Below are 70,390 nucleotides of genomic sequence, written 5' to 3'. Positions count from 1 at the left end.
CCTTCTGTTTTTTTGGCCAAACCTCTCATGGGAGCATTTGCAACCGTTTGGCACCATTTTTGAGTGAATTGCCAAAAGTCAGATTTTTGCTGAAATTGTGACCCCGGGGCTTGGGGATTTTTTCAAAAAATCTTTTTCTGCCGGTTATGTTGTCGAGGCTGATTTCTTTTCCTGTGATTAAAAGCCTTCTGTTTTTTTGGCCAAACCTTTCAGCGGAGCATTTGCAACCGTTTGGCACCATTTTTGACTGAATTGCCAAAAGTCAGATTTTTGCTGAAATTGTGACCCCGGGGCTTAGGGATTTTTTCAAAAAAAATATTTTTCTGCCGGTTAAGTTGTCGAGGGCTGATTTCTTTCCCTGTCATAAAAAGCCTTCTGTTTCGACCGCCAAATCTTTCAGGGGAGCATTTGCAACCGTTTGGCACCATTTTTGAGTGAATTGCCAAAAGTCAGATTTTTGCTGAAATTGTGACCCCGGGGCTTAGGGATTTTTTCAAAAAAAATCTTTTTCTGCCGGTTAAGTTGTCGAGGGCTGATTTCTTTCCCTGTCATAAAAAGCCTTCTGTTTCGACCGCCAAACATTTCAGGGGAGCAATTGCAACCGTTTGGCACCATTTTTGAGTGAATTGCCAAAAGTCAGATTTTTGCTGAAATTGTGACCCCGGGGCTTAGAGATTTTTTTCAAAACATCTTTTTCTGCCGGTTAAGTTGTCAAGGGCTGATTTCTTGTCCTGTGATAAAAAGACATCTGTTTCGACCGCCAAACCTTTCAGGGGAGCAATTGCAACTGTTTGGCACCATTTTTGAGTGAATTGCCAAAAGTCAGATTTTTGCTGAAATTGTGACCCCGGGGCTTAGAGATTTTTTTCAAAACATCTTTTTCTGCCGGTTATGTTGTCGAGGGCTGATTTCTTGTCCTGTGAAAAAAACCATCTGTTTCGACCGCCAAACCTTTCAGGGGAGCATTTGCAACCGTTTGGCACCATTTTTGAGTGAATTGCCAAAAGTCAGATTTTTGCTGAAATTGTGACCCCGGGGCTTAGGGATTTTTTCAAAAAAATCTTTTCCTGCCGGTTAAGTTGTCGAGGGCTGAATTCTTTCCCTGTGATAAAAAGCCTTCTGTTTTTTTGGCCAAACCTCTCAGGGGAGCATTTGCAACCGTTTGGCACCATTTTTGAGTGAATTGCCAAAAGTCAGATTTTTGCTGAAATTGTGACCCCGGGGCTTAGGGATTTTTTCAAAAAAATCTTTTTCTGCCGGTTATGTTGTCGAGGGCTGATTTTTTGTCCTGTGATAAAAAGCCATCTGTTTCGACCGCCAAACCTTTCAGGGGAGCATTTGCAACCGTTTGGCACCATTTTTGAGTGAATTGCCAAAAGTCAGATTTTTGCTGAAATTGTGACCCCGGGGCTTGGGGATTTTTTCAAAAAATCTTTTTCTGCCGGTTATGTTGTCGAGGCTGATTTCTTTTCCTGTGATTAAAAGCCGTCTGTTTTTTTGGCCAAACCTTTCAGCGGAGCATTTGCAACCGTTTGGCACCATTTTTGACTGAATTGCCAAAAGTCAGATTTTTGCTGAAATTGTGACCCCGGGGCTTAGGGATTTTTTCAAAAAAAATCTTTTTCTGCCGGTTAAGTTGTCGAGGGCTGATTTCTTTCCCTGTCATAAAAAGCCTTCTGTTTCGACCGCCAAACATTTCAGGGGAGCAATTGCAACCGTTTGGCACCATTTTTGAGTGAATTGCCAAAAGTCAGATTTTTGCTGAAATTGTGACCCCGGGGCTTAGGGATTTTTTAAAAAAATCTTTTTCTGCCGGTTAAGTTGTCGAGGGCTGATTTCTTTCCCTGTCATAAAAAGCCTTCTGTTTCGACCGCCAAACATTTCAGGGGAGCAATTGCAACCGTTTGGCACCATTTTTGAGTGAATTGCCAAAAGTCAGATTTTTGCTGAAATTGTGACCCCGGGGCTTAGGGATTTTTTCAAAAAAATCTTTTTCTGCCGGTTATGTTGTCGAGGGCTGATTTCTTTTCCTGTGATTAAAAGCCTTCTGTTTTTTTGGCCAAACCTCTCATGGGAGCATTTGCAACCGTTTGGCACCATTTTTGAGTGAATTGCCAAAAGTCAGATTTTTGCTGAAATTGTGACCCCGGGGCTTGGGGATTTTTTCAAAAAATCTTTTTCTGCCGGTTATGTAGTCGAGGCTGATTTCTTTTCCTGTGATTAAAAGCCTTCTGTTTTTTTGGCCAAACCTTTCAGCGGAGCATTTGCAACCGTTTGGCACCATTTTTGACTGAATTGCCAAAAGTCAGATTTTTGCTGAAATTGTGACCCCGGGGCTTAGGGATTTTTTCAAAAAAAATCTTTTTCTGCCGGTTAAGTTGTCGAGGGCTGATTTCTTTCCCTGTCATAAAAAGCCTTCTGTTTCGACCGCCAAATCTTTCAGGGGAGCATTTGCAACCGTTTGGCACCATTTTTGAGTGAATTGCCAAAAGTCAGATTTTTGCTGAAATTGTGACCCCGGGGCTTAGGGATTTTTTCAAAAAAAATCTTTTTCTGCCGGTTAAGTTGTCGAGGGCTGATTTCTTTCCCTGTCATAAAAAGACATCTGTTTCGACCGCCAAACCTTTCAGGGGAGCAATTGCAACCGTTTGGCACCATTTTTGAGTGAATTGCCAAAAGTCAGATTTTTGCTGAAATTGTGACCCCGGGGCTTAGAGATTTTTTTCAAAACATCTTTTTCTGCCGGTTATGTTGTCGAGGGCTGATTTCTTGTCCTGTGAAAAAAACCATCTGTTTCGACCGCCAAACCTTTCAGGGGAGCATTTGCAACCGTTTGGCACCATTTTTGAGTGAATTGCCAAAAGTCAGATTTTTGCTGAAATTGTGACCCCGGGGCTTAGGGATTTTTTCAAAAAAATCTTTTCCTGCCGGTTAAGTTGTCGAGGGCTGAATTCTTTCCCTGTGATAAAAAGCCTTCTGTTTTTTTGGCCAAACCTCTCAGGGGAGCATTTGCAACCGTTTGGCACCATTTTTGAGTGAATTGCCAAAAGTCAGATTTTTGCTGAAATTGTGACCCCGGGGCTTAGGGATTTTTTCAAAAAAATCTTTTTCTGCCGGTTATGTTGTCGAGGGCTGATTTCTTGTCCTGTGATAAAAAGCCATCTGTTTCGACCGCCAAACCTTTCAGGGGAGCATTTGCAACCGTTTGGCACCATTTTTGAGTGAATTGCCAAAAGTCAGATTTTTGCTGAAATTGTGACCCCGGGGCTTGGGGATTTTTTCAAAAAATCTTTTTCTGCCGGTTATGTTGTCGAGGCTGATTTCTTTTCCTGTGATTAAAAGCCGTCTGTTTTTTTGGCCAAACCTTTCAGCGGAGCATTTGCAACCGTTTGGCACCATTTTTGACTGAATTGCCAAAAGTCAGATTTTTGCTGAAATTGTGACCCCGGGGCTTAGGGATTTTTTCAAAAAAAATCTTTTTCTGCCGGTTAAGTTGTCGAGGGCTGATTTCTTTCCCTGTCATAAAAAGCCTTCTGTTTCGACCGCCAAACATTTCAGGGGAGCAATTGCAACCGTTTGGCACCATTTTTGAGTGAATTGCCAAAAGTCAGATTTTTGCTGAAATTGTGACCCCGGGACTTAGGGATTTTTACAAAAAAATCTTTTTCTGCCCGTTATGTTGTCGAAGGCTGATTTCTTTCCCTGTGATTAAAAGCCTTCTGTTTTTTTTGCCAAACATTTCAGGGGAGCAATTGCAACAGTTTGGCATCATTTTTGAGTGAATTGCCAAAAGTCAGATTTTTGCTGAAATTGTGACCCCGGGGCTTAGGGATTTTTTCAAAAAATCTTTTTCTGCCGGTTATGTTGTCGAGGGCTGATTTCTTGTCCTGTGATAAAAAGCCATCTGTTTCGACCGCCAAACCTTTCAGGGGAGCATTTGCAACCGTTTGGCACCATTTTTGAGTGAATTGCCAAAAGTCAGATTTTTGCTGAAATTGTGACCCCGGGGCTTGGGGATTTTTTCAAAAAAAATCTTTTTCTGCCGCTTAAGTTGTCGAGGGCTGATTTCTTTCCCTGTCATAAAAAGCCTTCTGTTTCGACCGCCAAATCTTTCAGGGGAGCATTTGCAACCGTTTGGCACCATTTTTGAGTGAATTGCCAAAAGTCAGATTTTTGCTGAAATTGTGACCCCGGGGCTTAGGGATTTTTTCAAAAAAAATCTTTTTCTGCCGGTTAAGTTGTCGAGGGCTGATTTCTTTCCCTGTCATAAAAAGACATCTGTTTCGACCGCCAAACCTTTCAGGGGAGCAATTGCAACCGTTTGGCACCATTTTTGAGTGAATTGCCAAAAGTCAGATTTTTGCTGAAATTGTGACCCCGGGGCTTAGAGATTTTTTTCAAAACATCTTTTTCTGCCGGTTATGTTGTCGAGGGCTGATTTCTTGTCCTGTGAAAAAAACCATCTGTTTCGACCGCCAAACCTTTCAGGGGAGCATTTGCAACCGTTTGGCACCATTTTTGAGTGAATTGCCAAAAGTCAGATTTTTGCTGAAATTGTGACCCCGGGGCTTAGGGATTTTTTCAAAAAAATCTTTTCCTGCCGGTTAAGTTGTCGAGGGCTGAATTCTTTCCCTGTGATAAAAAGCCTTCTGTTTTTTTGGCCAAACCTCTCAGGGGAGCATTTGCAACCGTTTGGCACCATTTTTGAGTGAATTGCCAAAAGTCAGATTTTTGCTGAAATTGTGACCCCGGGGCTTAGGGATTTTTTCAAAAAAATCTTTTTCTGCCGGTTATGTTGTCGAGGGCTGATTTCTTGTCCTGTGATAAAAAGCCATCTGTTTCGACCGCCAAACCTTTCAGGGGAGCATTTGCAACCGTTTGGCACCATTTTTGAGTGAATTGCCAAAAGTCAGATTTTTGCTGAAATTGTGACCCCGGGGCTTGGGGATTTTTTCAAAAAATCTTTTTCTGCCGGTTATGTTGTCGAGGCTGATTTCTTTTCCTGTGATTAAAAGCCGTCTGTTTTTTTGGCCAAACCTTTCAGCGGAGCATTTGCAACCGTTTGGCACCATTTTTGACTGAATTGCCAAAAGTCAGATTTTTGCTGAAATTGTGACCCCGGGGCTTAGGGATTTTTTCAAAAAAAATCTTTTTCTGCCGGTTAAGTTGTCGAGGGCTGATTTCTTTCCCTGTCATAAAAAGCCTTCTGTTTCGACCGCCAAACATTTCAGGGGAGCAATTGCAACCGTTTGGCACCATTTTTGAGTGAATTGCCAAAAGTCAGATTTTTGCTGAAATTGTGACCCCGGGACTTAGGGATTTTTACAAAAAAATCTTTTTCTGCCCGTTATGTTGTCGAAGGCTGATTTCTTTCCCTGTGATTAAAAGCCTTCTGTTTTTTTTGCCAAACATTTCAGGGGAGCAATTGCAACAGTTTGGCATCATTTTTGAGTGAATTGCCAAAAGTCAGATTTTTGCTGAAATTGTGACCCCGGGGCTTAGGGATTTTTTCAAAAAATCTTTTTCTGCCGGTTATGTTGTCGAGGGCTGATTTCTTGTCCTGTGATAAAAAGCCATCTGTTTCGACCGCCAAACCTTTCAGGGGAGCATTTGCAACCGTTTGGCACCATTTTTGAGTGAATTGCCAAAAGTCAGATTTTTGCTGAAATTGTGACCCCGGGGCTTAGGGATTTTTTCAAAAAAATCTTTTTCTGACGGTTAAGTTGTCGAGGGCTGATTTCTTGTTCTGTGATAAAAAGCCTTCTGTTTTTTTGGCCAAACCTCTGAGGGGAGCATTTGCAACCGTTTGGCACCATTTTTGACTGAATTGCCAAAAGTCAGATTTTTGCTGAAATTGTGACCCCGGGGCTTAGGGATTTTTTCAAAAAAAATCTTTTTCTGCCGGTTAAGTTGTCGAGGGCTGATTTCTTTCCCTGTCATAAAAAGCCTTCTGTTTCGACCGCCAAACATTTCAGGGGAGCAATTGCAACCGTTTGGCACCATTTTTGAGTGAATTGCCAAAAGTCAGATTTTTGCTGAAATTGTGACCCCGGGGCTTAGGGATTTTTTCAAAAAAATCTTTTTCTGCCGGTTATGTTGTCGAGGGCTGATTTCTTTTCCTGTGATTAAAAGCCTTCTGTTTTTTTGGCCAAACCTCTCATGGGAGCATTTGCAACCGTTTGGCACCATTTTTGAGTGAATTGCCAAAAGTCAGATTTTTGCTGAAATTGTGACCCCGGGGCTTGGGGATTTTTTCAAAAAATCTTTTTCTGCCGGTTATGTTGTCGAGGCTGATTTCTTTTCCTGTGATTAAAAGCCTTCTGTTTTTTTGGCCAAACCTTTCAGCGGAGCATTTGCAACCGTTTGGCACCATTTTTGACTGAATTGCCAAAAGTCAGATTTTTGCTGAAATTGTGACCCCGGGGCTTAGGGATTTTTTCAAAAAAAATCTTTTTCTGCCGGTTAAGTTGTCGAGGGCTGATTTCTTTCCCTGTCATAAAAAGCCTTCTGTTTCGACCGCCAAATCTTTCAGGGGAGCATTTGCAACCGTTTGGCACCATTTTTGAGTGAATTGCCAAAAGTCAGATTTTTGCTGAAATTGTGACCCCGGGGCTTAGGGATTTTTTCAAAAAAAATCTTTTTCTGCCGGTTAAGTTGTCGAGGGCTGATTTCTTTCCCTGTCATAAAAAGACATCTGTTTCGACCGCCAAACCTTTCAGGGGAGCAATTGCAACCGTTTGGCACCATTTTTGAGTGAATTGCCAAAAGTCAGATTTTTGCTGAAATTGTGACCCCGGGGCTTAGAGATTTTTTTCAAAACATCTTTTTCTGCCGGTTATGTTGTCGAGGGCTGATTTCTTGTCCTGTGAAAAAAACCATCTGTTTCGACCGCCAAACCTTTCAGGGGAGCATTTGCAACCGTTTGGCACCATTTTTGAGTGAATTGCCAAAAGTCAGATTTTTGCTGAAATTGTGACCCCGGGGCTTAGGGATTTTTTCAAAAAAATCTTTTCCTGCCGGTTAAGTTGTCGAGGGCTGAATTCTTTCCCTGTGATAAAAAGCCTTCTGTTTTTTTGGCCAAACCTCTCAGGGGAGCATTTGCAACCGTTTGGCACCATTTTTGAGTGAATTGCCAAAATTCAGATTTTTGCTGAAATTGTGACCCCGGGGCTTAGGGATTTTTTCAAAAAAATCTTTTTCTGCCGGTTATGTTGTCGAGGGCTGATTTCTTGTCCTGTGATAAAAAGCCATCTGTTTCGACCGCCAAACCTTTCAGGGGAGCATTTGCAACCGTTTGGCACCATTTTTGAGTGAATTGCCAAAAGTCAGATTTTTGCTGAAATTGTGACCCCGGGGCTTGGGGATTTTTTCAAAAAATCTTTTTCTGCCGGTTATGTTGTCGAGGCTGATTTCTTTTCCTGTGATTAAAAGCCGTCTGTTTTTTTGGCCAAACCTTTCAGCGGAGCATTTGCAACCGTTTGGCACCATTTTTGACTGAATTGCCAAAAGTCAGATTTTTGCTGAAATTGTGACCCCGGGGCTTAGGGATTTTTTCAAAAAAAATCTTTTTCTGCCGGTTAAGTTGTCGAGGGCTGATTTCTTTCCCTGTCATAAAAAGCCTTCTGTTTCGACCGCCAAACATTTCAGGGGAGCAATTGCAACCGTTTGGCACCATTTTTGAGTGAATTGCCAAAAGTCAGATTTTTGCTGAAATTGTGACCCCGGGACTTAGGGATTTTTACAAAAAAATCTTTTTCTGCCCGTTATGTTGTCGAAGGCTGATTTCTTTCCCTGTGATTAAAAGCCTTCTGTTTTTTTTGCCAAACATTTCAGGGGAGCAATTGCAACAGTTTGGCATCATTTTTGAGTGAATTGCCAAAAGTCAGATTTTTGCTGAAATTGTGACCCCGGGGCTTAGGGATTTTTTCAAAAAATCTTTTTCTGCCGGTTATGTTGTCGAGGGCTGATTTCTTGTCCTGTGATAAAAAGACATCTGTTTCGACCGCCAAACCTTTCAGGGGAGCATTTGCAACCGTTTGGCACCATTTTTGAGTGAATTGCCAAAAGTCAGATTTTTGCTGAAATTGTGACCCCGGGGCTTAGGGATTTTTTCAAAAAAATCTTTTTCTGCCGGTTATGTTGTCGAGGGCTGATTTCTTTTCCTGTGATTAAAAGCCTTCTGTTTTTTTGGCCAAACCTCTCATGGGAGCATTTGCAACCGTTTGGCACCATTTTTGACTGAATTGCCAAAAGTCAGATTTTTGCTGAAATTGTGACCCTGGGGCTTTGGGATTTTTTCAAAAAAAATCTTTTTCTGCCGGTTAAGTTGTCGAGGGCTGATTTCTTTCCCTGTCATAAAAAGCCTTCTGTTTCGACCGCCAAACATTTCAGGGGAGCAATTGCAACCGTTTGGCACCATTTTTGAGTGAATTGCCAAAAGTCAGATTTTTGCTGAAATTGTGACCCCGGGGCTTAGAGATTTTTTTCAAAACATCTTTTTCTGCCGGTTAAGTTGTCAAGGGCTGATTTCTTGTCCTGTGATAAAAAGACATCTGTTTCGACCGCCAAACCTTTCAGGGGAGCAATTGCAACCGTTTGGCACCATTTTTGAGTGAATTGCCAAAAGTCATATTTTTGCTGAAATTGTGACCCCGGGGCTTAGGGATTTTTTAAAAAAATCTTTTTCTGCCGGTTAAGTTGTCGAGGGCTGATTTCTTGCCCTGTGATTAAAAGCCTTCTGTTTTTTTCGCCAAACCTCTCAGGGGAGCATTTGCAACCGTTTGGCACCATTTTTGAGTGAATTGCCAAAAGTCAGATTTTTGCTGAAATTGTGACCCCGGGGCTTAGGGATTTTTTCAAAAAAATCTTTTTCTGCCGGTTAAGTTGTCGAGGGCTGATTTCTTGTCCTGTGATAAAAAGCATTTTGTTTCGACCGCCAAACATTTCAGGGGAGCAATTGCAACAGTTTGGCATCATTTTTGAGTGAATTGCCAAAAGTCAGATTTTTGCTGAAATTGTGACCCCGGGGCTTAGGGATTTTTTCAAAAAATCTTTTTCTGCCGGTTATGTTGTCGAGGGCTGATTTCTTGTCCTGTGATAAAAAGACATCTGTTTCGACCGCCAAACCTTTCAGGGGAGCATTTGCAACCGTTTGGCACCATTTTTGAGTGAATTGCCAAAAGTCAGATTTTTGCTGAAATTGTGACCCCGGGGCTTAGGGATTTTTTCAAAAAAATCTTTTTCTGACGGTTAAGTTGTCGAGGGCTGATTTCTTGTTCTGTGATAAAAAGCCTTCTGTTTTTTTGGCCAAACCTCTGAGGGGAGCATTTGCAACCGTTTGGCACCATTTTTGAGTGAATTGCCAAAAGTCAGATTTTTGCTGAAATTGTGACCCCGGGGCTTAGGGATTTTTTCAAAAAAATCTTTTTCTGCCGGTTATGTTGTCGAGGGCTGATTTCTTTTCCTGTGATTAAAAGCCTTCTGTTTTTTTGGCCAAACCTCTCATGGGAGCATTTGCAACCGTTTGGCACCATTTTTGAGTGAATTGCCAAAAGTCAGATTTTTGCTGAAATTGTGACCCCGGGGCTTGGGGATTTTTTCAAAAAATCTTTTTCTGCCGGTTATGTTGTCGAGGCTGATTTCTTTTCCTGTGATTAAAAGCCTTCTGTTTTTTTGGCCAAACCTTTCAGCGGAGCATTTGCAACCGTTTGGCACCATTTTTGACTGAATTGCCAAAAGTCAGATTTTTGCTGAAATTGTGACCCTGGGGCTTTGGGATTTTTTCAAAAAAAATCTTTTTCTGCCGGTTAAGTTGTCGAGGGCTGATTTCTTTCCCTGTCATAAAAAGCCTTCTGTTTCGACCGCCAAACATTTCAGGGGAGCAATTGCAACCGTTTGGCACCATTTTTGAGTGAATTGCCAAAAGTCAGATTTTTGCTGAAATTGTGACCCCGGGGCTTAGAGATTTTTTTCAAAACATCTTTTTCTGCCGGTTAAGTTGTCAAGGGCTGATTTCTTGTCCTGTGATAAAAAGACATCTGTTTCGACCGCCAAACCTTTCAGGGGAGCAATTGCAACCGTTTGGCACCATTTTTGAGTGAATTGCCAAAAGTCATATTTTTGCTGAAATTGTGACCCCGGGGCTTAGGGATTTTTTAAAAAAATCTTTTTCTGCCGGTTAAGTTGTCGAGGGCTGATTTCTTGCCCTGTGATTAAAAGCCTTCTGTTTTTTTCGCCAAACCTCTCAGGGGAGCATTTGCAACCGTTTGGCACCATTTTTGAGTGAATTGCCAAAAGTCAGATTTTTGCTGAAATTGTGACCCCGGGGCTTAGGGATTTTTTCAAAAAAATCTTTTTCTGCCGGTTAAGTTGTCGAGGGCTGATTTCTTGTCCTGTGATAAAAAGCATTTTGTTTCGACCGCCAAACCTTTCAGGGGTGCATTTGCAACAGGAGGGCATCATTTTTGAGTGAATTGCCAAAAGTCAGATTTTTGCTGAAATTGCGAACCCGGGGCTTAGGGATTTTTTCAAAAAATCTTTTTCTGCCGGTTATGTTGTCGAGGGCTGATTTCTTTGCCTGTGATTAAAAGCCTTCTGTTTTTTTCGCCAAACCTTTCAGGGGAGCATTTGCAACCGTTTGGCACCATTTTTGAGTGAATTGCCAAAAGTCAGATTTTTGCTGAAATTGTGACCCCGGGGCTTAGGGATTTTTTTTAAAAAAAAAATTTTCTGCCGGTTATGTTGTCGAGGGCTGATTTCTTTCCCTGTGATTAAAAGCCTTCTGTTTTTTTCGCCAAACCTTTCAGGGGAGCATTTGCAACCGTTTGGCATCATTTTTGAGTGAATTGCCAAAAGTCAGATTTTTGCTGAAATTGTGACCCCGGGGCTTAGGGATTTTTTCAAAAAATCTTTTTCTGACGGTTAAGTTGTCGAGGGCTGATTTCTTTACCTGTGATAAAAAGCCTTCTGTTTCGACCGCCAAATCTTTCAGGGGAGCATTTGCAACCGTTTGGCATCATTTTTGAGTCAATTGCCAAAAGTCAGATTTTTGCTGAAATTGCGAACCCGGGGCTTAGGGATTTTTTCAAAAAATCTTTTTCTGCCGGTTATGTTGTCGAGGGCTGATTTCTTTGCCTGTGATTAAAAGCCTTCTGTTTTTTTCGCCAAACCTTTCAGGGGAGCATTTGCAACCGTTTGGCACCATTTTTGAGTGAATTGCCAAAAGTCAGATTTTTGCTGAAATTGTGACCCCGGGGCTTAGGGATTTTTTTTAAAAAAAAAATTTTCTGCCGGTTATGTTGTCGAGGGCTGATTTCTTTCCCTGTGATTAAAAGCCTTCTGTTTTTTTCGCCAAACCTTTCAGGGGAGCATTTGCAACCGTTTGGCATCATTTTTGAGTGAATTGCCAAAAGTCAGATTTTTGCTGAAATTGTGACCCCGGGGCTTAGGGATTTTTTCAAAAAATCTTTTTCTGACGGTTAAGTTGTCGAGGGCTGATTTCTTTACCTGTGATAAAAAGCCTTCTGTTTCGACCGCCAAATCTTTCAGGGGAGCATTTGCAACCGTTTGGCATCATTTTTGAGTCAATTGCCAAAAGTCAGATTTTTGCTGAAATTGTGACCCCGGGGCTTAGGGATTTTTTCAAAAAAATCTTTTTCTGCCGGTTAAGTTTTCGAGGGCTGATTTCTTGTTCTGTGATAAAAAGCCTTCTGTTTTTTTGGCCAAACCTCTGAGGGGAGCATTTGCAACCGTTTGGCACCATTTTTGAGTGAATTGCCAAAAGTCAGATTTTTGCTGAAATTGTGACCCCGGGGCTTAGGGAGTTTTTTAAAAAAATCTTTTTCTGCCAGTTATGTTGTCGAGGGCTGATTTCTTTCCCTGTGATTAAAAGCCTTCTGTTTTTTTCGCCAAACCTCTCAGGGGAGCATTTGCAACCGTTTGGCACCATTTTTGAGTGAATTGCCAAAAGTCAGATTTTTGCTGAAATTGTGACCCCGGGGCTTAGGAATTTTTTCAAAAAAATTTTTTTCTGCCGGTTAAGTTGTCGAGGGCTGATTTCTTGTACTGTGATAAAAAGCCTTCTGTTTCGACCGCCAAACCTTTCAGGGGTGCATTTGCAACAGGAGGGCATCATTTTTGAGTGAATTGCCAAAAGTCAGATTTTTGCTGAAATTGTGACCCCGGGGCTTAGGGATTTTTTCAAAAAAATCTTTTTCTGCCGGTTAAGTTGTCGAGGGCTGATTTATTGTCCTGTGATAAAAAGCATTTTGTTTCGACCGCCAAACCTTTCAGGGGTGCATTTGCAACAGGAGGGCATCATTTTTGAGTGAATTGCCAAAAGTCAGATTTTTGCTGAAATTGTGACCCCGGGGCTTAGGGATTTTTTCAAAAAAATCTTTTTCTGACGGTTAAGTTTTCGAGGGCTGATTTCTTGTTCTGTGATAAAAAGCCTTCTGTTTTTTTGGCCAAACCTCTGAGGGGAGCATTTGCAACCGTTTGGCACCATTTTTGAGTGAATTGCCAAAAGTCAGATTTTTGCTGAAATTGTGACCCTGGGGCTTAGGGATTTTTTAAAAAAAATCTTTTTCTGCCGGTTATGTTGTCGAGGGCTGATTTCTTTCCCTGTGATTAAAAGCCTTCTGTTTTTTTCGCCAAACCTCTCAGGGGATTATTTGCAACAGCTAGGCATCATTTTTGAGTGAATTGCCAAAAGTCAGATTTTTGCTGAAATTGTGACCCCGGGGCTTAGGGATTTTTTCAAAAAAAACTTTTTCTGCCGGTTAAGTTGTCAAGGGCTGATTTCTTGTCCTGTGATAAAAAGCATTCTGTTTTTTTGGCCAAACCTCTGAGGGGAGCATTTGCAACCGTTTGGCACCATTTTTGAGTGAATTGCCAAAAGTCAGATTTTTGCTGAAATTGTGACCCTGGGGCTTAGGGATTTTTTTAAAAAAATCTTTTTCTGCCGGTTATGTTGTCGAGGGCTGATTTCTTTCCCTGTGATTAAAGCCTTCTGTTTTTTTCGCCAAACCTCTCAGGGGATTATTTGCAACAGCTAGGCATCATTTTTGAGTGAATTGCCAAATGTCAGATTTTTGCTGAAATTGTGACCCCGGGGCTTAGGGATTTTTTCAAAAAAAACTTTTTCTGCCGGTTAAGTTGTCGAGGGCTGATTTCTTGTCCTGTGATAAAAAGCCATCTGTTTCGACCGCCAAACATTTCAGGGGAGCATTTGCCACCGTTTGGCACCATTTTTGAGTGAATTGCCAAAAGTCAGATTTTTGCTGAAATTGTGACCCCGGGGCTTAGGGATTTTTTCAAAAAAATCTTTTTCTGCCGGTTATGTTGTCGAGGGCTGATTTCTTGTCCTGTGATAAAAAGCCTTCTATTTTTTTGGCCAAACCTCTCAGGGGAGCATTTGCAACCGTTTGGCAACATTTTTGAGTGAATTGCCAAAAGTCAGATTTTTGCTGAAATTGTGACCCCGGGGCTTAGGGATTTTTTCAAAAAATCTTTTTCTGCCGGTTAAGTTGTCAAGGGCTGATTTCTTGTCCTGTGATAAAAAGCCATCTGTTTCGACCGCCAAACCTTTCAGCGGAGCATTTGCAACCGTTTGGCACCATTTTTGAGTGAATTGCCAAAAGTCAGATTTTTGCAGAAATTCTGACCCTGGGGCTTAGGGATTTTTTCAAAAAATCTTTTTCTGCCGGTTAAGTTGTCAAGGGCTGATTTCTTGTCCTGTCATAAAAAGCCTTCTGTTTCGACCGCCAAATCTTTCAGGGGAGCATTTGCAACCGTTTGGCACCATTTTTGAGTGAATTGCCAAAAGTCAGATTTTTGCTGAAATTGTGTCCCCGGGGCTTAGGGATTTTTTCAAAAAATCTTTTTCCGACGGTTAAGTTGACGAGGGCTGATTTCTTGTTCTGTGATAAAAAGCCTTCTGTTTTTTTCGCCAAACCTTTCAGGGGAGCATTTGCAACCGTTTGGCAACATTTTTGAGTTAATTGCCAAAAGTCAGATTTTTGCTGAAATTGTGACCCCGGGGCTTAGGGATTTTTTCAAAAAATCTTTTTCTGCCGGTTAAATTGTCAAGGGCTGATTTCTTGTCCTGTGATAAAAAAGCCTTCTGTTTCGACCGCCAAATCTTTCAGGGGAGCATTTGCAACCGTTTGGCACAATTTTTGAGTGAATTGCCAAAAGTCAGATTTTTGCTGAAATTGTGACCCTGGGGCTTAGGGATTTTTTCAAAAAAATCTTTTTCTGACGGTTAAGTTGTCGAGGGCTGATTTCTTGTTCTGTGATAAAAAGCCTTCTGTTTTTTTGGCCAAACCTCTCAGGGGAGCATTTGCAACCGTTTGGCACCATTTTTGAGTGAATTGCCAAAAGTCAGATTTTTGCTGAAATTGTGACCCCGGGGCTTAGGGATTTTTTCAAAAAATCTTTTTCTGCCGGTTAAGTTGTCAAGGGCTGATTTCTTGTCCTGTGATAAAAAGCCATCTGTTTCGACCGCCAAACCTTTCAGCGGAGCATTTGCAACCGTTTGGCACCATTTTTGAGTGAATTGCCAAAAGTCAGATTTTTGCAGAAATTCTGACCCTGGGGCTTAGGGATTTTTTCAAAAAATCTTTTTCTGCCGGTTAAGTTGTCAAGGGCTGATTTCTTGTCCTGTCATAAAAAGCCTTCTGTTTCGACCGCCAAATCTTTCAGGGGAGCATTTGCAACCGTTTGGCACCATTTTTGAGTGAATTGCCAAAAGTCAGATTTTTGCTGAAATTGTGTCCCCGGGGCTTAGGGATTTTTTCAAAAAATCTTTTTCTGACGGTTAAGTTGACGAGGGCTGATTTCTTGTTCTGTGATAAAAAGCCTTCTGTTTTTTTCGCCAAACCTTTCAGGGGAGCATTTGCAACCGTTTGGCAACATTTTTGAGTTAATTGCCAAAAGTCAGATTTTTGCTGAAATTGTGACCCCGGGGCTTAGGGATTTTTTCAAAAAATCTTTTTCTGCCGGTTAAGTTGTCAAGGGCTGATTTCTTGTCCTGTGATAAAAAAGCCTTCTGTTTCGACCGCCAAATCTTTCAGGGGAGCATTTGCAACCGTTTGGCACAATTTTTGAGTGAATTGCCAAAAGTCAGATTTTTGCTGAAATTGTGACCCTGGGGCTTAGGGATTTTTTCAAAAAAATCTTTTTCTGACGGTTAAGTTGTCGAGGGCTGATTTCTTGTTCTGTGATAAAAAGCCTTCTGTTTTTTTGGCCAAACCTCTCAGGGGAGCATTTGCAACCGTTTGGCACCATTTTTGAGTGAATTGCCAAAAGTCAGATTTTTGCTGAAATTGTGACCCCGGGGCTTAGGGATTTTTTCAAAAAAATCATTTTCTGACGGTTAAGTTGTCGAGGGCTGATTTCTTGTTCTGTGATAAAAAGCCTTCTGTTTTTTTCGCCAAACCTCTCAGGGGAGCATTTGCAACCCTTTGGCACCATTTTTGAGTGAATTGCCAAAAGTCAGATTTTTGCTGAAATTGTCACCCTGGGGCTTAGGGATTTTTTCAAAAAAATCTTTTTCTGCCGGTTAAGTTGTCGAGGGCTGATTTCTTGTCCTGTGATAAAAAGCCATCTGTTTCGACCGCCAAACCTTTCAGGGGAGCATTTGCATCCATTTGGCACCATTTTTGAGTGAATTGCCAAAAGTCAGATTTTTGCTGAAATTGTGACCCCGGGGCTTAGGGATTTTTTCAAAAAAATCTTTTTCTGCCGGTTAAGTTGTCGAGGGCTGAATTCTTTCCCTGTGATAAAAAACCTTCTGTTTTTTTGGCCAAACCTCTCAGGGGAGCATTTGCAACCGTTTGGCACCATTTTTGAGTGAATTGCCAAAAGTCAGATTTTTGCTGAAATTGTGACCCCGGGGCTTAGGGATTTTTTCAAAAAAATCTTTTTCTGCCGGTTAAGTTGTCAAGGGCTGATTTCTTGTTCTGTGATAAAAAGCCTTCTGTTTCGACCGCCAAACCTTTCAGGGGAGCATTTGCAACCGTTTGGCACCATTTTTAAGTGAATTGCCAAAAGTCAGATTTTTGCTGAAATTGTGACCCCGGGGCTTAGGGATTTTTTCAAAAAATCTTTTTCTGCCGGTTATGTTGTCGAGGGCTGATTTCTTATCCTGTGATAAAAAGCCTTCTGTTTCGACCGCCAAATCTTTCAGGGGAGCATTTGCAACCGTTTGGCACCATTTTTGAGTGAATTGCCAAAAGTCAGATTTTTGCTGAAATTGTGACCCCGGGGCTTAGGGATTTTTACAAAAAAATCTTTTTCTGCCCGTTATGTTGTCGAGGGCTGATTTCTTTCCCTGTGATTAAAAGCCATCTGTTTCGACCGCCAAACATTTCAGGGGAGCAATTGCAACCGTTTGGCACCATTTTTGAGTGAATTGCCAAAAGTCAGATTTTTGCTGAAATTGTGACCCCGGGGCTTAGGGATTTTTTCAAAAAATCTTTTTCAGCCGGTTATGTTGTCAAGGGCTGATTTCTTGTCCTGTGATTAAAAGCCTTCTGTTTTTTCGCCAAACCTAACAGGGGAGCATTTGCAACCGTTTGGCAACATTTTTGAGTGAATTGCCAAAAGTCAGATTTTTGCTGAAATTGTGACCCCGGGGCTTAGAGATTTTTTTCAAAAAATCTTTTTCTGCCGGTTAAGTTGTCAAGGGCTGATTTCTTGTTCTGTGATAAAAAGCCATCTGTTTCGACCGCTAAACATTTCAGGGGAGCAATTGCAACCGTTTGGCACCATTTTTGAGTGAATTGCCAAAAGTCAGATTTTTGCTGAAATTGTGACCCCGGGGCTTGGGGATTTTTTCAAAAAATCTTTTTCTGCCCGTTATGTTGTCGAGGGCTGATTTCTTTCCCTGTGATTAAAAGCCTTCTGTTTTTTTCGCCAAACCTCTCAGAGGAGCATTTGCAACCGTTTGGCACCATTTTTGAGCGAATTGCCAAAAGTCAGATTTTTGCTGAAATTGTGACCCCGGGGCTTAGAGATTTTTTTCAAAAAATCTTTTTCTGCCATTTTAAGTTGTCGAGGGCTGATTTCTTTCCCTGTCATAAAAAGCCTTCTGTTTCGACCGCCAAATCTTTCAGGGGAGCATTTGCAACCGTTTGGCACCAATTTTGAGTGAAGTGCCAAAAGTCAGATTTTTGCTGAAATTGTGACCCCGGGGCTTAGGGATTTTTTCAAAAAAAATCTTTTTCTGCCGGTTAAGTTGTTGAGGGCTGATTTCTTTCCCTGTCATAAAAAGCCTTCTGTTTCGACCACCAAACATTTCAGGGGAGCAATTGCAACCCTTTGGCACCATTTTTGAGTGAATTGCCAAAAGTCAGATTTTTGCTGAAATTGTGACCCCGGGGCTTAGGGATTTTTACAAAAAAATCTTTTTCTGCCCGTTATGTTGTCGAGGGCTGATTTCTTTCCCTGTGATTAAAAGCCTTCTGTTTTTTTCGCCAAACCTCTCAGGGGAGCATTTGCAACCGTTTGGCACCATTTTTGAGCGAATTGCCAAAAGTCAGATTTTTGCTGAAATTGTCACCCCGGGGCTTAGGGATTTTTTCAAAAAATCTTTTTCAGCCGGTTATGTTGTCAAGGGCTGATTTCTTGTCCTGTGATTAAAAGCCTTCTGTTTTTTCGCCAAACCTAACAGGGGAGCATTTGCAACCGTTTGGCAACATTTTTGAGTGAATTGCCAAAAGTCAGATTTTTGCTGAAATTGTGACCCCGGGGCTTAGAGATTTTTTTCAAAAAATCTTTTTCTGCCGGTTAAGTTGTCAAGGGCTGATTTCTTGTTCTGTGATAAAAAGCCATCTGTTTCGACCGCCAAACATTTCAGGGGAGCAATTGCAACCGTTTGGCACCATTTTTGAGTGAATTGCCAAAAGTCAGATTTTTGCTGAAATTGTGACCCCGGGGCTTGGGGATTTTTTCAAAAAATCTTTTTCTGCCGGTTATGTTGTCGAGGCTGATTTCTTTTCCTGTGATTAAAAGCCTTCTGTTTTTTTGGCCAAACCTTTCAGCGGAGCATTTGCAACCGTTTGGCACCATTTTTGACTGAATTGCCAAAAGTCAGATTTTTGCTGAAATTGTGACCCCGGGGCTTAGGGATTTTTTCAAAAAAAATCTTTTTCTGCCGGTTAAGTTGTCGAGGGCTGATTTCTTTCCCTGTCATAAAAAGCCTTCTGTTTCGAAGGCCAAATCTTTCAGGGGAGCATTTGCAACCGTTTGGCACCATTTTTGAGTGAATTGCCAAAAGTCAGATTTTTGCTGAAATTGTGACCCCGGGGCTTAGGGATTTTTTCAAAAAAAATCTTTTTCTGCAGGTTAAGTTGTCGAGGGCTGATTTCTTTCCCTGTCATAAAAAGCCTTCTGTTTCGACCGCCAAACATTTCAGGGGAGCAATTGCAACCGTTTGGCACCATTTTTGAGTGAATTGCCAAAAGTCAGATTTTTGCTGAAATTGTGACCCCGGGGCTTAGGGATTTTTACAAAAAAATCTTTTTCTGCCCGTTATGTTGTCGAGGGCTGATTTCTTTCCCTGTGATTAAAAGCCTTCTGTTTTTTTCGCCAAACCTCTCAGGGGAGCATTTGCAACCGTTTGGCACCATTTTTGAGCGAATTGCCAAAAGTCAGATTTTTGCTGAAATTGTCACCCCGGGGCTTAGGGATTTTTTCAAAAAATCTTTTTCAGCCGGTTATGTTGTCAAGGGCTGATTTCTTGTCCTGTGATTAAAAGCCTTCTGTTTTTTTTGCCAAACCTAACAGGGGAGCATTTGCAACCTTTTGGCAACATTTTTGAGTGAATTGCCAAAAGTCAGATTTTTGCTGAAATTGTGACCCCGGGGCTTAGAGATTTTTTTCAAAAAATCTTTTTCTGACGGTTAAGTTGTCGAGGGCTGATTTCTTGTTCTGTGATAAAAAGCCTTCTGTTTTTTTCGCCAAACCTCTCAGGGGAGCATTTGCAACCGTTTGGCACCATTTTTGAGTGAATTGCCAAAAGTCAGATTTTTGCTGAAATTGTGACCCCGGGGCTTAGGAATTTTTTCAAAAAAATTTTTTTCTGCCGGTTAAGTTTTCGAGGGCTGATTTCTTGTCCTGTGATAAAAAGCCTTCTGTTTCGAACGCCAAACCTTTCAGGGGTGCATTTGCAACAGGAGGGCATCATTTTTGAGTGAATTTCCAAAAGTCAGATTTTTGCTGACATTGTGAACCCGGGGCTTAGGGATTTTTTTAAAAAATCTTTTTCTGCCGGTTATGTTGTCGAGGGCTGATTTCTTGCCCTGTGATTAAATGCCTTCTGTTTTTTTCGCCAAACCTCTCAGGGGAGCATTTGCAACCGTTTGGCACCATTTTTGAGTGAATTGCCAAAAGTCAGATTTTTGCTGACATTGTGAACCCGGGGCTTAGGGATTTTTTCAAAAAATCTTTTTCTGCCGGTTATGTTGTCAAGGGCTGATTTCTTGTCCTGTGATTAAAAGCCTTCTGTTTTTTTCGCCAAACCTAACAGGGGAGCATTTGCAACCGTTTGGCACCATTTTTGAGTGAATTGCCAAAAGTCAGATTTTTGCTGAAATTGTGACCCCGGGGCTTAGAGATTTTTTTCAAAAAATCTTTTTCTGCCGGTTAAGTTGTCGAGGGCTGATTTCTTGTCCTGTGATAAAAAGCCATCTGTTTCGACCGCCAAACATTTCAGGGGAGCATTTGCCACCGTTTGGCACCATTTTTGAGTGAATTGCCAAAAGTCAGATTTTTGCTGAAATTGTGACCCCGGGGCTTAGGGATTTTTTCAAAAAAATCTTTTTCTGCCGGTTAAGTTGTCGAGGGCTGATTTCTTGTTCTGTGATAAAAAGCCTTCTGTTTCGAACGCCAAAGCTTTCAGGGGTGCATTTGCAACAACTAGGCATCATTTTTGAGTGAATTGCCAAAAGTCAGAATTTTGCTGAAATTGAGAAACCCGGGGCTTAGGGATTTTTTCAAAAAATCTTTTTCTGCCGGTTATGTTGTCGAGGGCTGATTTCTTTGCCTGTGATTAAAAGCCTTCTGTTTTTTTCGCCAAACCTTTCAGGGGAGCATTTGCAACCGTTTGGCACCATTTTTGAGTGAATTGCCAAAAGTCAGATTTTTGCTGAAATTGTGACCCCGGGGCTTAGGGATTTTTTCTAAAAAAATCTTTTTCTGCCGGTTATGTTGTCAAGGGCTGATTTCTTTCCCTGTGATTAAAAGCCTTCTGTTTTTTTCGCCAAACCTCTCAGGGGAGCATTTGCAACCGTTTGGCATCATTTTTGAGTGAATTGCCAAAAGTCAGATTTTTGCTGAAATTGTGACCCCGGGGCTTAGGGATTTCTTGTCCTGTGATAAAAAGCCTTCTGTTTCGAACGCCAAACCTTTCAGGGGTGCATTTGCAACAGGAGGGCATCATTTTTGAGTGAATTTCCAAAAGTCAGATTTTTGCTGACATTGTGAACCCGGGGCTTAGGGATTTTTTTAAAAAATCTTTTTCTGCCGGTTAAGTTGTCGAGGGCTGATTTCTTGTTCTGTGATAAAAAGCCTTCTGTTTTTTTGGCCAAACCTCTGAGGGGAGCATTTGCAACCGTTTGGCACCATTTTTGAGTGAATTGCCAAAAGTCAGATTTTTGCTGAAATTGTGACCCCGGGGCTTAGGGATTTTTTCAAAAAATCTTTTTCTGACGGTTAAGTTGTCGAGGGCTGATTTCTTTACCTGTGATAAAAAGCCTTCTGTTTCGACCGCCAAACCTTTCAGCGGAGCATTTGCAACCGTTTGGCACCATTTTTGACTGAATTGCCAAAAGTCAGATTTTTGCTGAAATTGTGACCCTGGGGCTTTGGGATTTTTTCAAAAAAAATCTTTTTCTGCCGGTTAAGTTGTCGAGGGCTGATTTCTTTCCCTGTCATAAAAAGCCTTCTGTTTCGACCGCCAAACATTTCAGGGGAGCAATTGCAACCGTTTGGCACCATTTTTGAGTGAATTGCCAAAAGTCAGATTTTTGCTGAAATTGTGACCCCGGGGCTTAGAGATTTTTTTCAAAACATCTTTTTCTGCCGGTTAAGTTGTCAAGGGCTGATTTCTTGTCCTGTGATAAAAAGACATCTGTTTCGACCGCCAAACCTTTCAGGGGAGCAATTGCAACCGTTTGGCACCATTTTTGAGTGAATTGCCAAAAGTCATATTTTTGCTGAAATTGTGACCCCGGGGCTTAGGGATTTTTTAAAAAAATCTTTTTCTGCCGGTTAAGTTGTCGAGGGCTGATTTCTTGCCCTGTGATTAAAAGCCTTCTGTTTTTTTCGCCAAACCTCTCAGGGGAGCATTTGCAACCGTTTGGCACCATTTTTGAGTGAATTGCCAAAAGTCAGATTTTTGCTGAAATTGTGACCCCGGGGCTTAGGGATTTTTTCAAAAAAATCTTTTTCTGCCGGTTAAGTTGTCGAGGGCTGATTTCTTGTCCTGTGATAAAAAGCATTTTGTTTCGACCGCCAAACCTTTCAGGGGTGCATTTGCAACAGGAGGGCATCATTTTTGAGTGAATTGCCAAAAGTCAGATTTTTGCTGAAATTGCGAACCCGGGGCTTAGGGATTTTTTCAAAAAATCTTTTTCTGCCGGTTATGTTGTCGAGGGCTGATTTCTTTGCCTGTGATTAAAAGCCTTCTGTTTTTTTCGCCAAACCTTTCAGGGGAGCATTTGCAACCGTTTGGCACCATTTTTGAGTGAATTGCCAAAAGTCAGATTTTTGCTGAAATTGTGACCCCGGGGCTTAGGGATTTTTTTTAAAAAAAAAATTTTCTGCCGGTTATGTTGTCGAGGGCTGATTTCTTTCCCTGTGATTAAAAGCCTTCTGTTTTTTTCGCCAAACCTTTCAGGGGAGCATTTGCAACCGTTTGGCATCATTTTTGAGTGAATTGCCAAAAGTCAGATTTTTGCTGAAATTGTGACCCCGGGGCTTAGGGATTTTTTCAAAAAATCTTTTTCTGACGGTTAAGTTGTCGAGGGCTGATTTCTTTACCTGTGATAAAAAGCCTTCTGTTTCGACCGCCAAATCTTTCAGGGGAGCATTTGCAACCGTTTGGCATCATTTTTGAGTCAATTGCCAAAAGTCAGATTTTTGCTGAAATTGCGAACCCGGGGCTTAGGGATTTTTTCAAAAAATCTTTTTCTGCCGGTTATGTTGTCGAGGGCTGATTTCTTTGCCTGTGATTAAAAGCCTTCTGTTTTTTTCGCCAAACCTTTCAGGGGAGCATTTGCAACCGTTTGGCACCATTTTTGAGTGAATTGCCAAAAGTCAGATTTTTGCTGAAATTGTGACCCCGGGGCTTAGGGATTTTTTTTAAAAAAAAAATTTTCTGCCGGTTATGTTGTCGAGGGCTGATTTCTTTCCCTGTGATTAAAAGCCTTCTGTTTTTTTCGCCAAACCTTTCAGGGGAGCATTTGCAACCGTTTGGCATCATTTTTGAGTGAATTGCCAAAAGTCAGATTTTTGCTGAAATTGTGACCCCGGGGCTTAGGGATTTTTTCAAAAAATCTTTTTCTGACGGTTAAGTTGTCGAGGGCTGATTTCTTTACCTGTGATAAAAAGCCTTCTGTTTCGACCGCCAAATCTTTCAGGGGAGCATTTGCAACCGTTTGGCATCATTTTTGAGTCAATTGCCAAAAGTCAGATTTTTGCTGAAATTGTGACCCCGGGGCTTAGGGATTTTTTCAAAAAAATCTTTTTCTGCCGGTTAAGTTTTCGAGGGCTGATTTCTTGTTCTGTGATAAAAAGCCTTCTGTTTTTTTGGCCAAACCTCTGAGGGGAGCATTTGCAACCGTTTGGCACCATTTTTGAGTGAATTGCCAAAAGTCAGATTTTTGCTGAAATTGTGACCCCGGGGCTTAGGGAGTTTTTTAAAAAAATCTTTTTCTGCCAGTTATGTTGTCGAGGGCTGATTTCTTTCCCTGTGATTAAAAGCCTTCTGTTTTTTTCGCCAAACCTCTCAGGGGAGCATTTGCAACCGTTTGGCACCATTTTTGAGTGAATTGCCAAAAGTCAGATTTTTGCTGAAATTGTGACCCCGGGGCTTAGGAATTTTTTCAAAAAAATTTTTTTCTGCCGGTTAAGTTGTCGAGGGCTGATTTCTTGTACTGTGATAAAAAGCCTTCTGTTTCGACCGCCAAACCTTTCAGGGGTGCATTTGCAACAGGAGGGCATCATTTTTGAGTGAATTGCCAAAAGTCAGATTTTTGCTGAAATTGTGACCCCGGGGCTTAGGGATTTTTTCAAAAAAATCTTTTTCTGCCGGTTAAGTTGTCGAGGGCTGATTTATTGTCCTGTGATAAAAAGCATTTTGTTTCGACCGCCAAACCTTTCAGGGGTGCATTTGCAACAGGAGGGCATCATTTTTGAGTGAATTGCCAAAAGTCAGATTTTTGCTGAAATTGTGACCCCGGGGCTTAGGGATTTTTTCAAAAAAATCTTTTTCTGACGGTTAAGTTTTCGAGGGCTGATTTCTTGTTCTGTGATAAAAAGCCTTCTGTTTTTTTGGCCAAACCTCTGAGGGGAGCATTTGCAACCGTTTGGCACCATTTTTGAGTGAATTGCCAAAAGTCAGATTTTTGCTGAAATTGTGACCCTGGGGCTTAGGGATTTTTTAAAAAAAATCTTTTTCTGCCGGTTATGTTGTCGAGGGCTGATTTCTTTCCCTGTGATTAAAAGCCTTCTGTTTTTTTCGCCAAACCTCTCAGGGGATTATTTGCAACAGCTAGGCATCATTTTTGAGTGAATTGCCAAAAGTCAGATTTTTGCTGAAATTGTGACCCCGGGGCTTAGGGATTTTTTCAAAAAAAACTTTTTCTGCCGGTTAAGTTGTCAAGGGCTGATTTCTTGTCCTGTGATAAAAAGCATTCTGTTTTTTTGGCCAAACCTCTGAGGGGAGCATTTGCAACCGTTTGGCACCATTTTTGAGTGAATTGCCAAAAGTCAGATTTTTGCTGAAATTGTGACCCTGGGGCTTAGGGATTTTTTTAAAAAAATCTTTTTCTGCCGGTTATGTTGTCGAGGGCTGATTTCTTTCCCTGTGATTAAAGCCTTCTGTTTTTTTCGCCAAACCTCTCAGGGGATTATTTGCAACAGCTAGGCATCATTTTTGAGTGAATTGCCAAATGTCAGATTTTTGCTGAAATTGTGACCCCGGGGCTTAGGGATTTTTTCAAAAAAAACTTTTTCTGCCGGTTAAGTTGTCGAGGGCTGATTTCTTGTCCTGTGATAAAAAGCCATCTGTTTCGACCGCCAAACATTTCAGGGGAGCATTTGCCACCGTTTGGCACCATTTTTGAGTGAATTGCCAAAAGTCAGATTTTTGCTGAAATTGTGACCCCGGGGCTTAGGGATTTTTTCAAAAAAATCTTTTTCTGCCGGTTATGTTGTCGAGGGCTGATTTCTTGTCCTGTGATAAAAAGCCTTCTATTTTTTTGGCCAAACCTCTCAGGGGAGCATTTGCAACCGTTTGGCAACATTTTTGAGTGAATTGCCAAAAGTCAGATTTTTGCTGAAATTGTGACCCCGGGGCTTAGGGATTTTTTCAAAAAATCTTTTTCTGCCGGTTAAGTTGTCAAGGGCTGATTTCTTGTCCTGTGATAAAAAGCCATCTGTTTCGACCGCCAAACCTTTCAGCGGAGCATTTGCAACCGTTTGGCACCATTTTTGAGTGAATTGCCAAAAGTCAGATTTTTGCAGAAATTCTGACCCTGGGGCTTAGGGATTTTTTCAAAAAATCTTTTTCTGCCGGTTAAGTTGTCAAGGGCTGATTTCTTGTCCTGTCATAAAAAGCCTTCTGTTTCGACCGCCAAATCTTTCAGGGGAGCATTTGCAACCGTTTGGCACCATTTTTGAGTGAATTGCCAAAAGTCAGATTTTTGCTGAAATTGTGTCCCCGGGGCTTAGGGATTTTTTCAAAAAATCTTTTTCCGACGGTTAAGTTGACGAGGGCTGATTTCTTGTTCTGTGATAAAAAGCCTTCTGTTTTTTTCGCCAAACCTTTCAGGGGAGCATTTGCAACCGTTTGGCAACATTTTTGAGTTAATTGCCAAAAGTCAGATTTTTGCTGAAATTGTGACCCCGGGGCTTAGGGATTTTTTCAAAAAATCTTTTTCTGCCGGTTAAATTGTCAAGGGCTGATTTCTTGTCCTGTGATAAAAAAGCCATCTGTTTCGACCGCCAAACCTTTCAGCGGAGCATTTGCAACCGTTTGGCACCATTTTTGAGTGAATTGCCAAAAGTCAGATTTTTGCAGAAATTCTGACCCTGGGGCTTAGGGATTTTTTCAAAAAATCTTTTTCTGCCGGTTAAGTTGTCAAGGGCTGATTTCTTGTCCTGTCATAAAAAGCCTTCTGTTTCGACCGCCAAATCTTTCAGGGGAGCATTTGCAACCGTTTGGCACCATTTTTGAGTGAATTGCCAAAAGTCAGATTTTTGCTGAAATTGTGTCCCCGGGGCTTAGGGATTTTTTCAAAAAATCTTTTTCTGACGGTTAAGTTGACGAGGGCTGATTTCTTGTTCTGTGATAAAAAGCCTTCTGTTTTTTTCGCCAAACCTTTCAGGGGAGCATTTGCAACCGTTTGGCAACATTTTTGAGTTAATTGCCAAAAGTCAGATTTTTGCTGAAATTGTGACCCCGGGGCTTAGGGATTTTTTCAAAAAATCTTTTTCTGCCGGTTAAGTTGTCAAGGGCTGATTTCTTGTCCTGTGATAAAAAAGCCTTCTGTTTCGACCGCCAAATCTTTCAGGGGAGCATTTGCAACCGTTTGGCACAATTTTTGAGTGAATTGCCAAAAGTCAGATTTTTGCTGAAATTGTGACCCTGGGGCTTAGGGATTTTTTCAAAAAAATCTTTTTCTGACGGTTAAGTTGTCGAGGGCTGATTTCTTGTTCTGTGATAAAAAGCCTTCTGTTTTTTTGGCCAAACCTCTCAGGGGAGCATTTGCAACCGTTTGGCACCATTTTTGAGTGAATTGCCAAAAGTCAGATTTTTGCTGAAATTGTGACCCCGGGGCTTAGGGATTTTTTCAAAAAAATCATTTTCTGACGGTTAAGTTGTCGAGGGCTGATTTCTTGTTCTGTGATAAAAAGCCTTCTGTTTTTTTCGCCAAACCTCTCAGGGGAGCATTTGCAACCCTTTGGCACCATTTTTGAGTGAATTGCCAAAAGTCAGATTTTTGCTGAAATTGTCACCCTGGGGCTTAGGGATTTTTTCAAAAAAATCTTTTTCTGCCGGTTAAGTTGTCGAGGGCTGATTTCTTGTCCTGTGATAAAAAGCCATCTGTTTCGACCGCCAAACCTTTCAGGGGAGCATTTGCATCCATTTGGCACCATTTTTGAGTGAATTGCCAAAAGTCAGATTTTTGCTGAAATTGTGACCCCGGGGCTTAGGGATTTTTTCAAAAAAATCTTTTTCTGCCGGTTAAGTTGTCGAGGGCTGAATTCTTTCCCTGTGATAAAAAACCTTCTGTTTTTTTGGCCAAACCTCTCAGGGGAGCATTTGCAACCGTTTGGCACCATTTTTGAGTGAATTGCCAAAAGTCAGATTTTTGCTGAAATTGTGACCCCGGGGCTTAGGGATTTTTTCAAAAAAATCTTTTTCTGCCGGTTAAGTTGTCAAGGGCTGATTTCTTGTTCTGTGATAAAAAGCCTTCTGTTTCGACCGCCAAACCTTTCAGGGGAGCATTTGCAACCGTTTGGCACCATTTTTAAGTGAATTGCCAAAAGTCAGATTTTTGCTGAAATTGTGACCCCGGGGCTTAGGGATTTTTTCAAAAAATCTTTTTCTGCCGGTTATGTTGTCGAGGGCTGATTTCTTATCCTGTGATAAAAAGCCTTCTGTTTCGACCGCCAAATCTTTCAGGGGAGCATTTGCAACCGTTTGGCACCATTTTTGAGTGAATTGCCAAAAGTCAGATTTTTGCTGAAATTGTGACCCCGGGGCTTAGGGATTTTTACAAAAAAATCTTTTTCTGCCCGTTATGTTGTCGAGGGCTGATTTCTTTCCCTGTGATTAAAAGCCATCTGTTTCGACCGCCAAACATTTCAGGGGAGCAATTGCAACCGTTTGGCACCATTTTTGAGTGAATTGCCAAAAGTCAGATTTTTGCTGAAATTGTGACCCCGGGGCTTAGGGATTTTTTCAAAAAATCTTTTTCAGCCGGTTATGTTGTCAAGGGCTGATTTCTTGTCCTGTGATTAAAAGCCTTCTGTTTTTTCGCCAAACCTAACAGGGGAGCATTTGCAACCGTTTGGCAACATTTTTGAGTGAATTGCCAAAAGTCAGATTTTTGCTGAAATTGTGACCCCGGGGCTTAGAGATTTTTTTCAAAAAATCTTTTTCTGCCGGTTAAGTTGTCAAGGGCTGATTTCTTGTTCTGTGATAAAAAGCCATCTGTTTCGACCGCTAAACATTTCAGGGGAGCAATTGCAACCGTTTGGCACCATTTTTGAGTGAATTGCCAAAAGTCAGATTTTTGCTGAAATTGTGACCCCGGGGCTTGGGGATTTTTTCAAAAAATCTTTTTCTGCCCGTTATGTTGTCGAGGGCTGATTTCTTTCCCTGTGATTAAAAGCCTTCTGTTTTTTTCGCCAAACCTCTCAGAGGAGCATTTGCAACCGTTTGGCACCATTTTTGAGCGAATTGCCAAAAGTCAGATTTTTGCTGAAATTGTGACCCCGGGGCTTAGAGATTTTTTTCAAAAAATCTTTTTCTGCCATTTTAAGTTGTCGAGGGCTGATTTCTTTCCCTGTCATAAAAAGCCTTCTGTTTCGACCGCCAAATCTTTCAGGGGAGCATTTGCAACCGTTTGGCACCAATTTTGAGTGAAGTGCCAAAAGTCAGATTTTTGCTGAAATTGTGACCCCGGGGCTTAGGGATTTTTTCAAAAAAAATCTTTTTCTGCCGGTTAAGTTGTTGAGGGCTGATTTCTTTCCCTGTCATAAAAAGCCTTCTGTTTCGACCACCAAACATTTCAGGGGAGCAATTGCAACCCTTTGGCACCATTTTTGAGTGAATTGCCAAAAGTCAGATTTTTGCTGAAATTGTGACCCCGGGGCTTAGGGATTTTTACAAAAAAATCTTTTTCTGCCCGTTATGTTGTCGAGGGCTGATTTCTTTCCCTGTGATTAAAAGCCTTCTGTTTTTTTCGCCAAACCTCTCAGGGGAGCATTTGCAACCGTTTGGCACCATTTTTGAGCGAATTGCCAAAAGTCAGATTTTTGCTGAAATTGTCACCCCGGGGCTTAGGGATTTTTTCAAAAAATCTTTTTCAGCCGGTTATGTTGTCAAGGGCTGATTTCTTGTCCTGTGATTAAAAGCCTTCTGTTTTTTCGCCAAACCTAACAGGGGAGCATTTGCAACCGTTTGGCAACATTTTTGAGTGAATTGCCAAAAGTCAGATTTTTGCTGAAATTGTGACCCCGGGGCTTAGAGATTTTTTTCAAAAAATCTTTTTCTGCCGGTTAAGTTGTCAAGGGCTGATTTCTTGTTCTGTGATAAAAAGCCATCTGTTTCGACCGCCAAACATTTCAGGGGAGCAATTGCAACCGTTTGGCACCATTTTTGAGTGAATTGCCAAAAGTCAGATTTTTGCTGAAATTGTGACCCCGGGGCTTGGGGATTTTTTCAAAAAATCTTTTTCTGCCGGTTATGTTGTCGAGGCTGATTTCTTTTCCTGTGATTAAAAGCCTTCTGTTTTTTTGGCCAAACCTTTCAGCGGAGCATTTGCAACCGTTTGGCACCATTTTTGACTGAATTGCCAAAAGTCAGATTTTTGCTGAAATTGTGACCCCGGGGCTTAGGGATTTTTTCAAAAAAATCTTTTTCTGCCGGTTAAGTTGTCAAGGGCTGATTTCTTGTTCTGTGATAAAAAGCCTTCTGTTTCGACCGCCAAACCTTTCAGGGGAGCATTTGCAACCGTTTGGCACCATTTTTAAGTGAATTGCCAAAAGTCAGATTTTTGCTGAAATTGTGACCCCGGGGCTTAGGGATTTTTTCAAAAAATCTTTTTCTGCCGGTTATGTTGTCGAGGGCTGATTTCTTATCCTGTGATAAAAAGCCTTCTGTTTCGACCGCCAAATCTTTCAGGGGAGCATTTGCAACCGTTTGGCACCATTTTTGAGTGAATTGCCAAAAGTCAGATTTTTGCTGAAATTGTGACCCCGGGGCTTAGGGATTTTTACAAAAAAATCTTTTTCTGCCCGTTATGTTGTCGAGGGCTGATTTCTTTCCCTGTGATTAAAAGCCATCTGTTTCGACCGCCAAACATTTCAGGGGAGCAATTGCAACCGTTTGGCACCATTTTTGAGTGAATTGCCAAAAGTCAGATTTTTGCTGAAATTGTGACCCCGGGGCTTAGGGATTTTTTCAAAAAATCTTTTTCAGCCGGTTATGTTGTCAAGGGCTGATTTCTTGTCCTGTGATTAAAAGCCTTCTGTTTTTTCGCCAAACCTAACAGGGGAGCATTTGCAACCGTTTGGCAACATTTTTGAGTGAATTGCCAAAAGTCAGATTTTTGCTGAAATTGTGACCCCGGGGCTTAGAGATTTTTTTCAAAAAATCTTTTTCTGCCGGTTAAGTTGTCAAGGGCTGATTTCTTGTTCTGTGATAAAAAGCCATCTGTTTCGACCGCTAAACATTTCAGGGGAGCAATTGCAACCGTTTGGCACCATTTTTGAGTGAATTGCCAAAAGTCAGATTTTTGCTGAAATTGTGACCCCGGGGCTTGGGGATTTTTTCAAAAAATCTTTTTCTGCCCGTTATGTTGTCGAGGGCTGATTTCTTTCCCTGTGATTAAAAGCCTTCTGTTTTTTTCGCCAAACCTCTCAGAGGAGCATTTGCAACCGTTTGGCACCATTTTTGAGCGAATTGCCAAAAGTCAGATTTTTGCTGAAATTGTGACCCCGGGGCTTAGAGATTTTTTTCAAAAAATCTTTTTCTGCCATTTTAAGTTGTCGAGGGCTGATTTCTTTCCCTGTCATAAAAAGCCTTCTGTTTCGACCGCCAAATCTTTCAGGGGAGCATTTGCAACCGTTTGGCACCAATTTTGAGTGAAGTGCCAAAAGTCAGATTTTTGCTGAAATTGTGACCCCGGGGCTTAGGGATTTTTTCAAAAAAAATCTTTTTCTGCCGGTTAAGTTGTTGAGGGCTGATTTCTTTCCCTGTCATAAAAAGCCTTCTGTTTCGACCACCAAACATTTCAGGGGAGCAATTGCAACCCTTTGGCACCATTTTTGAGTGAATTGCCAAAAGTCAGATTTTTGCTGAAATTGTGACCCCGGGGCTTAGGGATTTTTACAAAAAAATCTTTTTCTGCCCGTTATGTTGTCGAGGGCTGATTTCTTTCCCTGTGATTAAAAGCCTTCTGTTTTTTTCGCCAAACCTCTCAGGGGAGCATTTGCAACCGTTTGGCACCATTTTTGAGCGAATTGCCAAAAGTCAGATTTTTGCTGAAATTGTCACCCCGGGGCTTAGGGATTTTTTCAAAAAATCTTTTTCAGCCGGTTATGTTGTCAAGGGCTGATTTCTTGTCCTGTGATTAAAAGCCTTCTGTTTTTTCGCCAAACCTAACAGGGGAGCATTTGCAACCGTTTGGCAACATTTTTGAGTGAATTGCCAAAAGTCAGATTTTTGCTGAAATTGTGACCCCGGGGCTTAGAGATTTTTTTCAAAAAATCTTTTTCTGCCGGTTAAGTTGTCAAGGGCTGATTTCTTGTTCTGTGATAAAAAGCCATCTGTTTCGACCGCCAAACATTTCAGGGGAGCAATTGCAACCGTTTGGCACCATTTTTGAGTGAATTGCCAAAAGTCAGATTTTTGCTGAAATTGTGACCCCGGGGCTTGGGGATTTTTTCAAAAAATCTTTTTCTGCCGGTTATGTTGTCGAGGCTGATTTCTTTTCCTGTGATTAAAAGCCTTCTGTTTTTTTGGCCAAACCTTTCAGCGGAGCATTTGCAACCGTTTGGCACCATTTTTGACTGAATTGCCAAAAGTCAGATTTTTGCTGAAATTGTGACCCCGGGGCTTAGGGATTTTTTCAAAAAAAATCTTTTTCTGCCGGTTAAGTTGTCGAGGGCTGATTTCTTTCCCTGTCATAAAAAGCCTTCTGTTTCGAAGGCCAAATCTTTCAGGGGAGCATTTGCAACCGTTTGGCACCATTTTTGAGTGAATTGCCAAAAGTCAGATTTTTGCTGAAATTGTGACCCCGGGGCTTAGGGATTTTTTCAAAAAAAATCTTTTTCTGCAGGTTAAGTTGTCGAGGGCTGATTTCTTTCCCTGTCATAAAAAGCCTTCTGTTTCGACCGCCAAACATTTCAGGGGAGCAATTGCAACCGTTTGGCACCATTTTTGAGTGAATTGCCAAAAGTCAGATTTTTGCTGAAATTGTGACCCCGGGGCTTAGGGATTTTTACAAAAAAATCTTTTTCTGCCCGTTATGTTGTCGAGGGCTGATTTCTTTCCCTGTGATTAAAAGCCTTCTGTTTTTTTCGCCAAACCTCTCAGGGGAGCATTTGCAACCGTTTGGCACCATTTTTGAGCGAATTGCCAAAAGTCAGATTTTTGCTGAAATTGTCACCCCGGGGCTTAGGGATTTTTTCAAAAAATCTTTTTCAGCCGGTTATGTTGTCAAGGGCTGATTTCTTGTCCTGTGATTAAAAGCCTTCTGTTTTTTTTGCCAAACCTAACAGGGGAGCATTTGCAACCTTTTGGCAACATTTTTGAGTGAATTGCCAAAAGTCAGATTTTTGCTGAAATTGTGACCCCGGGGCTTAGAGATTTTTTTCAAAAAATCTTTTTCTGACGGTTAAGTTGTCGAGGGCTGATTTCTTGTTCTGTGATAAAAAGCCTTCTGTTTTTTTCGCCAAACCTCTCAGGGGAGCATTTGCAACCGTTTGGCACCATTTTTGAGTGAATTGCCAAAAGTCAGATTTTTGCTGAAATTGTGACCCCGGGGCTTAGGAATTTTTTCAAAAAAATTTTTTTCTGCCGGTTAAGTTTTCGAGGGCTGATTTCTTGTCCTGTGATAAAAAGCCTTCTGTTTCGAACGCCAAACCTTTCAGGGGTGCATTTGCAACAGGAGGGCATCATTTTTGAGTGAATTTCCAAAAGTCAGATTTTTGCTGACATTGTGAACCCGGGGCTTAGGGATTTTTTTAAAAAATCTTTTTCTGCCGGTTATGTTGTCGAGGGCTGATTTCTTGCCCTGTGATTAAATGCCTTCTGTTTTTTTCGCCAAACCTCTCAGGGGAGCATTTGCAACCGTTTGGCACCATTTTTGAGTGAATTGCCAAAAGTCAGATTTTTGCTGACATTGTGAACCCGGGGCTTAGGGATTTTTTCAAAAAATCTTTTTCTGCCGGTTATGTTGTCAAGGGCTGATTTCTTGTCCTGTGATTAAAAGCCTTCTGTTTTTTTCGCCAAACCTAACAGGGGAGCATTTGCAACCGTTTGGCACCATTTTTGAGTGAATTGCCAAAAGTCAGATTTTTGCTGAAATTGTGACCCCGGGGCTTAGAGATTTTTTTCAAAAAATCTTTTTCTGCCGGTTAAGTTGTCGAGGGCTGATTTCTTGTCCTGTGATAAAAAGCCATCTGTTTCGACCGCCAAACATTTCAGGGGAGCATTTGCCACCGTTTGGCACCATTTTTGAGTGAATTGCCAAAAGTCAGATTTTTGCTGAAATTGTGACCCCGGGGCTTAGGGATTTTTTCAAAAAAATCTTTTTCTGCCGGTTAAGTTGTCGAGGGCTGATTTCTTGTTCTGTGATAAAAAGCCTTCTGTTTCGAACGCCAAAGCTTTCAGGGGTGCATTTGCAACAACTAGGCATCATTTTTGAGTGAATTGCCAAAAGTCAGAATTTTGCTGAAATTGAGAAACCCGGGGCTTAGGGATTTTTTCAAAAAATCTTTTTCTGCCGGTTATGTTGTCGAGGGCTGATTTCTTTGCCTGTGATTAAAAGCCTTCTGTTTTTTTCGCCAAACCTTTCAGGGGAGCATTTGCAACCGTTTGGCACCATTTTTGAGTGAATTGCCAAAAGTCAGATTTTTGCTGAAATTGTGACCCCGGGGCTTAGGGATTTTTTCTAAAAAAATCTTTTTCTGCCGGTTATGTTGTCAAGGGCTGATTTCTTTCCCTGTGATTAAAAGCCTTCTGTTTTTTTCGCCAAACCTCTCAGGGGAGCATTTGCAACCGTTTGGCATCATTTTTGAGTGAATTGCCAAAAGTCAGATTTTTGCTGAAATTGTGACCCCGGGGCTTAGGGATTTTTTCAAAAAATCTTTTTCTGCCGGTTATGTTGTCAAGGGCTGATTTCTTGTCCTGTGATTAAAAGCCTTCTGTTTTTTTCGCCAAACCTAACAGGGGAGCATTTGCAACCGTTTGGCAACATTTTTGAGTGAATTGCCAAAAGTCAGATTTTTGCTGAAATTGTGACCCCGGGGCTTAGAGATTTTTTTCAAAACATCTTTTTCTGCCGGTTAAGTTGTCAAGGGCTGATTTCTTGTTCTGTGATAAAAAGCCTTCTGTTTTTTTCGCCAAACCTCTCAGGGGAGCATTTGCAACCGTTTGGCACCATTTTTGAGTGAATTGCCAAAAGTCAGATTTTTGCTGAAATTGTGACCCCGGGGCTTAGGAATTTTTTCAAAAAAATTTTTTTCTGCCGGTTAAGTTTTCGAGGGCTGATTTCTTGTCCTGTGATAAAAAGCCTTCTGTTTCGAACGCCAAACCTTTCAGGGGTGCATTTGCAACAGGAGGGCATCATTTTTGAGTGAATTTCCAAAAGTCAGATTTTTGCTGACATTGTGAACCCGGGGCTTAGGGATTTTTTTAAAAAATCTTTTTCTGCCGGTTATGTTGTCGAGGGCTGATTTCTTGCCCTGTGATTAAATGCCTTCTGTTTTTTTCGCCAAACCTCTCAGGGGAGCATTTGCAACCGTTTGGCACCATTTTTGAGTGAATTGCCAAAAGTCAGATTTTTGCTGACATTGTGAACCCGGGGCTTAGGGATTTTTTCAAAAAATCTTTTTCTGCCGGTTATGTTGTCAAGGGCTGATTTCTTGTCCTGTGATTAAAAGCCTTCTGTTTTTTTCGCCAAACCTAACAGGGGAGCATTTGCAACCGTTTGGCACCATTTTTGAGTGAATTGCCAAAAGTCAGATTTTTGCTGAAATTGTGACCCCGGGGCTTAGAGATTTTTTTCAAAAAATCTTTTTCTGCCGGTTAAGTTGTCGAGGGCTGATTTCTTGTCCTGTGATAAAAAGCCATCTGTTTCGACCGCCAAACATTTCAGGGGAGCATTTGCCACCGTTTGGCACCATTTTTGAGTGAATTGCCAAAAGTCAGATTTTTGCTGAAATTGTGACCCCGGGGCTTAGGGATTTTTTCAAAAAAATCTTTTTCTGCCGGTTAAGTTGTCGAGGGCTGATTTCTTGTTCTGTGATAAAAAGCCTTCTGTTTCGAACGCCAAAGCTTTCAGGGGTGCATTTGCAACAACTAGGCATCATTTTTGAGTGAATTGCCAAAAGTCAGAATTTTGCTGAAATTGAGAAACCCGGGGCTTAGGGATTTTTTCAAAAAATCTTTTTCTGCCGGTTATGTTGTCGAGGGCTGATTTCTTTGCCTGTGATTAAAAGCCTTCTGTTTTTTTCGCCAAACCTTTCAGGGGAGCATTTGCAACCGTTTGGCACCATTTTTGAGTGAATTGCCAAAAGTCAGATTTTTGCTGAAATTGTGACCCCGGGGCTTAGGGATTTTTTCTAAAAAAATCTTTTTCTGCCGGTTATGTTGTCAAGGGCTGATTTCTTTCCCTGTGATTAAAAGCCTTCTGTTTTTTTCGCCAAACCTCTCAGGGGAGCATTTGCAACCGTTTGGCATCATTTTTGAGTGAATTGCCAAAAGTCAGATTTTTGCTGAAATTGTGACCCCGGGGCTTAGGGATTTTTTCAAAAAATCTTTTTCTGCCGGTTATGTTGTCAAGGGCTGATTTCTTGTCCTGTGATTAAAAGCCTTCTGTTTTTTTCGCCAAACCTAACAGGGGAGCATTTGCAACCGTTTGGCAACATTTTTGAGTGAATTGCCAAAAGTCAGATTTTTGCTGAAATTGTGACCCCGGGGCTTAGAGATTTTTTTCAAAACATCTTTTTCTGCCGGTTAAGTTGTCAAGGGCTGATTTCTTGTCCTGTGATAAAAAGACATCTGTTTCGACCGCCAAACCTTTCAGGGGAGCAATTGCAACCGTTTGGCACCATTTTTGAGTGAATTGCCAAAAGTCAGATTTTTGCTGAAATTGTGACCCCGGGGCTTAGGGATTTTTTCAAAAAAATCTTTTTCTGCCGGTTAAGTTGTCGAGGGCTGATTTCTTTACCTGTGATAAAAAGCCTTCTGTTTCGACCGCCAAATCTTTCAGGGGAGCATTTGCAACAGTTTGGCATCATTTTTGAGTGAATTGCCAAAAGTCAGATTTTTGCTGAAATTGTGACCCCGGGGCTTAGGGATTTTTTCAAAAAAATCTTTTTCTGCCAGTTATGTTGTCGAGGGCTGATTTCTTTCCCTGTGATTAAAAGCCTTCTGTTTTTTTGGCCAAACCTCTCAGGGGAGCATTTACAACCGTTTGGCACCATTTTTGAGTGAATTGCCAAAAGTCAGATTTTTGCTGAAATTGTGACCCCGGGGTTTAGGGATTTTTTCAAAAAAATCTTTTTCTGACGGTTAAGTTGTCGAGGGCTGATTTCTTGTACTGTGATAAAAAGCATTCTGTTTCGACCGCCAAACCTTTCAGGGGTGCATTTGCAACAGGAGGGCATCATTTTTGAGTGAATTGCCAAAAGTCAGATTTTTGCTGAAATTGTGACCCCGGGGCTTAGGGATTTTTTCAAAAAAATCTTTTTCTGACGGTTAAGTTGTCGAGGGCTGATTTCTTGTTCTGTGATAAAAAGCCTTCTGTTTTTTAGGCCAAACCTCTCAGGGGAGCATTTACAACCGTTTGGCACCATTTTTGAGTGAATTGCCAAAAGTCAGATTTTTGCTGAAATTGTGACCCCGGGGTTTAGGGATTTTTTCAAAAAAATCTTTTTCTGACGGTTAAGTTGTCGAGGGCTGATTTCTTGTTCTGTGATAAAAAGCCTTCTGTTTTTTTGGCCAAAACTCTCAGGGGAGCATTTGCAACAGTTTGGCATCATTTTTGAGTGAATTGCCAAAAGTCAGATTTTTGCTGAAATTGTGACCCCGGGGCTTAGGAATTTTTTCAAAAAAAAAATTTTCTGCCGTTTAATTTTTCGAGGGCTGATTTCTTGTCCTGTGATAAAAAGCCTTCTGTTTCGAACGCCAAACCTTTCAGGGGTGCATTTGCAACAGCTAGGCATCATTTTTGAGTGAATTGCCAAAAGTCAGATTTTTGCTGAAATTGTGAACCCGGGGCTTAGGGATTTTTTCAAAAAAATCTTTTTCTGCCGGTTAAGTTGTCAAGGGCTGATTTCTTGTTCTGTGATAAAAAGCCTTCTGTTTCAACCGCCAAACCTTTCAGGGGAGCATTTGCAACCGTTTGGCACCATTTTTAAGTGAATTGCCAAAAGTCAGATTTTTGCTGAAATTGTGACCCCGGGGCTTAGGGATTTTTTCAAAAAAATCTTTTTCTGCCGGTTAAGTTGTCGAGGGCTGAATTCTTTCCCTGTGATAAAAAGCCTTCTGTTTTTTTGGCCAAACCTCTCAGGGGAGCATTTGCAACCGTTTGGCACCATTTTTGAGTGAATTGCCAAAAGTCAGATTTTTGCTGAAATTGTGACCCCGGGGCTTAGGGATTTTTTCAAAAAAATCTTTTTCTGCCGGTTAAGTTGTCAAGGGCTGATTTCTTGTTCTGTGATAAAAAGCCTTCTGTTTCGACCGCCAAACCTTTCAGGGGAGCATTTGCAACCGTTTGGCACCATTTTTAAGTGAATTGCCAAAAGTCAGATTTTTGCTGAAATTGTGACCACGGGGCTTAGGTATTTTTTCAAAAAATCTTTTTCTGCCGGTTATGTTGTCGAGGGCTGATTTCTTGTCCTGTGATAAAAAGCCATCTGTTTCGACTGCCAAATCTTTCAGGGGAGCATTTGCAACAGTTTGGCATCATTTTTGAGTGAATTGCCAAAAGTCAGATTTTTGCTGAAATTGTGACCCCGGGCCTTGGGGACTTTTTCAAAAAAATCTTTTTCTGCCGGTTATGTTGTCGAGGCTGATTTCTTTTCCTGTGATTAAAAGCCTTCTGTTTTTTTGGCCAAACCTCTCAGGGGAGCATTTGCAACCGTTTGGCACCATTTTTGAGTGAATTGCCAAAAGTCAGATTTTTGCTGAAATTGTGACCCCGGGGCTTGGGGATTTCTTCAAAAAATCTTTTTCTGCCGGTTATGTTGTCGAGGCTGATTTCTTTTCCTGTGATTAAAAGCCTTCTGTTTTTTTGGCCAAACCTTTCAGCGGAGCATTTGCAACCGTTTGGCACCATTTTTAAGTGAATTGCCAAAAGTCAGATTTTTGCTGAAATTGTGACCCCGGGGCTTAGGGATTTTTTCAAAAAATCTTTTTCTGCCGGTTATGTTGTCGAGGGCTGATTTCTTGTCCTGTGATAAAAAGCCATCTGTTTCGACTGCCAAATCTTTCAGGGGAGCATTTGCAACAGTTTGGCATCATTTTTGAGTGAATTGCCAAAAGTCAGATTCTTGCTGAAATTGTGACCCCGGGGTTAAGGAATTTTTTCAAAAAAATCTTTTTCTGCCGGTTAAGTTGTCAAGGGCTGATTTCTTGTTCTGTGATAAAAAGCCTTCTGTTTCGACCGCCAAACCTTTCAGGGGAGCATTTGCAACCGTTTGGCACCATTTTTAAGTGAATTGCCAAAAGTCAGATTTTTGCTGAAATTGTGACCCCGGGGCTTAGGGATTTTTTCAAAAAATCTTTTTCTGCCGGTTAAGTTGTCGAGGGCTGATTTCTTGTTCTGTGATAAAAAGCCATCTGTTTCGATCGCCAAACCTTTCAGGGGAGCATTTGCAACCGTTTGGCACCATTTTTGAGTGAATTGCCAAAAGTCAGATTTTTGCTGAAATTGTGACCCCGGGGCTTAGGGATTTTTTCAAAAAAATCTTTTTCTGCCGGTTAAGTTGTCGAGGGCTGAATTCTTTCCCTGTGATAAAAAGCCTTCTGTTTTTTTGGCCAAACCTCTCAGGGGAGCATTTGCAACCGTTTGGCACCATTTTTGAGTGAATTGCCAAAAGTCAGATTTTTGCTGAAATTGTGACCCCGGGGCTTAGGGATTTTTTCAAAAAAATCTTTTTCTGCCGGTTATATTGTCGAGGGCTGATTTCTTTTCCTGTGATTAAAAGCCTTCTGTTTTTTTGGCCAAACCTTTCAGCGGAGCATTTGCAACCGTTTGGCACCATTTTTGAGTGAATTGCCAAAAGTCAGATTTTTGCTGAAATTGTGACCCCGGGGCTTAGGGATTTTTTCAAAAAAAATCTTTTTCTGCCGGTTATGTTGTCGAGGCTGATTTCTTTTCCTGTGATTAAAAGCCTTCTGTTTTTTTGGCCAAACCTCTCAGGGGAGCATTTGCAACCGTTTGGCACCATTTTTGAGTGAATTGCCAAAAGTCAGATTTTTGCTGAAATTGTGACCCCGGGGCTTAGGGATTTTTTCAAAAAAAATCTTTTTCTGCCGGTTAAGTTGTCGAGGGCTGATTTCTTTCCCTGTCATAAAAAGCCTTCTGTTTCGACCGCCAAATCTTTCAGGGGAGCATTTGCAACCGTTTGGCACCATTTTTGAGTGAATTGCCAAAAGTCAGATTTTTGCTGAAATTGTGACCCCGGGGCTTAGGGATTTTTTCAAAAAAAATCTTTTTCTGCCGGTTAAGTTGTCGAGGGCTGATTTCTTTCCCTGTCATAAAAAGCCTTCTGTTTCGACCGCCAAACATTTCAGGGGAGCAATTGCAACCGTTTGGCACCATTTTTGAGTGAATTGCCAAAAGTCAGATTTTTGCTGAAATTGTGACCCCGGGGCTTAGGGATTTTTACAAAAAAATCTTTTTCAGCCGGTTATGTTGTCAAGGGCTGATTTCTTGTCCTGTGATTAAAAGCCTTCTGTTTTTTTCGCCAAACCTAACAGGGGAGCATTTGCAACCGTTTGGCAACATTTTTGAGTGAATTGCCAAAAGTCAGATTTTTGCTGAAATTGTGACCCCGGGGCTCAGAGATTTTTTTCAAAAAATCTTTTTCTGCCGGTTAAGTTGTCAAGGGCTGATTTCTTGTTGTGTGATAAAAAGCCATCTGTTTCGACCGCCAAACATTTCAGGGGAGCAATTGCAACCGTTTGGCACCATTTTTGAGTGAATTGCCAAAAGTCAGATTTTTGCTGAAATTGTGACCCCGGGGCTTGGGGATTTTTTCAAAAAATCTTTTTCTGCCGGTTATGTTGTCGAGGCTGATTTCTTTTCCTGTGATTAAAAGCCTTCTGTTTTTTTGGCCAAATCTTTCAGCGGAGCATTTGCAACCGTTTGGCACCATTTTTGAGTGAATTGCCAAAAGTCAGATTTTTGCTGAAATTGTGACCCCGGGGCTTAGGGATTTTTACAAAAAAATCTTTTTCTGCCCGTTATGTTGTCGAGGGCTGATTTCTTTCCCTGTGATTAAAAGCCTTCTGTTTTTTTCGCCAAACCTCTCAGGGGAGCATTTGCAACCGTTTGGCACCATTTTTGAGCGAATTGCCAAAAGTCAGATTTTTGCTGAAATTGTGACCCCGGGGCTTAGAGATTTTTTTTAAAAAATCTTTTTCTGCCGGTTAAGTTGTCAAGGGCTGATTTCTTGTTCTGTGATAAAAAGCCATCTGTTTCGACCGCCAAACATTTCAGGGGAGCAATTGCAACCGTTTGGCACCATTTTTGAGTGAATTGCCAAAAGTCAGATTTTTGCTGAAATTGTGACCCCGGGGCTTGGGGATTTTTTCAAAAAATCTTTTTCTGCCGGTTATGTTGTCGAGGCTGATTTCTTTTCCTGTGATTAAAAGCCTTCTGTTTTCTTGGCCAAACCTCTCAGGGGAGCATTTGCAACCGTTTGGCACCATTTTTGAGTGAATTGCCAAAAGTCAGATTTTTGCTGAAATTGTGACCCCGGGGCTTGGGGATTTTTTCAAAAAATCTTTTTCTGCCGGTTATGTTGTCGAGGCTGATTTCTTTTCCTGTGATTAAAAGCCTTCTGTTTTTTTGGCCAAACCTTTCAGCGGAGCATTTGCAACCGTTTGGCACCATTTTTGAGTGAATTGCCAAAAGTCAGATTTTTGCTGAAATTGTGACCCCGGGGCTTGGGGATTTTTTCAAAAAATCTTTTTCTGCCGGTTATGTTGTCGAGGCTGATTTCTTTTCCTGTGATTAAAAGCCTTCTGTTTTTTTGGCCAAACCTCTCAGGGGAGCATTTGCAACCATTTGGCACCATTTTTGAGTGAATTGCCAAAAGTCAGATTTTTGCTGAAATTGTGACCCCGGGGCTTGGGGATTTTTTCAAAAAATCTTTTTCTGCCGGTTATGTTGTCGAGGCTGATTTCTTTTCCTGTGATTAAAAGCCTTCTGTTTTTTTGGCCAAACCTTTCAGCGGAGCATTTGCAACCGTTTGGCACCATTTTTAAGTGAATTGCCAAAAGTCAGATTTTTGCTGAAATTGTGACCCCGGGGCTTAGGGATTTTTTCAAAAAAATCTTTTTCTGCCGTTTAAGTTGTCAAGGGCTGATTTCTTGTTCTGTGATAAAAAGCCTTCTGTTTCGACCGCCAAACCTTTCAGGGGAGCATTTGCAACCGTTTGGCACCATTTTTAAGTGAATTGCCAAAAGTCAGATTTTTGCTGAAATTGTGACCCCGGGGCTTAGGGATTTTTTCAAAAAATCTTTTTCTGCCCGTTATGTTGTCGAGCGCTGATTTCTTGTCCTGTGATAAAAAGCCATCTGTTTCGACCGCCAAACCTTTCAGGGGAGCATTTGCAACCGTTTGGCACCATTTTTGAGTGAATTGCCAAAAGTCAGATTTTTGCTTTAATTGTGACCCTGGGGCTTAGGGATTTTTTTAAAAAAATCTTTTTCTGCCGGTTAAGTTGTCGAGGGCTGATTTCTTTCCCTGTGATTAAAAGCCTTCTGTTTTTTTCGCCAAACCTCCCAGGGGAGCATTTGCAACCGTTTGGCACCATTTTTGAGTGAATTGCCAAAAGTCAGATTTTTGCTGAAATTGTGACCCCGGGGCTTAGAGATTTTTTTCAAAAAATCTTTTTCTGCCGGTTAAGTTGTCAAGGGCTGATTTCTTGTCCTGTGATAAAAAGCCATTTGTTTCGAACACCAAACATTTCAGGGGAGCAATTGCAACCGTTTGGCACCATTTTTGAGTGAATTGCCAAAAGTCAGATTTTTGCTGAAATTGTGACCCCGGGGCGTAGGAATTTGTTAAAAAAAAAAAAATTCTGCCGGTTAAGTTTTCGAGGGCTGATTTCTTCTTCTATGATAAAAAACCTTCTGTTTCGACCGCGAAACCTTTCAGGAGAGCATTTGCAACCGTTTGGAACCATTTTTGAGTGAATTGCCAAAAGTCAGATTTTTGCTGAAATTGTGACCCCGGGGCTTAGGGATTTTTTCAAAAAAATCTTTTTCTGCCGGTTAAGTTGTCGAGGGCTGATTTCTTGTCCTGTGATAAAAAGCCTTCTGTTTTTTTCGCCAAACCTCTCAGGGGAGCATTTGCAACCGTTTGGCACCATTTTTGAGCGAATTGCCAAAAGTCAGATTTTTGCTGAAATTGTGACCCCGGGGCTTAGAGATTTTTTTAAAAAAATCTTTTTCTGCCGGTTAAGTTGTCAAGGGCTGATTTCTTGTTCTGTGATAAAAAGCTATCTGTTTCGACCGCCAAACATTTCAGGGGAGCAATTGCAACCGTTTGGCACCATTTTTGAGTGAATTGCCAAAAGTCAGATTTTTGCTGAAATTGTGACCCCGGGGCTTGGGGATTTTTTCAAAAAATCTTTTTCTGCCGGTTATGTTGTCGAGGCTGATTTCTTTTCCTGTGATTAAAAGCCTTCTGTTTTCTTGGCCAAACCTCTCAGGGGAGCATTTGCAACCGTTTGGCACCATTTTTGAGTGAATTGCCAAATGTCAGATTTTTGCTGAAATTGTGACCCCGGGGCTTGGGGATTTTTTCAAAAAATCTTTTTCTGCCGGTTATGTTGTCGAGGGCTGATTTCTTTTCCTGTGATTAAAAGCCTTCTGTTTTTTTGGCCAAACCTTTCAGCGGAGCATTTGCAACCGTTTGGCACCATTTTTGAGTGAATTGCCAAAAGTCAGATTTTTGCTGAAATTGTGACCCCGGGGCTTGGGGATTTTTTCAAAAAATCTTTTTCTGCCGGTTATGTTGTCGAGGCTGATTTCTTTTCCTGTGATTAAAAGCCTTCTGTTTTTTTGGCCAAACCTCTCAGGGGAGCATTTGCAACCGTTTGGCACCATTTTTGAGTGAATTGCCAAAAGTCAGATTTTTGCTGAAATTGTGACCCCGGGGCTTGGGGATTTTTTCAAAAAATCTTTTTCTGCCGGTTATGTTGTCGAGGCTGATTTCTTTTCCTGTGATTAAAAGCCTTCTGTTTTTTTGGCCAAACCTTTCAGCGGAGCATTTGCAACCGTTTGGCACCATTTTTAAGTGAATTGCCAAAAGTCAGATTTTTGCTGAAATTGTGACCCCGGGGCTTAGGGATTTTTTCAAAAAAATCTTTTTCTGCCGTTTAAGTTGTCAAGGGCTGATTTCTTGTTCTGTGATAAAAAGCCTTCTGTTTCGACCGCCAAACCTTTCAGGGGAGCATTTGCAACCGTTTGGCACCATTTTTAAGTGAATTGCCAAAAGTCAGATTTTTGCTGAAATTGTGACCCCGGGGCTTAGGGATTTTTTCAAAAAATCTTTTTCTGCCCGTTATGTTGTCGAGCGCTGATTTCTTGTCCTGTGATAAAAAGCCATCTGTTTCGACCGCCAAACCTTTCAGGGGAGCATTTGCAACCGTTTGGCACCATTTTTGAGTGAATTGCCAAAAGTCAGATTTTTGCTGAAATTGTGACCCCGGGGCTTAGGGATTTTTTTCAAAAAAATCTTTTTCTGCCGGTTAAGTTGTCGAGGGCTGATTTCTTGTTCTGTGATAAAAAGCCTTCTGTTTCGACCGCCAAACCTTTCAGGGGAGCATTTGCAACCGTTTGGCACCATTTTTGAGTGAATTGCCAAAAGTCAGATTTTTGCTTTAATTGTGACCCTGGGGCTTAGGGATTTTTTTAAAAAAATCTTTTTCTGCCGGTTAAGTTGTCGAGGGCTGATTTCTTTCCCTGTGATTAAAAGCCTTCTGTTTTTTTCGCCAAACCTCCCAGGGGAGCATTTGCAACCGTTTGGCACCATTTTTGAGTGAATTGCCAAAAGTCAGATTTTTGCTGAAATTGTGACCCCGGGGCTTAGAGATTTTTTTCAAAAAATCTTTTTCTGCCGGTTAAGTTGTCAAGGGCTGATTTCTTGTCCTGTGATAAAAAGCCATTTGTTTCGAACGCCAAACATTTCAGGGGAGCAATTGCAACCGTTTGGCACCATTTTTGAGTGAATTGCCAAAAGTCAGATTTTTGCTGAAATTGTGACCCCGGGGCGTAGGAATTTGTTAAAAAAAAAAAAAATTCTGCCGGTTAAGTTTTCGAGGGCTGATTTCTTCTTCTATGATAAAAAACCTTCTGTTTCGACCGCGAAACCTTTCAGGAGAGCATTTGCAACCGTTTGGAACCATTTTTGAGTGAATTGCCAAAAGTCAGATTTTTGCTGAAATTGTGACCCCGGGGCTTAGGGATTTTTTCAAAAAAATCTTTTTCTGCCGGTTAAGTTGTCGAGGGCTGATTTCTTGTCCTGTGATAAAAAGCCTTCTGTTTTTTTCGCCAAACCTCTCAGGGGAGCATTTGCAACCCTTTGGCACCATTTTTGAGTGAATTGCCAAAAGTCAGATTTTTGCTGAAATTGTGACCCCGGGGCTTAGGGATTTTTTCAAAAAATCTTTTTCTGCCGGTTAAGTTGTCGAGGGCTGATATCTTTCCCTGTGATAAAAAGCCTTCTGTTTCGACCGCCAAACCTTTCAGGGGAGCATTTGCAACCGTTTGGCACCATTTTTGAGTGAATTGCCAAAAGTCAGATTTTTGCTGAAATTGTGACCCCGGGGCCTATGGATTTTTTCAAAAAATCTTTTTCTGCCGGTTATATTGTCAAGGGCTGATTTCTTGTCCTGTGATTAAAAGCCTTCTATTTTTTCGCCAAACCTAACAGGGGAGCATTTGCAACCGTTTGGCACCATTTTTGAGTGAATTGCCAAAAGTCAGATTTTTGCTGAAATTGTGACCCCGGGGTTAGGGATTTGTTAAAAAAAAAAAAATTCTGCCGGTTAAGTTTTCGAGGGCTGATTTCTTCTTCTGTGATAAAAAACCTTATGTTTCGACCGCGAAACCTTTCAGGAGAGCATTTGCAACCGTTTGGAAACATTTTTGAGTGAATTGCCAAAAGTCAGATTTTTGCTGAAATTGTGACCCCGGGGCTTAGGGATTTTTTCAAAAAAATCTTTTTCTGCCGGTTAAGTTGTCGAGGGCTGATTTCTTTCCCTGTGATAAAAATCCTTCTGTTTCGACCGCCAAATCTTTCAGGGGAGCATTTGCAACGGCTAGGCATCATTTTTGAGTGAATTGCCAAAAGTCAGATTCTTGCTGAAATTGTGACCACGAAATTGTGGGTCTAGGGATTGTGGGTCTGTGGCTGAAATTGTGGCCTAGGGATTTTTTCAAAAAATCTTTTTCTGCCGGTTATGTTGTCGAGGGCTGATTTCTTCTCCTGTGATAAAAAGCCTTCTGTTTTTTTCGCCAAACCTGTCACGGGAGCATTTGCAACACTTTGGCACCATTTTTGAGTGAATTGCCAAAAGTCAGATTTTTGCTGAAATTGTGAACCCGGGGCTTAGGGATTTTTTCAAAAAAATCTTTTTCTGACGGTTACGTTTTCGAGGGCTGATTTCTTGTTCTGTGATAAAAAGCCTTCTGTTTTTTTCGCCAAACCTCTCAGGGGAGCATTTGCAACCGTTTGGAACCACTTTTGAGTGAATTGCCAAAAGTCAGATTTTTGCTGAAATTGTGACCCCGGGGCTTAGGGATTTTTTCAAAAAAAATTTTTTCTGCCGGTTAAGTTTTCGAGGGCTGATTTCTTGTCCTGTGATAAAAAGCCTTCTGTTTCGAACGCCAAACCTTTCAGGGGTGCATTTGAAACAGCTAGGCATCATTTTTGAGTGAATTTCCAAAAGTCAGATTTTTGCTGACATTGTGAACCCGGGGCTTAGGGATTTTTTCAAAAAATCTTTTTCTGCCGGTTATGTTGTCAAGGGCTGATTTCCTGTCCTGTGATTAAAAGCCTTCTGTTTTTTTCGCCAAACCTAACAGGGGAGCATTTGCAACCGTTTGGCACCATTTTTGAGTGAATTGCCAAAAGTCAGATTTTTGCTGAAATTGTGACCCCGGGGCTTAGGAATTTGTTAAAAAAAAAAAAATTCTGCCGGTTAAGTTTTCGAGGGCTGATTTCTTCTTCTATGATAAAAAACCTTCTGTTTCGACCGCGAAACCTTTCAGGAGAGCATTTGCAAACGTTTGGAACCATTTTTGAGTGAATTGCCAAAAGTCAGATTTTTGCTGAAATTGTGACCCCGGGGCTTAGGGATTTTTTCAAAAAAATCTTTTTCTGCCGGTTATGTTGTCGAGGGCTGATTTCCTTCCCTGTGATTAAAAGCCTTCTGTTTTTTTTGGCCAAACCTTTCAGGGGTGCATTTGCAACAGCTAGGCATCATTTCTGAGTGAATTGCCAAAAGTCAGATTTTTGCTGAAATTGTGACCCCGGGGCTTAGGGATTTTTTCAAAAAATCTTTTTCTGCCGGTTATGTTGTCGAGGGCTGATTTCTTTGCCTGTGATTAAAAGCCTTCTGTTTTTTTCGCCAAACCTTTCAGGGGAGCATTGGCAACCGTTTGGCACCATTTTTGAGTGAATTGCCAAAAGTCAGATTTTTGCTGAAATTGTGACCCTGGGGCTTAGGGATTTTTTTAAAAAAATCTTTTTCTGCCGGTTATGTTGTCGAGGGCTGATTTCTTTCCCTGTGATTAAAAGCCTTCTGTTTTTTTCACCAAACCTCCCAGGGGAGTATTTGCAACCGTTTGGCACCATTTTTGAGTGAATTGCCAAAAGTCAGATTTTTGCTGAAATTGTGACCCCGGGGCCTATGGATTTTTTCAAAAAATCTTTTTCTGCCGGTTATGTTGTCAAGTGCTGATTTCTTGTCCTGTGATTAAAAGCCTTCTGTTTTTTTCGCCAAACCTCTCAGGGGAGCATTTGCAACCGTTTGGCACCATTTTTGAGTGAATTGCCAAAAGTCAGATTTTTGCTGAAATTGTGACCCCGGGGCTTAGAGATTTTTTTCAAAAAATCTTTTTCTGCCGGTTAAGTTGTCAAGGGCTGATTTCTTGTCCTGTGATAAAAAGCCATCTGTTTCGAACGCCAAACATTTCAGGGGAGCAATTGCAACCGTTTGGCACCATTTTTGAGTGAATTGCCAAAAGTCAGATTTTTGCTGAAATTGTGACCCCAGGGCTTAGGGGTTTGTTAAAAAAAAAAAATTTCTGCCGGTTAAGTTTTCGAGGGCTGATTTCTTCTTCTGTGATAAAAAACCTTCTGTTTCGACCGCGAAACCTTTCAGGAGAGCATTCGCAACCGTTTGGAAACATTTTTGAGTGAATTGCCAAAAGTCAGATTTTTGCTGAAATTGTGACCCCGGGGCTTAGGGATTTTTTCAAAAAAATCTTTTTCTGCCGGTTAAGTTGTCGAGGGCTGATTTCTTTCCCTGTGATAAAAAGCCTTCTGTTTCGACCGCCAAATCTTTCAGGGGAGCATTTGCAACGGCTAGGCATCATTTTTGAGTGAATTGCCAAAAGTCAGATTCTTGCTGAAATTGTGACCCCGGGGCTTAGGGATTTTTTCAAAAAATCTTTTTCTGCCGGTTATGTTGTCGAGGGCTGATTTCTTGTTCTGTGATAAAAAGCCTTCTGTTTTTTTCGCCAAACCTCTCAGGGGAGCATTTGCAACCGTTTGGAACCACTTTTGAGTGAATTGCCAAAAGTCAGATTTTTGCTGAAATTGTGACCCCGGGGCTTAGGGATTTTTTCAAAAAAATTTTTTTCTGCCGGTTAAGTTTTCGAGGGCTGATTTCTTGTCCTGTGATAAAAAGCCTTCTGTTTCGAACGCCAAACCTTTCAGGGGTGCATTTGAAACAGCTAGGCATCATTTTTGAGTGAATTTCCAAAAGTCAGATTTTTGCTGACATTGTGAACCCGGGGCTTAGGGATTTTTTCAAAAAATCTTTTTCTGCCGGTTATGTTGTCAAGGGCTGATTTCCTGTCCTGTGATTAAAAGCCTTCTGTTTATTTCGCCAAACCTAACAGGGGAGCATTTGCAACCGTTTGGCACCATTTTTGAGTGAATTGCCAAAAGTCAGATTTTTGCTGAAATTGTGACCCCGGGGCTTAGGAATTTGTTAAAAAAAAAAAAATTCTGCCGGTTAAGTTTTCGAGGGCTGATTTCTTCTTCTATGATAAAAAACCTTCTGTTTCGTCCGCGAAACCTTTCAGGAGAGCATTTGCAACCGTTTGGAACCATTTTTGAGTGAATTGCCAAAAGTCAGATTTTTGCTGAAATTGTGACCCCGGGGCTTAGGGATTTTTTCAAAAAAATCTTTTTCTGCCGGTTATGTTGTCGAGGGCTGATTTCTTTCCCTGTGATAAAAAGCCTTCTGTTTTTTTTGGCCAAACCTTTCAGGGGTGCATTTGCAACAGCTAGGCATCATTTCTGAGTGAATTGCCAAAAGTCAGATTTTTGCTGAAATTGTGACCCCGGGGCTTAGGGATTTTTTCAAAAAATCTTTTTCTGCCGGTTATGTTGTCGAGGGCTGATTTCTTTGCCTGTGATTAAAAGCCTTCTGTTTTTTTCGCCAAACCTTTCAGGGGAGCATTTGCAACCGTTTGGCACCATTTTTGAGTGAATTGCCAAAAGTCAGATTTTTGCTGAAATTGTGACCCTGGGGCTTAGGGATTTTTTTAAAAAAATCTTTTTCTGCCGGTTATGTTGTCGAGGGCTGATTTCTTTCCCTGTGATTAAAAGCCTTCTGTTTTTTTCACCAAACCTCCCAGGGGAGTATTTGCAACCGTTTGGCACCATTTTTGAGTGAATTGCCAAAAGTCAGATTTTTGCTGAAATTGTGACCCCGGGGCCTATGGATTTTTTCAAAAAATCTTTTTCTGCCGGTTATGTTGTCAAGGGCTGATTTCTTGTCCTGTGATTAAAAGCCTTCTGTTTTTTTCGCCAAACCTCTCAGGGGAGCATTTGCAACCGTTTGGCACCATTTTTGAGTGAATTGCCAAAAGTCAGATTTTTGCTGAAATTGTGACCCCGGGGCTTAGAGATTTTTTTCAAAAAATCTTTTTCTGCCGGTTAAGTTGTCAAGGGCTGATTTCTTGTCCTGTGATAAAAAGCCATCTGTTTCGAACGCCAAACATTTCAGGGGAGCAATTGCAACCGTTTGGCACCATTTTTGAGTGAATTGCCAAAAGTCAGATTTTTGCTGAAATTGTGACCCCAGGGCTTAGGGGTTTGTTAAAAAAAAAAAAATTTCTGCCGGTTAAGTTTTCGAGGGCTGATTTCTTCTTCCGTGATAAAAAACCTTCTGTTTCGACCGCGAAACCTTTCAGGAGAGCATTCGCAACCGTTTGGAACCATTTTTGAGTGAATTGCCAAAAGTCAGATTTTTGCTGAAATTGTGACCCCGGGGCTTAGGGATTTTTTCAGAAAAATCTTTTTCTGCCGGTTAAGTTGTCGAGGGCTGATTTCTTTCTCTGTGATAAAAAGCCTTCTGTTTCGACCGCCAAATCTTTCAGGGGAGCATTTGCAACGGCTAGGCATCATTTTTGAGTGAATTGCCAAAAGTCAGATTCTTGCTGAAATTGTGACCCCGGGGCTTAGGGATTTTTTCAAAAAATCTTTTTCTGCCGGTTATGTTGTCGAGGGCTGATTTCTTGTCCTGTGATAAAAAGCCTTCTGTTTTTTTCGCCAAACCTCTCAGGGGAGCATTTGCAACCCTTTGGCACCATTTTTGAGTGAATTGCCAAAAGTCAGATTTTTGCTGAAATTGTGACCCCGGGGCTTAGGGATTTTTTCAAAAAATCTTTTTCTGCCGGTTAAGTTGTCGAGGGCTGATTTCTTTCCCTGTGATAAAAAGCCTTCTGTTTCGACCGCCAAACCTTTCAGGGGAGCATTTGCAACCGTTTGGCACCATTTTTGAGTGAATTGCCAAAAGTCAGATTTTGCTGAAATTGTGACCTCGGGGCTTAGGGATTTTTTCAAAAAATCTTTTTCTGCCGGTTAAGTTGTCGAGGGCTGATTTCTTGTCCTGTGATTAAAAGCCTTCTGTTTTTTCGCCAAACCTAACAGGGGAGCATTTGCAACCATTTGGCACCATTTTTGAGTGAATTGCCAAAAGTCAGATTTTGCTGAAATTGTGACCCCGGGGTTAGGGATTTGTTAAAAAAAAAAAAATTCTGCCGGTTAAGTTTTCGAGGGCTGATTTCTTCTTCTGTGATAAAAAAACCTTATGTTTCGACCGCGAAACCTTTCAGGAGAGCATTTGCAACCGTTTGGAAACATTTTTGAGTGAATTGCCAAAAGTCAGATTTTTGCTGAAATTGTGACCCCGGGGCTTAGGGATTTTTTCAAAAAAATATTTTTCTGACGGTTAAGTTGTCGAGGGCTGATTTCTTGTTCTGTGATAAAAAGCCTTCTGTTTTTTTCGCCAAACCTCTCAGGGGAGCATTTGCAACCGTTTGGCACCATTTTTGAGTGAATTGCCAAAAGTCAGATTTTTGCTGAAATTGTGACCCCGGGGCTTAGAGATTTTTTTCAAAAAATCTTTTTCTGCCGGTTAAGTTGTCAAGGGCTGATTTCTTGTCCTGTGATAAAAAGCCATCTGTTTCGAACGCCAAACATTTCAGGGGAGCAATTGCAACCGTTTGGCACCATTTTTGAGTGAATTGCCAAAAGTCAGATTTTTGCTGAAATTGTGACCCCAGGGCTTAGGGGTTTGTTAAAAAAAAAAAAATTTCTGCCGGTTAAGTTTTCGAGGGCTGATTTCTTCTTCTGTGATAAAAAACCTTCTGTTTCGACCGCGAAACCTTTCAGGAGAGCATTCGCAACCGTTTGGAACCATTTTTGAGTGAATTGCCAAAAGTCAGATTTTTGCTGAAATTGTGACCCCGGGGCTTAGGGATTTTTTCAAAAAAATATTTTTCTGACGGTTAAGTTGTCGAGGGCTGATTTCTTGTTCTGTGATAAAAAGCCTTCTGTTTTTTTCGCCAAACCTCTCAGGGGAGCATTTGCAACCGTTTGGCACCATTTTTGAGTGAATTGCCAAAAGTCAGATTTTTGCTGAAATTGTGACCCCGGGGCTTAGAGATTTTTTTCAAAAAATCTTTTTCTGCCGGTTAAGTTGTCAAGGGCTGATTTCTTGTCCTGTGATAAAAAGCCATCTGTTTCGAACGCCAAACATTTCAGGGGAGCAATTGCAACCGTTTGGCACCATTTTTGAGTGAATTGCCAAAAGTCAGATTTTTGCTGAAATTGTGACCCCAGGGCTTAGGGGTTTGTTAAAAAAAAAAAAATTTCTGCCGGTTAAGTTTTCGAGGGCTGATTTCTTCTTCTGTGATAAAAAACCTTCTGTTTCGACCGCGAAACCTTTCAGGAGAGCATTCGCAACCGTTTGGAACCATTTTTGAGTGAATTGCCAAAAGTCAGATTTTTGCTGAAATTGTGACCCCGGGGCTTAGGGATTTTTTCAGAAAAATCTTTTTCTGCCGGTTAAGTTGTCGAGGGCTGATTTCTTTCCCTGTGATAAAAAGCCTTCTGTTTCGACCGCCAAATCTTTCAGGGGAGCATTTGCAACGGCTAGGCATCATTTTTGAGTGAATTGCCAAAAGTCAGATTCTTGCTGAAATTGTGACCCCGGGGCTTAGGGATTTTTTCAAAAAATCTTTTTCTGCCGGTTATGTTGTCGAAGGCTGATTTCTTGTCCTGTGATAAAAAGCCTTCTGTTTTTTTCGCCAAACCTCTCAGGGGAGCATTTGCAACCCTTTGGCACCATTTTTGAGTGAATTGCCAAAAGTCAGATTTTTGCTGAAATTGTGACCCCGGGGCTTAGGGATTTTTTCAAAAAATCTTTTTCTGCCGGTTAAGTTGTCGAGGGCTGATTTCTTTCCCTGTGATAAAAAGCCTTCTGTTTCGACCGCCAAACCTTTCAGGGGAGCATTTGCAACCGTTTGGCACCATTTTTGAGTGAATTGCCAAAAGTCAGATTTTTGCTGAAATTGTGACCTCGGGGCTTAGGGATTTTTTCAAAAAATCTTTTTCTGCCGGTTAAGTTGTCGAGGGCTGATTTCTTGTCCTGTGATTAAAAGCCTTCTGTTTTTTTCGCCAAACCTAACAGGGGAGCATTTGCAACCGTTTGGCACCATTTTTGAGTGAATTGCCAAAAGTCAGATTTTTGCTGAAATTGTGACCCCGGGGTAAGGGATTTGTTAAAAAAAAAAAAATTCTGCCGGTTAAGTTTTCGAGGGCTGATTTCTTCTTCTGTGATAAAAAACCTTATGTTTCGACCGCGAAACCTTTCAGGAGAGCATTTGCAACCGTTTGGAAACATTTTTGAGTGAATTGCCAAAAGTCAGATTTTTGCTGAAATTGTGACCCCGGGGCTTAGGGATTTTTTCAATAAAATATTTTTCTGACGGTTAAGTTGTCGAGGGCTGATTTCTTGTTCTGTGATAAAAAGCCTTCTGTTTTTTTCGCCAAACCTCTCAGGGGAGCATTTGCAACCGTTTGGCACCATTTTTGAGTGAATTGCCAAAAGTCAGATTTTTGCTGAAATTGTGACCCCGGGGCTTAGGGATTTTTTCAAAAAAATCTTTTTCTACCTGTTAAGTTGTCGAGGGCTGATTTCTTTCCCTGTGATAAAAAGCCTTCGGGTTTTTTCGACCGCCAAATCTTTCAGGGGAGCATTTGCAACGGCAAGGCATCATTTTTGAGTGAATTGCCAAAAGTCAGATTCTTGCTGAAATTGTGACCCCGGGGCTTAGGGATTTTTTCAAAAAAATCTTTTTCTGACGGTTAAGTTGTCGAGGGCTGATTTCTTGTTCTGTGATAAAAAGCCTTCTGTTTTTTTCGCCAAACCTCTCAGGGGAGCATTTGCAACCGTTTGGCACCATTTTTGAGTGAATTTCCAAAAGTCAGATTTTTGCTGAAATTGTGACCCCGGGGCTTAGGGATTTTTTCAAAAAAATCTTTTTCTGCCGGTTAAGTTGTCGAGGGCTGATTTCTTTCCCTGTGATAAAAAGCCTTCTGTTTCGACCGCCAAATTTTTCAGGGGAGCATTTGCAACAGTTTGGCATCATTTTTGAGTGAATTGCCAAAAGTCAGATTTTTGCTGAAATTGTGACCCCGGGGCTTAGGGATTTTTACAAAAAAATCTTTTTCTGACGGTTAAGTTGTCGAGGGCTGATTTCTTGTTCTGTGATAAAAAGCCTTCTGTTTTTTTCGCCAAACCTCTCAGGGGAGCATTTGCAACCGTTTGGCACCATTTTTGAGTGAATTGCCAAAAGTCAGATTTTTGCTGAAATTGTGACCCCGGGGTTTAGGAATTTTTTCAAAAAATTTTTTTTCTCCCGGTTAAGTTTTCGAGGGCTGATTTCTTGTCCTTTGATAAAAAGCCTTCTGTTTCGAACGCCAAACCTTTCAGGGGTGCATTTGAAACAGCTAGGCATCATTTTTGAGTGAATTTACAAAAGTCAGATTTTTGCTGACATTGTGAACCCGGGGCTTAGGGATTTTTTGAAAAAATCTTTTTCTGCCGGTTATGTTGTCGAGGGCAGATTTCTTTGCCTGTGATTAAAAGCCTTCTGTTTTTTTCGCCAAACCTTTCAGGGGAGCATTTGCAACCGTTTGGCACCATTTTTGAGTGAATTGCCAAAAGTCAGATTTTTGCTGAAATTGTGACCCTGGGGCTTAGGGATTTTTTTAAAAAAATCTTTTTCTGCCGTTTATGTTGTCGAGGGCTGATTTCTTTCCCTGTGATTAAAAGCCTTCTGTTTTTTTCGCCAAACCTAACAGGGGAGCATTTGCAACCGTTTCGCACCATTTTTGAGTGAATTGCCAAAAGTCAGATTTTTGCTGAAATTGTGACCCCGGGGCTTTGGGATTTTTTCAAAAAATCTTTTTCTGTCGGTTATGTTGTCAAGGGCTGATTTCTTGTCCTGTGATTAAAAGCCTTCTGTTTTTTTCACCAAACCTAACAGGGGAGCATTTGCAACCGTTTGGCAACATTTTTGAGTGAATTGCCAAAAGTCAGATTTTTGCTGAAATTGTGACCCCGGGGCTTAGAGATTTTTTTCAAAAAATCTTTTTCTGCCGGTTATGTTGTCGAGGGCTGATTTCTTTCCCTGTGATTAAAAGCCTTCTGTTTTTTTCGCCAAACCTCTCAGGGGAGCATTTGCAACCGTTTGGCACCATTTTTGAGTGAATTGCCAAAAGTCAGATTTTTGCTGAAATTGTGACCCCAGGGCTTAGAGATTTTTTTCAAAAAATCTTTTTCTGCCGGTTAAGTTGTCAAGGGCTGATTTCTTGTTCTGTGATAAAAAGCCTTCTGTTTCGACCGCCAAACATTTCAGGGGAGCAATTGCAACCGTTTGGCACCATTTTTGAGTGAATTGCCAAAAGTCAGATTTTTGCTGAAATTGTGACCCCGGGGCTTAGGGATTTTTTCAAAAAAATCTTTTTCTGCCGGTTAAGTTGTCGAGGGCTGATTTCTTTCCCTGTGATAAAAAGCCTTCTGTTTCGACCGCCAAATCTTTCAGGGGAGCATTTGCAACAGTTTGGCATCATTTTTGAGTGAATTGCCAAAAGTCAGATTCTTGCTGAAATTGTGACCCCGGGGCTTAGGGATTTTTTCAAAAAATCTTTTTCAGCCGGTTATGTTGTCAAGGGCTGATTTCTTGTCCTGTGATTAAAAGCCTTCTGTTTTTTTCGCCAAACCTAACAGGGGAGCATTTGCAACCGTTTGGCAACATTTTTGAGTGAATTGCCAAAAGTCAGATTTTTGCTGAAATTGTGACCCCGGGGCTTAGAGATTTTTTTCAAAAAATCTTTTTCGGCCGGTTAAGTTGTCAAGGGCTGATTTCTTGTTCTGTGATAAAAAGCCATCTGTTTCGACCGCCAAACATTTCAGGGGAGCAATTGCAACCGTTTGGCACCATTTTTGAGTGAATTGCCAAAAGTCAGATTTTTGCTGAAATTGTGACCCTGGGGCTTAGGGATTTTTTCAAAAAAATCTTTTTCTGCCGGTTAAGTTGTCGAGGGCTGATTTCTTTCCCTGTGATAAAAAGCCTTCTGTTTCGACCGCCAAATCTTTCAGGGGAGCATTTGCAACGGCTAGGCATCATTTTTGACTGAATTGCCAAAAGTCAGATTTTTGCTGAAATTGTGACCCCGGGGCTTAGGGATTTTTACAAAAAAATCTTTTTCTGACGGTTAAGTTGTCGAGGGCTGATTTCTTGTTCTGTGATAAAAAGCCTTCTGTTTTTTTCGCCAAACCTCTCAGGGGAGCATTTGCAACCGTTTGGCACCATTTTTGAGTGAATTGCCAAAAGTCAGATTTTTGCTGAAATTGTGACCCCGGGGTTTAGGAATTTTTTCAAAAAATTTTTTTTCTCCCGGTTAAGTTTTCGAGGGCTGATTTCTTGTCCTTTGATAAAAAGCCTTCTGTTTCGAACGCCAAACCTTTCAGGGGTGCATTTGAAACAGCTAGGCATCATTTTTGAGTGAATTTACAAAAGTCAGATTTTTGCTGACATTGTGAACCCGGGGCTTAGGGATTTTTTGAAAAAATCTTTTTCTGCCGGTTATGTTGTCGAGGGCAGATTTCTTTGCCTGTGATTAAAAGCCTTCTGTTTTTTTCGCCAAACCTTTCAGGGGAGCATTTGCAACCGTTTGGCACCATTTTTGAGTGAATTGCCAAAAGTCAGATTTTTGCTGAAATTGTGACCCTGGGGCTTAGGGATTTTTTTAAAAAAATCTTTTTCTGCCGTTTATGTTGTCGAGGGCTGATTTCTTTCCCTGTGATTAAAAGCCTTCTGTTTTTTTCGCCAAACCTAACAGGGGAGCATTTGCAACCGTTTCGCACCATTTTTGAGTGAATTGCCAAAAGTCAGATTTTTGCTGAAATTGTGACCCCGGGGCTTTGGGATTTTTTCAAAAAATCTTTTTCTGTCGGTTATGTTGTCAAGGGCTGATTTCTTGTCCTGTGATTAAAAGCCTTCTGTTTTTTTCACCAAACCTAACAGGGGAGCATTTGCAACCGTTTGGCAACATTTTTGAGTGAATTGCCAAAAGTCAGATTTTTGCTGAAATTGTGACCCCGGGGCTTAGAGATTTTTTTCAAAAAATCTTTTTCTGCCGGTTATGTTGTCGAGGGCTGATTTCTTTCCCTGTGATTAAAAGCCTTCTGTTTTTTTCGCCAAACCTCTCAGGGGAGCATTTGCAACCGTTTGGCACCATTTTTGAGTGAATTGCCAAAAGTCAGATTTTTGCTGAAATTGTGACCCCAGGGCTTAGAGATTTTTTTCAAAAAATCTTTTTCTGCCGGTTAAGTTGTCAAGGGCTGATTTCTTGTTCTGTGATAAAAAGCCTTCTGTTTCGACCGCCAAACATTTCAGGGGAGCAATTGCAACCGTTTGGCACCATTTTTGAGTGAATTGCCAAAAGTCAGATTTTTGCTGAAATTGTGACCCCGGGGCTTAGGGATTTTTTCAAAAAAATCTTTTTCTGCCGGTTAAGTTGTCGAGGGCTGATTTCTTTCCCTGTGATAAAAAGCCTTCTGTTTCGACCGCCAAATCTTTCAGGGGAGCATTTGCAACAGTTTGGCATCATTTTTGAGTGAATTGCCAAAAGTCAGATTCTTGCTGAAATTGTGACCCCGGGGCTTAGGGATTTTTTCAAAAAATCTTTTTCAGCCGGTTATGTTGTCAAGGGCTGATTTCTTGTCCTGTGATTAAAAGCCTTCTGTTTTTTTCGCCAAACCTAACAGGGGAGCATTTGCAACCGTTTGGCAACATTTTTGAGTGAATTGCCAAAAGTCAGATTTTTGCTGAAATTGTGACCCCGGGGCTTAGAGATTTTTTTCAAAAAATCTTTTTCGGCCGGTTAAGTTGTCAAGGGCTGATTTCTTGTTCTGTGATAAAAAGCCATCTGTTTCGACCGCCAAACATTTCAGGGGAGCAATTGCAACCGTTTGGCACCATTTTTGAGTGAATTGCCAAAAGTCAGATTTTTGCTGAAATTGTGACCCTGGGGCTTAGGGATTTTTTCAAAAAAATCTTTTTCTGCCGGTTAAGTTGTCGAGGGCTGATTTCTTTCCCTGTGATAAAAAGCCTTCTGTTTCGACCGCCAAATCTTTCAGGGGAGCATTTGCAACGGCTAGGCATCATTTTTGACTGAATTGCCAAAAGTCAGATTCTTGCTGAAATTGTGACCCCGGGGCTTACGGATTTTTTCAAAAAATCTTTTTCTGCCGGTTATGTTGTCAAGGGCTGATTTCTTTCCCTGTGATAAAAAGCCTTCTGTTTCGACCGCCAAATCTTTCAGGGGAGCATTTGCAACAGTTTGGCATCATTTTTGAGTGAATTGCCAAAAGTCAGATTTTTGCTGAAATTGTGACCCCGGGGCTTAGGGATTTTTTCAAAAAAATCTTTTTCTGACGGTTAAGTTGTCGAGGGCTGATTTCTTGTTCTGTGATAAAAAGCCTTCTGTTTTTTTCGCCAAACCTCTCAGGGGAGCATTTGCAACCGTTTGGCACCATTTTTGAGTGAATTGCCAAAAGTCAGATTTTTGCTGAAATTGTGACCCCGGGGCTTAGGAATTTTTTCAAAAAAATTTTTTTCTGCCGGTTAAGTTTTCGAGGGCTGATTTCTTGTCCTGTGATAAAAAGCCTTCTGTTTCGAACGCCAAACCTTTCAGGGGTGCATTTGCAACAGCTAGGCATCATTTTTGAGTGAATTTCCAAAAGTCAGATTTTTGCTGAAATTGTGACCCCGGGGCTTAGGGATTTTTTCAAAAAAATCTTTTTCTGACGGTTAAGTTGTCGAGGGCTGATTTCTTGTTCTGTGATAAAAAGCCTTCTGTTTTTTTCGCCAAACCTCTCAGGGGAGCATTTGCAACCGTTTGGCATCATTTTTGAGTGAATTGCCAAAAGTCAGATTTTTGCTGAAATTGTGACCCCGGGGCTTAGGAATTTTTTCAAAAAAATTTTTTTCTGCCGGTTAAGTTTTCGAGGGCTGATTTCTTGTCCTGTGATAAAAAGCCTTCTGTTTCGAACGCGAAACCTTTCAGGGGTGCATTTGCAACAGCTAGGCATCATTTTTGAGTGAATTTCCAAAAGTCAGATTTTTGCTGACATTGTGAACCCTGGGCTTAGGGATTTTTTAAAAAAATCTTTTTCTGCCGGTTATGTTGTCGAGGGCTGATTTCTTTCCCTGTGATTAAAAGCCTTCTGTTTTTTTCGCCAAACCTCTCAGGGGAGCATTTGCAACCGTTTGGCACCATTTTTGAGTGAATTGCCAAAAGTCAGATTCTTGCTGAAATTGTGACCCCGGGGCTTAGGGATTTTTTCAAAAAATCTTTTTCTGCCGGTTATGTTGTCGAGGGCTGATTTCTTTCCCTGTGATTAAAAGCCTTCTGTTTTTTTCGCCAAACCTCTCAGGGGAGCATTTGCAACCGTTTGGCACCATTTTTGAGTGAATTGCCAAAAGTCAGATTTTTGCTGAAATTGTGACCCCGGGGCTTAGGGATTTTTACAAAAAAATCTTTTTCTGCCCGTTATGTTGTCGAGGGCTGATTTCTTTCCCTGTGATTAAAAGCCTTGTTGGTTTCTGCTCTCTTCACTGTGCAGCGAAAGTGCTTGTCACAAGACAGGTGTTTACGTTTGACAGTCTGTACTGTTGGAGTTTCCCACGGGAAAGGGAGACTGGATGTGACGTACACTGGTTTCCTGTTTTTCACTGTTCTTTGCAGTTCAGTGTGTGCTTTAGAGGAGAGAGGATGCTTTTCTCTGCTCCGGCAGAGGCAAGATGTTTTTTTTCTGTAACATACCAGCTTTGAAGTGTAAATAAAGCAATATACAGTATGTAGCACGTACTCCTCATCCTTCCGCTGTGCACGGGACTACTGCTTATCAACAACATTTGGTTATGGGCCCAGAAAAACGCAGTCATCTTAAGAATGGGCTCCAGAAGTCGAATCGGAGTGCCGGCAAAGGATCGGAATGCAGGGGGACAGATCGGAACGGAATCTGCTCTGCGCGTCAAGATGATTGATGAGGTATGTGCTACTGCTCCGGGCAGCCTGCCAGCTTCTAATTAATGGCTTTATGGCTGGACTTTGAACTTTTAAAGCCGTTTGCCGGGCTGGGGAAATCGAAAGTAACTTTTAAAAGTGCTCTTGGAATAAGCAGAGTGGCACAGGCAGAGGCTGTTTTGAACTTGCCTTTGGAATGAAGCAGCACAGACACAGCTTGTATAAAGCAGCATGATTTAAAGCAGCACAGATGACACAGAAGGCTAATGCCAGAGTCATGATGGCTAGCTGCAGAAGGCTGGCTGAGGCAAGTGGGGAATTTGATACCACTGATCAGCCAAATGCTCAACTCACAGTAGCCTGTGATACTGCCATGATTCAGAATCAAGCAGACCGGCGGGGTGCTAGCTGCATGGGCAAGGGGGAGACTTCACAGTCGTCATCCCATAGTGCAGTGGAACCACCAGATGGCGCCAAAGCTTTGAAGGCAGTGAAATGCTACTCGTGTGGACGTCTAGGCCATATGAAAAGGGAATGCAAATATCCCAGAGCCAAGACAGAGCAGCGCAGCGAAAGCTCATCGCGTGGAAAAGGCCGAGGCAAAGGCAAAGGTCCAGTGTCCAGGACAACGCAGCACAAGGCAATGGTCTCACGCTTCACTCCAAAAGTTGCAGAGGTCCAGAAGACGTCTAGATCTTTCTTCGTGGTTGATTCAGCAGCGACCCACCACATGTGCAACGATAAGCGACTGTTCGTGTCTTTTACACCGCAGGAAGGTGCGATTCACCAGGCGGATGACCACACAATCCCCAGTAAAGGCTACGGAACTGTTGTTCTTCACAGTTTGGACTTATCGATACAGAATGTGCTTTATGTGCCGGATGCCAAACATAATCTGCTCAGCGTTGGACAGCTGAATGAGCGGAATATTGACGTTTCCTTTAAGAACAAAAGGTGCATCATCACAAAGAAAAATGATTATGTATTGTATGCTGAATATGTTGATCGTTTGTATGTTTTGTATTATGATGATGTTGTGCAGGATGACACTTGTTGCATTGCAGGTTCTAACAAAAGTTTGCATGCAGAATGTATTCATGATTTTCACAGGAAACTTGGTCATTTGCATTTTGAGGCAGTATTTAAGATGCCTGCCTTGGTTGAAGGTATGACTATTAAACCCTGCAGGTACCACATGAAGTGCAAGGCATGCGCAGCAAACAAGGTAAAAATGGCTGCGAAAGGTAAGGTGTCTAGTAGGCAAGCTACAGAACCATACCAAATTGTTCATGCTGATTTGGTTGGACCACTAGCGCCCTCTTTGGGTGGAAACAGGTACTTCATGGTTCTCATTGATGCATTTTCCAGGTATATTTATGTGTACAATCTCAAGCAGAAATCAGAGGCTTTTCCTAGGTTCAAGGAATTCTGTGCTTGGTTGGAAAATGTGCATGGTAAGAAGGTAAAAACTCTTTTCAGTGATCGCGGGGGAGAATTCACTTCTCAGCAGTTTGAAGCTTTTCTGACTGAGAAAGGAATTCAACACGATTTGTCTAGTCCTCGCTCGCCATGGCAGAATGGACTTGCGGAACGAGCAAATCAGACATTGCTTCAAGGGTTAAAAACCTTGCTGCATGATGCTAATCTTCCAGAGAGTTATTGGGCCGAAGCTCTCTCATGTTTCACTTACAGTTATAATCGCAGGTTATCTTCAGCGATTGGTTGTACCCCGTATGAGAAGATGTTTGGCAAAAAGCCATACATCAAACACATGAAAATTTTTGGTTCTGACATGTGGGTTCACTCACCACAAAACTCCAAGTTAGACAAGCGTGGATTGCATGGTATCTTTCTAGGTTATCAGAAAGGTTCTTACAGAATAATGATGACTGACTCAAAGGCAATTAAGCTCACAAGAAGTGTTGAGTACAATGCCAAGTGGGGGGAGAATGTGGGAATTTTCCAATGTTATCCTGATGACAGTGATGAGACTGAGGATAGTCAAAAGCAACCACAACAACCCACACCCACTGATGAAGGTTCTGATTCTGAGTCTGAAACTGAATCGGGTGATTCAGAGGATTTCAAGAGTGCGAAAGCCTCTATGCGACCCTCTGAAAGCTCTGATCAAGAATTGGAAGAACCATTGTTCACAATAGGCCACTTTTCTCCCAAGAAGGAAGAGGAGAGTGTTGAAGACCTAAGGCTAATTCGCAGATCACAAAGAGCCACAAAAGGCAGACCTCCAAAGAGATTTGCTGATGAGTTTGCTAAGATAGCAGTAACAGCTGTTAAAAGCTCCAAGAAGGTATTTGAACCTTCAAGTTTCCAAGAAATCCAGGATTTGGATTCAAAGGAAGCTGAGCCATGGTTAAATGCAATGAAGGCTGAGCTTGATTCCTTGGAAAGGAACAAAACATGGGACCTAGTTCCAGTAGTTCCAGGAATGAAATTGCTTGGAAGCAAATGGGTCTTCAAAGCGAAGACTGATCAAAATGGCAAGATAGTCAGACACAAAGCCAGATTGGTAGCCAGAGGTTTTGCACAGGTACCAGGTGAAGACTATCATGAGACCTACTCACCCACAGTGAGGTATGAGAGCATTAGGCTTATGCTCAAGCTAGCTGCAGAGGAGAATCTACACATTAGTCACCATGATGTGAATACAGCTTTTCTGTACGGATCTCTAGATGAATCACTTTATATGCTTCCACCTGATGGCGTACAGGTAAAACAGGGATTTGTTTGTGCTCTGAAGAAGTCCCTTTATGGTCTCAAACAAAGTGCACGGTGTTGGCACACAAAACTCACTGAAGTATTGTTTTCTCTAGGTTTTAAGCAAGGGAAAGCTGATCCATGTGTATTTGTCAAAGAGGAGGGGCAAAAGAAACTGTATTGTTTGTTTTATGTTGATGATCTTTTATTCTTTTGGAAAGATGTCACAATGTACAATAACGCCCTAGCTCAACTGAAAGAGCACTTTGACATGAAAGATCTTGGTGAGGTAAACAACTACCTATCTCTAGAAATAGAGAGAGATCAAGATGGTAACATTCTAGTACACCAGTCACGGAAAATTGCTGATGTGTTAAGCAAACTGAACCTGATGGATGCTAACCCTGTAGACACACCGATGACAACAGGTTATCAGGTAGATGACACTGAAGAAGCATTTTCTGACACTACACTGTACAGAAGTGTGCTAGGCAAGCTAAACTTCATTGCCAGATGTTCAAGACCAGACATTGCTGTTAGCTGTAATTTGCTAAGCAGACAAGTCAACAATCCTACTGTTAAGGATTGGAAAGCTCTGAAACGCATAGCGCGGTATTTGAAAGGCACTATGCATTACAGACTGAGATTTAACAATAAGAAGTCTGGTGGTCTTGAGATATTTGCAGATGCAAGTTTTGGAAGTGACACTACAGACAGGAAAAGTACGTCTGGAGTTTGCTATATGTACTATCAGGGTCTATTTGATTGGTCATGCAAGAAGCAAACAACAGTTAGCTTAAGTACTTGTGAAGCTGAACTGAATGCACTGTCTTATTCACTTAAAGATTGTGAATGGTTGTTACAATTGTGCAAAGACATGAAAATTCCTGTCAAATGTCCAATCCAGGTTTACCAGGACAACAAAGCATGTTTGGCTTTGCTGAATTCTGAAGGTTGTAAGCAAAGCACAAAGCACTTGCAATTGAAGTTGCAACATGCTAGGGAACGTATTCAGAAGGGACTCGTAACAGTGTCCTATATGCCAGGTAATGAAATTCCTGCTGATGTATTGTCCAAGATTGTATCAAGGGATCAACACTGTACCTATGTGCAGAAGTTGGGTTTGTACTGATATTGTACGAACACGCTGCCCAGTGGTGTTCACAGAAAGGGGGAGGATGTTGGTTTCTGCTCTCTTCACTGTGCAGCGAAGTGCTTGTCACAAGACAGGTGTTTACATTTGACAGTCTGTACTGTTGGGTTTTCCCATGGGAAAGGGAGACTGGATGTGACGTACACTGGTTTCCTGTTTTTCACTGTTCTTTGCAGTTCAGTGTGTGCTTTAGAGGAGAGAGGATGCTTTTCTCTGCTCCGGCAGAGGCAAGATGTTTTTTTTCTGTAACATACCAGCTTTGAAGTGTAAATAAAGCAATATACAGTATGTAGCACGTACTCCTCATCCTTCCGCTGTGCACGGGACTACTGCTTATCAACAACAACGCCTTCTGTTTTTTTCGCCAAACCTCTCAGGGGAGCATTTGCAACCGTTTGGCACCATTTTTGAGTGAATTGCCAAAAGTCAGATTTTGGCTGAAATTGTCACCCCGGGGCTTAGAGATTTTTTTCAAAAAATCTTTTTCTGCCGGTTATGTTGTCGAGGGCTGATTTCTTGTTCTGTGATAAAAAGCCTTCTGTTTTTTTCGCCAAACCTCTCAGGGGAGCATTTGCAACCGTTTGGCACCATTTTTGAGTGAATTGCCAAAAGTCAGATTTTTGCTGAAATTGTGACCCCGGGGTTTAGGAATTTTTTCAAAAAAATTTTTTTCTGCCGGTTAAGTTTTCGAGGGCTGATTTCTTGTCCTTTGATAAAAAGCCTTCTGTTTCGAACGCCAAACCTTTCAGGGGTGCATTTGAAACAGCTAGGCATCATTTTTGAGTGAATTTCCAAAAGTCAGATTTTTGCTGACATTGTGAACCCGGGGCTTAGGGATTTTTTCAAAAAATCTTTTTCTGCCGGTTATGTTGTCGAGGGCAGATTTCTTTGCCTGTGATTAAAAGCCTTCTGTTTTTTTCGCCAAACCTTTCAGGGGAGCATTTGCAACCGTTTGGCACCATTTTTGAGTGAATTGCCAAAAGTCAGATTTTTGCTGAAATTGTGACCCTGGGGCTTAGGGATTTTTTCAAAAAAATCTTTTTCTGCCGGTTATGTTGTCGAGGGCTGATTTCTTTCCCTGTGATTAAAAGCCTTCTGTTTTTTTCGCCAAACCTCTCAGGGGAGCATTTGCAACCGTTTGGCACCATTTTTGAGTGAATTGCCAAAAGTCAGATTTTTGCTGAAATTGTGACCCCGGGGCTTAGGGATTTTTTCAAAAAATCTTTTTCTGCCGGTTATGTTGTCCAGGGCTGATTTCTTGTCCTGTGATTAAAAGCCTTCTGTTTTTTTCACCAAACCAAACAGGGGAGCATTTGCAACCGTTTGGCAACATTTTTGAGTGAATTGCCAAAAGTCAGATTTTTGCTGAAATTGTGACCCCGGGGCTTAGAGATTTTTACAAAAAAATCTTTTTCTGCCGGTTATGTTGTCAAGGGCTGATTTCTTGTTCTGTGATAAAAAGCCTTCTGTTTCGAACGCCAAACCATTCAGGGGAGCATTTGCAACCGTTTGGAACCATTTTTGAGTGAATTGCCAAAAGTCAGATTTTTGCTGAAATTGTGACCCCGGGGCTTAGGGATTTTTTCAAAAAATCTTTTTCTGCCGGTTATGTTGTCGAGGGCTGATTTCTTGTCCTGTGATAAAAAGCCATCTGTTTCGACCGCCAAACCTTTCAGGGGAGCATTTGCAACCGTTTGGCACCATTTTTGAGTGAATTGCCAAAAGTCAGATTTTTGCTGAAATTGTGACCCCGGGGCTTAGGGATTTTTTCAAAAAAATCTTTTTCTGCCGGTTAAGTTGTCGAGGGCTTAATTCTTTCCCTGTGATAAAAAGCCTTCTGTTTTTTTGGCCAAACCTCTCAGGGGAGCATTTGCAACCGTTTGGCAACATTTTTGAGTGAATTGCCAAAAGTCAGATTTTTGCTGAAATTGTGACCCCGGGGCTTAGGGATTTTTTCAAAAAAATCTTTTTCTGCCTGTTAAGTTGTCGAGAGCTGATTTCTTGTCCTGTGATAAAAAGCATTCTGTTTCGACCGCCAAACCTTTCAGGGGTGCATTTGCAACAGCTAGGCATCATTTTTGAGTGAATTGCCAAAAGTCAGATTTTTGCTGAAATTGTGACCCCGGGGCTTAGGGATTTTTTCAAAAAAAACTTTTTCTGCCGGTTAAGTTGTCAAGGGCTGATTTCTTGTCCTGTGATAAAAAGCCATCTGTTACGACCGCCAAACATTTCAGGGGAGCAATTGCAACCGTTTGGCACCATTTTTGAGTGAATTGCCAAAAGTCAGATTTTTGCTGAAATTGTGACCCCGGGGCTTAGGGATTTTTTCAAAAAATCTTTTTCTGCCGGTTAAGTTGTCAAGGGCTGATTTCTTGTCCTGTCATAAAAAAGCCTTCTGTTTCGACCGCCAAATCTTTCAGGGGAGCATTTGCAACCGTTTGGCACAATTTTTGAGTGAATTGCCAAAAGTCAGATTTTTGCTGAAATTGTGACCCCGGGGCTTAGGGATTTTTTCAAAAAAATCTTTTTCTGACGGTTAAGTTGTCGAGGGCTGATTTCTTGTTCTGTGATAAAAAGCCTTCTGTTTTTTTCGCCAAACCTCTCAGGGGAGCATTTGCAACCGTTTGGCACCATTTTTGAGTGAATTGCCAAAAGTCAGATTTTTGCTGAAATTGTGACCCCGGGGCTTAGGGATTTTTTCAAAAAATCTTTTTCTGCCGGTTATGTTGTCGAGGGCTGATTTCTTGTCCTGTGATAAAAAGCCATCTGTTTCGACTGCCAAATCTTTCAGGGGAGCATTTGCAACCGTTTGGCATCATTTTTGAGTGAATTGCCAAAAGTCAGATTTTTGCTGAAATTGTGACCCCGGGGCTTAGGGATTTTTTCAAAAAATCTTTTTCTGCCGGTTATGTTGTCGAGGGCTGATTTCTTGTCCTGTGAAAAAAACCATCTGTTTCGACCGCCAAACCTTTCAGGGGAGCATTTGCAACCGTTTGGCACCATTTTTGAGTGAATTGCCAAAAGTCAGATTTTTGCTGAAATTGTGACCCCGGGGCTTAGGGATTTTTTCAAAAAAATCTTTTCCTGCCGGTTAAGTTGTCGAGGGCTGAATTCTTTCCCTGTGATAAAAAGCCTTCTGTTTTTTTGGCCAAACCTCTCAGGGGAGCATTTGCAACCGTTTGGCACCATTTTTGAGTGAATTGCCAAAAGTCAGATTTTTGCTGAAATTGTGACCCCGGGGCTTAGGGATTTTTTCAAAAAAATCTTTTTCTGCCGGTTATGTTGTCGAGGGCTGATTTCTTGTCCTGTGATAAAAAGCCATCTGTTTCGACCGCCAAACCTTTCAGGGGAGCATTTGCAACCGTTTGGCACCATTTTTGAGTGAATTGCCAAAAGTCAGATTTTTGCTGAAATTGTGACCCCGGGGCTTGGGGATTTTTTCAAAAAATCTTTTTCTGCCGGTTATGTTGTCGAGGCTGATTTCTTTTCCTGTGATTAAAAGCCGTCTGTTTTTTTGGCCAAACCTTTCAGCGGAGCATTTGCAACCGTTTGGCACCATTTTTGACTGAATTGCCAAAAGTCAGATTTTTGCTGAAATTGTGACCCCGGGGCTTAGGGATTTTTTCAAAAAAAATCTTTTTCTGCCGGTTAAGTTGTCGAGGGCTGATTTCTTTCCCTGTCATAAAAAGCCTTCTGTTTCGACCGCCAAACATTTCAGGGGAGCAATTGCAACCGTTTGGCACCATTTTTGAGTGAATTGCCAAAAGTCAGATTTTTGCTGAAATTGTGACCCCGGGACTTAGGGATTTTTTACAAAAAAATCTTTTTCTGCCCGTTATGTTGTCGAGGGCTGATTTCTTTCCCTGTGATTAAAAGCCTTCTGGTTTTTTTGCCAAACATTTCAGGGGAGCAATTGCAACAGTTTGGCATCATTTTTGAGTGAATTGCCAAAAGTCAGATTTTTGCTGAAATTGTGACCCCGGGGCTTAGGGATTTTTTCAAAAAATCTTTTTCTGCCGGTTATGTTGTCGAGGCTGATTTCTTTTCCTGTGATTAAAAGCCTTCTGTTTTTTTGGCCAAATCTTTCAGCGGAGCATTTGCAACCGTTTGGCACCATTTTTGAGTGAATTGCCAAAAGTCAGATTTTTGCTGAAATTGTGACCCCGGGGCTTAGGGATTTTTACAAAAAAATCTTTTTCTGCCCGTTATGTTGTCGAGGGCTGATTTCTTTCCCTGTGATTAAAAGCCTTCTGTTTTTTTCGCCAAACCTCTCAGGGGAGCATTTGCAACCGTTTGGCACCATTTTTGAGCGAATTGCCAAAAGTCAGATTTTTGCTGAAATTGTGACCCCGGGGCTTAGGGATTTTTTCAAAAAAATCTTTTTCTGCCGGTTATGTTGTCGAGGGCTGATTTCTTTTCCTGTGATTAAAAGCCTTCTGTTTTTTTGGCCAAACCTCTCATGGGAGCATTTGCAACCGTTTGGCACCATTTTTGAGTGAATTGCCAAAAGTCAGATTTTTGCTGAAATTGTGACCCCGGGGCTTGGGGATTTTTTCAAAAAATCTTTTTCTGCCGGTTATGTTGTCGAGGCTGATTTCTTTTCCTGTGATTAAAAGCCTTCTGTTTTTTTGGCCAAACCTTTCAGCGGAGCATTTGCAACCGTTTGGCACCATTTTTGACTGAATTGCCAAAAGTCAGATTTTTGCTGAAATTGTGACCCCGGGGCTTAGGGATTTTTTCAAAAAAAATCTTTTTCTGCCGGTTAAGTTGTCGAGGGCTGATTTCTTTCCCTGTCATAAAAAGCCTTCTGTTTCGACCGCCAAATCTTTCAGGGGAGCATTTGCAACCGTTTGGCACCATTTTTGAGTGAATTGCCAAAAGTCAGATTTTTGCTGAAATTGTGACCCCGGGGCTTAGGGATTTTTTCAAAAAAAATCTTTTTCTGCCGGTTAAGTTGTCGAGGGCTGATTTCTTTCCCTGTCATAAAAAGCCTTCTGTTTCGACCGCCAAACATTTCAGGGGAGCAATTGCAACCGTTTGGCACCATTTTTGAGTGAATTGCCAAAAGTCAGATTTTTGCTGAAATTGTGACCCCGGGGCTTAGAGATTTTTTTCAAAACATCTTTTTCTGCCGGTTAAGTTGTCAAGGGCTGATTTCTTGTCCTGTGATAAAAAGACATCTGTTTCGACCGCCAAACCTTTCAGGGGAGCAATTGCAACCGTTTGGCACCATTTTTGAGTGAATTGCCAAAAGTCATATTTTTGCTGAAATTGTGAACCCCGGGCTTAGGGATTTTTACAAAAAATCTTTTTCTGCCGGTTATGTTGTCAAGGGCTGATTTCTTGCCCTGTGATTAAAAGCCTTCTGTTTTTTTCGCCAAACCTCTCAGGGGAGCATTTGCAACCGTTTGGCACCATTTTTGAGTGAATTGCCAAAAGTCAGATTTTTGCTGACATTGTGAACCCCGGGCTTAGGGATTTTTTCAAAAAAATCTTTTTCTGCCGGTTAAGTTGTCGAGGGCTGATTTCTTGTTCTGTGATAAAAAGCCTTCTGTTTTTTTCGCCAAACCTCTCAGGGGAGCATTTGCAACCGTTTGGCACCATTTTTGAGTGAATTGCCAAAAGTCAGATTTTGGCTGAAATTGTCACCCCGGGGCTTAGAGATTTTTTTCAAAAAATCTTTTTCTGCCGGTTATGTTGTCGAGGGCTGATTTCTTGTTCTGTGATAAAAAGCCTTCTGTTTTTTTCGCCAAACCTCTCAGGGGAGCATTTGCAACCGTTTGGCACCATTTTTGAGTGAATTGCCAAAAGTCAGATTTTGGCTGAAATTGTCACCCCGGGGCTTAGAGATTTTTTTCAAAAAATCTTTTTCTGCCGGTTATGTTGTCGAGGGCTGATTTCTTGTTCTGTGATAAAAAGCCTTCTGTTTTTTTCGCCAAACCTCTCAGGGGAGCATTTGCAACCGTTTGGCACCATTTTTGAGTGAATTGCCAAAAGTCAGATTTTTGCTGAAATTGTGACCCCGGGGTTTAGGAATTTTTTCAAAAAAATTTTTTTCTGCCGGTTAAGTTTTCGAGGGCTGATTTCTTGTCCTTTGATAAAAAGCCTTCTGTTTCGAACGCCAAACCTTTCAGGGGTGCATTTGAAACAGCTAGGCATCATTTTTGAGTGAATTTCCAAAAGTCAGATTTTTGCTGACATTGTGAACCCGGGGCTTAGGGATTTTTTCAAAAAATCTTTTTCTGCCGGTTATGTTGTCGAGGGCAGATTTCTTTGCCTGTGATTAAAAGCCTTCTGTTTTTTTCGCCAAACCTTTCAGGGGAGCATTTGCAACCGTTTGGCACCATTTTTGAGTGAATTGCCAAAAGTCAGATTTTTGCTGAAATTGTGACCCTGGGGCTTAGGGATTTTTTCAAAAAAATCTTTTTCTGCCGGTTATGTTGTCGAGGGCTGATTTCTTTCCCTGTGATTAAAAGCCTTCTGTTTTTTTCGCCAAACCTCTCAGGGGAGCATTTGCAACCGTTTGGCACCATTTTTGAGTGAATTGCCAAAAGTCAGATTTTTGCTGAAATTGTGACCCCGGGGCTTAGGGATTTTTTCAAAAAATCTTTTTCTGCCGGTTATGTTGTCCAGGGCTGATTTCTTGTCCTGTGATTAAAAGCCTTCTGTTTTTTTCACCAAACCAAACAGGGGAGCATTTGCAACCGTTTGGCAACATTTTTGAGTGAATTGCCAAAAGTCAGATTTTTGCTGAAATTGTGACCCCGGGGCTTAGAGATTTTTACAAAAAAATCTTTTTCTGCCGGTTATGTTGTCAAGGGCTGATTTCTTGTTCTGTGATAAAAAGCCTTCTGTTTCGAACGCCAAACCATTCAGGGGAGCATTTGCAACCGTTTGGAACCATTTTTGAGTGAATTGCCAAAAGTCAGATTTTTGCTGAAATTGTGACCCCGGGGCTTAGGGATTTTTTCAAAAAATCTTTTTCTGCCGGTTATGTTGTCGAGGGCTGATTTCTTGTCCTGTGATAAAAAGCCATCTGTTTCGACCGCCAAACCTTTCAGGGGAGCATTTGCAACCGTTTGGCACCATTTTTGAGTGAATTGCCAAAAGTCAGATTTTTGCTGAAATTGTGACCCCGGGGCTTAGGGATTTTTTCAAAAAAATCTTTTTCTGCCGGTTAAGTTGTCGAGGGCTTAATTCTTTCCCTGTGATAAAAAGCCTTCTGTTTTTTTGGCCAAACCTCTCAGGGGAGCATTTGCAACCGTTTGGCAACATTTTTGAGTGAATTGCCAAAAGTCAGATTTTTGCTGAAATTGTGACCCCGGGGCTTAGGGATTTTTTCAAAAAAATCTTTTTCTGCCTGTTAAGTTGTCGAGAGCTGATTTCTTGTCCTGTGATAAAAAGCATTCTGTTTCGACCGCCAAACCTTTCAGGGGTGCATTTGCAACAGCTAGGCATCATTTTTGAGTGAATTGCCAAAAGTCAGATTTTTGCTGAAATTGTGACCCCGGGGCTTAGGGATTTTTTCAAAAAAAACTTTTTCTGCCGGTTAAGTTGTCAAGGGCTGATTTCTTGTCCTGTGATAAAAAGCCATCTGTTACGACCGCCAAACATTTCAGGGGAGCAATTGCAACCGTTTGGCACCATTTTTGAGTGAATTGCCAAAAGTCAGATTTTTGCTGAAATTGTGACCCCGGGGCTTAGGGATTTTTTCAAAAAATCTTTTTCTGCCGGTTAAGTTGTCAAGGGCTGATTTCTTGTCCTGTCATAAAAAAGCCTTCTGTTTCGACCGCCAAATCTTTCAGGGGAGCATTTGCAACCGTTTGGCACAATTTTTGAGTGAATTGCCAAAAGTCAGATTTTTGCTGAAATTGTGACCCCGGGGCTTAGGGATTTTTTCAAAAAAATCTTTTTCTGACGGTTAAGTTGTCGAGGGCTGATTTCTTGTTCTGTGATAAAAAGCCTTCTG

Source organism: Podarcis erhardii (genome assembly GCF_964252035.2).
Source record: "Podarcis erhardii genome assembly, chromosome: 3".
Classification (NCBI taxonomy): domain Eukaryota; kingdom Metazoa; phylum Chordata; class Lepidosauria; order Squamata; family Lacertidae; genus Podarcis; species Podarcis erhardii.
This window is presented reverse-complemented; position numbering follows the sequence as displayed.